This window comes from Hemibagrus wyckioides, unplaced genomic scaffold (assembly GCF_019097595.1).
Source record: "Hemibagrus wyckioides isolate EC202008001 unplaced genomic scaffold, SWU_Hwy_1.0 Contig13, whole genome shotgun sequence".
Classification (NCBI taxonomy): Eukaryota; Metazoa; Chordata; class Actinopteri; order Siluriformes; family Bagridae; genus Hemibagrus; species Hemibagrus wyckioides.
In genome coordinates this window covers 24,133-96,221 of record NW_026690773.1, presented here as the reverse complement: position 1 = coordinate 96,221, position 72,089 = coordinate 24,133, and the positions used below count along the sequence as shown (strand labels likewise).

General features: G+C 37.7%; 1 long non-coding RNA gene and 1 pseudogene across 1 annotated transcript; both read left to right on the top strand.

Annotated features, from left to right (window-relative positions):
* Positions 1-25,334: 25,334 nt before the first annotated feature.
* LOC131349813 (uncharacterized) lies at positions 25,335-30,134 on the top strand. Its single transcript, XR_009204115.1, has 4 exons — positions 25,335-25,403; positions 25,709-25,836; positions 25,920-25,964; positions 29,630-30,134. It is a non-coding gene; the product is annotated as an uncharacterized LOC131349813 (long non-coding RNA).
* Positions 30,135-52,591: 22,457 nt separating this feature from the next.
* LOC131349814 (sterile alpha motif domain-containing protein 9-like) lies at positions 52,592-64,491 on the top strand (annotated as a pseudogene).
* The last annotated feature ends 7,598 nt before the right edge of the window (positions 64,492-72,089 follow it).

Genomic DNA, 72,089 nt, shown 5'->3' with positions numbered 1-72,089 from the left:
CAGCAGATAAAAACAGCCATGACTGAATACATTTTCTCTATTAAACACAATTCTTTACCACACAAGTGCTCATATATTCTGTAGTATGCTTCCTCATAGCTTCTCCTATTAAACTATTGATCTGTATTTAAATGCATTTAAGATGTATTGGTCTGTATCTTGTTTACACGTGAATATACAAATACAATATGAGTCACTTAAAAACATTCAAATAGAAATTAGTATGTCATGTGACTCAAATCGCCAGAGGCGGAAGGAATCCATTATGCAGATTTATTAAGATCAAACAACAGCAGGCAAAAACGTGATCAAGGGTGTAGCAAAGATCAGAACCAGAAAGACAGTAGAATGACAAACAAATCCAAATCACTAGGCAAAAACAAATGTCGAGAAGTAAAGCAAAGGTCATTCACAATTAGGCAAATCAAGAATTATAGTAACGGCTTGGTACGTACACAGAGGAAACACTACTTCTCAGAGGACAAAGGGTGTGTGCCTCTTTTATGTCCGTGGGGAAACCATCTATTTTTGAGATTGTTTTGACGTTAACTAATTTTTCCCCCTCAAAAATGACCTTCACCTTTCTTGAACCTTCATCTATAGCTGAAACTCATGTGACATGCTGTCTGCAGCCTTCACAGGCCCATGTATCATGCGTTTTAATTTAACAGGTGTTAGTAGTTGTTGATTACTTAAAGAAAGGATGCTATCCTTATTTACTTAGTTTTCACCTGTTGCCTAAGTGGTGTGATAATGTGGTAAACTTAGTAGCTTTGTTTCTTAGATTAATTTGGTTTAAGTTGAGTCATTTAAGTTAGGATTGGAAAACAAAAGAAAATCCACCAGAACACCTCTGGGTTGGTCAGATCTGATGACCTGAGCTGCTATTTCTCAGTACAGCTATAAAACAACAGCTCTGCTTCACTGATACAATAATCTTAATAATCTTACAATATGGCCACCTTGGTCTCCTTTTCCCATCAGTCCCATCAATCACAGCTTTCCCTCTGATTAGTTTGCTTCTTTATACCCTCTTATTTCTATTCTTAGTTACTAAGCTTCTGTTGTCTGTAACTCATGGTGTCTCCTTATTTCTCTCAGTATACTGTATGACTCTTTGTTTCGTTTGTATTTTATTTCATGAAAAGTTTTGCCTCTATTTCCACTGCTGACACACTGTAGCTCTCCCAGTGCCTTATGGGAAAAGGGAAAGTGTGTTATCTTTTCTCTTTTTTGTACTAGAGGTGGATGGGGACGGGTGTAAATGAGGGGGTGTGTGATACACACACAGAGCTCACCATTAATGTCTTTAACACCTGCTTCATAAAACTGTAAAAATGTTTAATAATAATAATAGAGTGTGTATAATGTTATTAATTATACTGTGTAATACTGTAGAGTGTAGCTGTGAAACATCTACAACAGTTTTAATAAACTCATCCTCACATACTGTATAGGAGAGTGTAGAGAGGGGAATGTGTGTGTGTGTGTATGTATGTGTGTGTGTGTGTGTGTGTGTGTATGTATGTATGTGTGTGTGTGTGTGTGTGTTTACAATGATGTTTGTAAGGTTGCTAAGAATCAACTGTAATGTTAATGTTAATGTTGTCTGTGTTTGTCTGTCTTACAGCCTTTAGGTTTATATTCCTCCAGCTCTGCCCACCAACACTAAGGTTTATTTCCCTCCTGCTCCACCCACCAACGCTAAGGTTTATAATCCTCCAGCTCCACCCACCAACACTAAGGTTTATATCCCTCCAGCTCCACCCACCAATACTAAGGTTTCTATCTCTCCAGCTCCGCCCACCAACACTAAGGTTTATATCCCTCCAGCTCCGCCCACCAATACTAAGGTTTCTATCTCTCCAGCTCCGCCCACCAACACTAAGGTTTATATCCCTCCAGCTCCGCCCACCAATACTAAGATTTCTATCTCTCCAGCTCCGCCCACCAACACTAAGGTTTATATCCCTCCAGCTCCGCCCACCAATACTAAGATTTCTATCTCTCCAGCTCTGCCCACCAACACTAAAGGTTTATATCCCTCCAGCTAAGCACACCAGCTCCAGTCAGTATTCAGTACAGTGAGTCAGTAACAGAGAATCATTTGTTTCTACATAGGCAAATCTGTTCACTGTTTGTTAATTCTTTTGAGTGTTGAATGCCTCTATCTGCTGACCAGTTCCTTGGGTCCACATCAGCAGGTTCTTGTGTCAGACATGAGCTGTTTCTGCTGAACAGTAACTAAATGTTTTGTGGTGGAAAATTGCAGAATGGTATCAGCACTGATCCTTTTTTTATTTTTTTATTTTTTTGAAGTACAAAAACATAAACATTATCTGATTCTTTATGAAAATGTGTTTTTGTGTCCTTATTGTCCAAATCCAAGATTACATCACTGTGATCACTCCCCATGACATCACTTCCTGTACACATGACTACAACGACCACCTGAAACTCTTATTCTCTCTCTCTCTCTGAATTGTAATGTAAGGTCTCATTGCATGTAGTTTTGATTATTGAACATATTTAGCTCCTGTAATGAAAACCTTTTTGTCCATATTCTGAATGTACACCTGACATTTAATACAGTATATATTTTGATATATTAATGTACACTGTATATTTTACAAAATAAAGGAAACTAAACAAACATTTCTGGTGTTATTTGTGTGTTTGATTAGAAATCTTTCTGAAGCTCTAACAGTTCTGTCTTAGTAACATGATTACTTCCTGTCTCTCAGGTGCTGCAGTAGTGACTGTGGGCTGAACAGTGAAAGTTACTGCATGGAAAACATTCAACAATTTGTTTTAATAAACACTTCATTCTGGACAAGTGAATGTTAGTCCTACATGATGGAGACTGGATCATGTTCATTCTTAATTTAAACAAAACATCTGCATGTTTGGGTTAGGATTAGAGCCTGTGTCATTCTTTTGTCGACCATGGCAAGGCCTGTTCTGAGTGGAACCTGTCCTGTAAAACCGCTGTATGGTCTTGCCCACCGTGCTGCAGCTCAGTTTCAGGGTCTTGGCAATCTTCTTATAGCCTAGGCCATCTTTATGTAGAGCAACAATTCTTTTTTTCAGATCCTCAGAGAGTTCTTTGCCATGAGGTGCCATGTTGAACTTCCAGTGACCAGTATGAGAGAGTGTGAGAGCGATAACACCAAATTTAACACACCTGCTCCCCATTCACACCTGAGACCTTGTAACACTAACGAGTCACATGACACCGGGGAGGGTAAATGGCTAATTGGGCCCAATTTGGACATTTCCACTTAAGGCTTGGTCACACTACAAGACTTTAACCGCAGATCGCTTTGCTGTTCAGACTACATGACTTCACTGTATGTTTTTTTGTCCTTGTGGTGTTCACACTATGCGACAATTCGTAAATGATCCAAAAGAGGGGGTCGCAACCACACGATCTGACAACAACTCGTCACCCAACGCCTCAACACCGTCCCCAAACCACGTTTTGTCATGAAAACACACGCGACAGGTGGATCCGGAAATGACGCGAGACTTTCGGTAGAGGTTTGTTTTGAAAATGGACGTCGGCAGGAGTCTCGCTCTAAATAAATGTTAATTTATTAAAATAAATGTTGTGTCCACACTATTTTTGAAGCCATGTTGCTGCTGCTTTTCTTCCAGTGACCTCAACCTGTTGACTTGGTCTCTCATTGGCTGAAGGCTACAATTGACACCACGTGATATCGAGTCGGCCGCCCGTCCCAGATATTTAACATGCCAGATATCTGGATTTTGTCTGCGAGGTGTCAGCAACGCATCAGCGAGCCTCTTTGATGCGTCGTTGAGTAGTTCACACATAGATTGCCGAGCGCAGATCACCCGCTGATTTTCCCACGGTCACAGATCGATCTGTCAGCGAGCTTGTTAATTTGCAAATCGGGCTTAAAATCCTGTAGTGCGAACTAGGCTTTAGGGGTGTACTCACTTTTGTTGCCAATGGTTTAGACATTAATGGCTGTGTGTTGAGTTATTTTGAGGGGACAGCAAATTTACACTGTTATACAAGCTGTACACTCACTACTTTACACTGGAGCAGAGTGTCGTTTCTTCAGTGTTGTCACATGAAAAAATAGAATAAAATATTTACAAAAATGTCAGGGGTGTACTCACTTTTGTGAGATACTGTATATCGAACAGTTAAAAACGATAATAAAAACACATAATTAGTCAACCGTACTTACCATCTTAATATGATGAAAATGACAAATATTTGTTAAGAGGTTAGTTTTAAACAGGAAATCCTAAGCTTTCGTATGTATTTTACTTTAATAAACTGCATGGCAATGTTTTGGCATAATGTCAGTGAAATAATGCACATAGCCTGTCGACAGCACATCTTAAATAGAACACTCTTTTTAAAACTGGAAAGGCAGAAAGTATCACGTTTATTCACCTGAAGTACAGTCATGGCAAACCTATGATTTTAATTATGTAAAGCTTCGATTAAATCATTATGACAGTTGATGCTTAAGTCTAAATCGTTAAAAGATATAGAAAATATCTTACCTTGTAGAATATTCCAGATGCTGAGTCAGCAACATGCTCCTACAACTTTCCGACCATATATCTGCTGCCTCAGCAAAGTGTTTCCGCTTACCACCAAATTTCAGGTGCCAACTTCTGATTTTAAATTTTAAAATATATTTTATTAAAATTATTTGTGCAATATCAATTACTGGCAAGAATAATTTTTTTTACTCTCTGTAGAAGTTTCTTTGCTTATCTGTTTCATCTTCTGTTCTATCTGTACAACTGTATCTGTACAATCAAACTCACATCTGTTCTGAGGGGTTTGTAAAAAGCCATTGCTCTAGCTCACATCCAACAAAGTAACTCGGATCTGTACAAACATAAAACACACAAGATTGAATGAATAAATGAATAAATTTAATAATATATTTTATTTATTTGTTTGTTTGTTTCAGATGACTATTAATTACAGTGAATCATGGACAAAACTGGCAAGAAAAGATCAATAAACTTAATTTCATGTCATATGCACCCAAACATCCAAAACAATGGATCTGTGTCTATAAAATACTGTTTGTTCATAACAATGTAGATTTGTGACTTTAATGTGATGAATGTGCGGCTTATGTGGTTTTTAAACACATTTTATTTTATTTATTAGTCTGTTAGCTTGCTTACTTTTTTATTTATTCAGTTATACCACAGAATTACCACAAACATTGTTTGTGTCTGTGGTTATCTGATAACAGGTTGGTAAAGGAAGGATCTTTGATGTGGTTTTAGAATCTTCATTTATACTGGTTTATACGTTTTTGTAAAGCCTTTCAGTGACTCTGTATCACTGTGTTCCAACTCTTAGAGCACAATGATAGAGTGCAGAATCTGAGAGCTTTAGTCCTCTGATAGTAAGTTCAGTAGAGTCTCTGCTTGTTTGTGTCTCTAATCGAGTGTCAGTAGGAGTGCTCCCAGATCTGTATGACCTTGCGCCTTTATACAATAAAAACTGTGGTGCGCTGTTAGGATATTGTTTGTACCAGTAAAGATAGATGTCATCACTGCTTGATTCATATGAACATATCAGAGTAACAGTGTCTCTTTCTTTCCCCACAATGTTGGCATCTTCATCTGCTGGTCCAATTTTATCTGCAAAACTGCCTGTTGTAAAGAACATTAAGAAGAATTTTTGAAAACCAAATATTCACTTGATAAATTAGGAAATTACTATATACTTTAAAAACGTAAATATTAGTTAATTCAATCAATTAACTGATAAAATGAATGACCTGTAACTAGAGTGAGAATCAGTGGTATGTATCTCACTATGTACAGTAAGTTGTATAGTTGATCCATTTCTGAACACAGCTCTGTGAGGATTCTGTATAATAGTGCTGTATGTGCTGAACTTTACACGTCTCTAGAAGGCCACACCCAGGAAGTGATGCTGTTGTGAAACTTCAGATCATTACTTAACAGTATCAATGACATAAAACTAGAGTCTTTAATATGGCTGTGTTGTATTTACTATACAATACTATGTCTTTACATGTTTATGTGGTGTTTAAATTATATGTACACTTATACATAATTATGATATTTTAACTGCAAATGTGATGAATAGGCTCTCTTATGGTACATCAAGCTTTTATATGAAAAATGAATGCAAAATGTCCAAAATGATCATAATATAACAATAAAAAAATTGAAATAGTTGATAAAAATCCAAAAAATAGCTTTGTACACCTGTGCGTTCACAGTTTGTCATGGGAATTATATATCTATCCTACTTTGAAGGCATTGGTAGTAAGAATTAAAGGCCAATATTATTTAATTGTGTTTCATAACTTTGGCATTGTAAAGTGTTCATATACAATAAGCCAAGCATGTGAGAAAAACTGATTTGGTGTGTCTGTGCTACATTTACAGAAATCTCTTTTGAATTTTGAAAGATTATTTATTTATTTTTTTAGTTTAAAGTAAAGTTTAAAAGGAATTGAGGAATTAGTAAAAAGAGTTTGAGTTAAAATCTCAAAGTTTATAATGTGCAGTCAGTAAGCTCAAACTTGATATTATATCACCTGATACTACAAATGCACTACTGAAAGTTTTATATATACACTACTCACAAAAGGTTAAGGTTATTTGGCTTTTGGGTGAAGTTTATGGAAAATGTAAAAAGTTATATTAAGCTACAGTGATATTATATCATGAAAGTAGGGCATTTAAGTAGAAGCATGCAATGGTGATTTCCTCATCTCAAACAATTTATTGAAACAAAATCCAACAACAGTGGTGGTTATACCACAACAAAAAATGTCAGTGTCTCAATAATTTGTCATGTGCCCCTGACCATCAATTACAGCTTGACAGCGATGTCTCATGCTGTTCACTAGTCGACTTCTTGTCTGCTGAGGCATGGCATTCCACTCTTCTTGAAGGGTGGCCCTCAGGTCATTGAGGTTCTGGGATGCAGGGTTACGAGCAGGGTTACAAGCATCTACTCGGCGACTCAGCTGATCATAGGTTTTCTATGGGATTCAGGTCTGGATTCAGGTCTGGAGAAAGTGCAGGCCAGTCCATTTGGTACCCCAGCCTCCAGCAGCCGTTTCCTAATGATGCGACCTCAATGAGCTGGAGCATTGTCATCCATGAAGATGAAATTAGGCCTGTGTTGTTCATGCAGGGGCACAATGACTAGATTAATGATGTTATTCAGGTATGCATAGCGCTCTCCTTGACGTCTCCAACATCGTTGGCGGCCATCATTTCTGCTCACTGGCCCACTGGTCTCTCGTCCAGGGTAAATGCTCCCTGGCCCGACGCCTGTGCCTGGTGGTGTGGTCAGGTACCCTTGCAGGTCATCTAGCACGCAGACCATGCTGATGTAAACGGTTTTGAATGGTCTGACATGACACTTGACATGACGTGCCTCTCACCTCCCTTAAATGTGCCTGGCGTTGAGTGGCATTCATCATCTGGTTCTGCAGGGCACTGTTCACAATGAAGCGGTCATCAATGTGGGATGTGGCCAAAGGATGTCCACTGCTATGCCTCTCTGTGACTCTTCCAGTCTCTCTGTATCTCTGTTGCAACCTGCTGATGACACTCTGTGACACTCTATGCTCAGTGGAGAACATCCTGTTTGAAGCCTCGCAATGGCGAGGTACTGTTGATCAGTTGTTAGCTGTGGTCTTGGTCTCATGATGTCAAAATGTGAACAACATGGTGAAAAGGACTGTTTAAATACCAATTCTAATTGAACCAAAAAATTTATTGGTCGATTCATGGATCAAACACCAGTTGTGAATTTTGCCGTTAAGCACCTTGTTAGAGAACAGCAAGTTATGCAAAAAGTACTGAAACACTGAACAGTTGGACATGTGCATTCAAAAGTGTAGAGAAGGTCAAATTAAGTTCACCTGTAAAGGTTATAGTGCATTTTAGGTGCATCCTGAAATTTCACCCGAAAGCTGAATATCCTTAACTTTTTGTGAGTAGTGTATATATACTGCTCAAAAATATTAAAGGAACACTTCAGATCTCAAATGGGGAAAAATATCATGCTGGATATCTATACTGATATGGACTGGGTCATGTGTCAAATTTCATTGCAGCAAGGATCAGCACCAGGACCCACTGCACCAGCATAGGATGGATCCAAGGATTTCATCCCAAAACCTAATGGCAATCAGGGTGCCATTGTTTATCCTGTAGATGTCTGTGCATTCCTCTATGGATATGCCTCCCAGACCATCACTGACCCACCACCAAACCGGTCATGCTGAACGATCTTACAGGCAGCATAACATTCTCCACTGCTTCTCCAGACCCTTTCACGTCTGTCACATGTGCTCAGGGTGAACCTACTTTCATCTGTGAAGAGCACAGGGCGCCAGTGGCAGACCTGCCAGTTCTGGTGTTCAATGGCAAATGCCAATCGAGCTCCATGGTGCTGGGCAGTGAGCACAGGGCCCACTAGAGGATGCTGGGCCCTCAGGCCACCCTCATGAAGTCTGTTTCTGATTGTTTGGTCAAATACATTCACACCAGTGGCCTGCTGGAGGTCATTTTGTAAGGCTCTGGCAGTGCTCATCCTGTTCCTCCTTGCACAACCTCCTTGCACAAAGGAGCACATACCAGTCCTGCTGATGGGTTAGGACCTTCTATGGCCCTGTCCAGCTCTCCTAGAGTAACTGCCTGTCTCCTGGAATCTCCTCCATGCTCTTGAGACTGTGCTAAGAGACACAGCATACCATATTGATGTGCCATCCTGGACGAGTTGGACTGCCTGTGCAACTTCTGTAGGGTATAGGTATCGCCTCATGCTACCAGTAGTGACACTGACCCTAGCCAAATGCAAAAGTAGTAAAAAAGGTGGGGGAGCGCAAGGTCTCTAACATCCACCAGCTCTGTGATGTCATCATGGAGGAGTGAAGGAGGACTCCAGTGGCAACCTGTAGCTCTGGTGAACTCCATGCCCAAGAAGGTTAAGGCAGTGCTGAAAAATAATGGTGGCCACACAAAATATTGACACTTTGGGCCCAATTTGGACATTTCCACTTAGGGGTGTATTCACTTTTGTTGCCAACGGTTTAGACATTAATGGCTGTGTGTTGAGTTATTTTGAGGGGACAGCAAATTTACACTGTTATACAGGCTGTACACTCACTACTTTACATTGTAGCAGAGTGTCATTTCTTCAGTGTTGTCACATGAAAAGATATAATAAAATATTTACAATTTATATATAATATATATAATATTAATATTATACAATATATATATATATATATATATATATATATATATATATATATATATATATATATATATATATATATATATATATATTCTTGATGTCCATCACTGTGTGTGTTTTATTGTGTTAACCAGAAGAAAATTGCTACTGAAATTTTGAATGTATGAATGGATGGATAAATGGATAGATGAGTGAATGTCTACCACCAAAGGGTGATATTTGTTTTTACTGTTGCTGCCATTGTTGAATCCAAAAAGATACCAATAAACATGAAAATCAAGTCCATGATTCATGATTTTTCATGGTCCATGAAAATCAAGTCCACGTGGTGGGATTGGGTCACTTATCAACCCACTTGTTTCAATATAAAGAAGGAATTCAGGGTTAGATTTTGGATATTGCCTGTACCAGAGCAGGTAGCTTACTGAAACATGGCTTTTGTATTCGCAGAACAGAGTAACGTCATCACCTTTATTTACAACTTCATGAGTGAAAAGTGGCTCTATTGAATCTGCCATGGAGTCACCTGTCATAGAGAAGAGAACATAATGTAAGTAACCTACAGTATGTGTGGATCAAGCCAGTGTTATGTAACTCTCACATTCTGCTTTTTCTCATCACCACACAACCATTAACCATTAATTCAACTTTTAATATTTATGCAATGAAAATTTCAATGTTAACTCACCTAGTGAAAGCCACAGAGACACAAATATAACAGTGAACATGATGAACGGTTTTAGCTGAATGTAAATATTCTGAGGTCTTTATGTACTCTGATATGTCACCATCATAAATGTTCTTGAAGCTCCACCCCACAGCATCACATGACAGTGTCAGCAATGTTACTGACAGATGATTCTTACTGAAGCATTGCTGCTTGTGGAGAATATTTCCACATTGTATTCAAATTCAAAGCAGGACATTTATTTAATTAATTTCACAAAAGGCAGATGCAAGTGCATACAATTTATTTTTATTTATAAAGTCAACTCAAACTACCAAAACAAAAAACTATGGTTGAAGCTGTGCTACACACCAATCACAATGAGAAGTCATTTTTTTCATTTACAAAGCATAAAAACAAATAGGAGTTTGAGAACTTTATTCTCCTGAACTCTTGAATTTGTAGAGCTTCAGGAACTTGAGCTTGCTTCAGCTTCTAACTGTCCTCACAGTCAGGCATTTCAGAAGTGAATGTAAACATGTAAATAGCTCCATCTTGTGAGAAAAGCATGGCTCTGCTCCAGTCATGTGTAGTGCTTTTTGTACAGTGTGGTTGGGCAGCAACAGTAAAGAAAAGCAAGAAGAGGAGTAACATTGTTATCCTGAGTGTTTAGTTCAGGTCTCTAGCTTTAGAAATAATTGCCACTGTTGTGTATTGGAATATGTCTCTGATGTCTCCACATATAGCTCCACCCACTCAGATTTATTCATATTCATGACAATGCTGCTTCATCTTATACTGCACAGGCACTACTATTGTACTAGGGATTACATTTTTTATTTTCATTTTATTTCTTTTGTCTGCAGTATATAAGATAAAAATATTTAATATATATTACATCTACAATGCAAAATTCGATAAAGACCATGAATTCACATGGGTTATTTAAACTTTTCTTGTGATAATTAATTCATTGATTTCATTCATCTTTAATTATTCCTATAATTCTCACACACTGCAAATTATACACAAGCCCACATCTACCTTATAAACAAAAGTATGAAGTAAGGAAGGAAAGAATGAGAGTAAACTGATCACAATCAATCATTAGAAAAACTAGACAGAAAAAGGTCAATTATATTTTAATTTTATATCATATGCATCAGTAATAACTGACACTAAATGTTCTGTTAGCATCAGATAAAATATACTTTGGAGGACGAAAATGTACACAAATTGACTACCTTGTTTAGTTGTGTAGTTGTTGTGTGCACTTTATACCTCGTTTTCTTTTCAGTTGCATATGTTACCACAACCGTTTTTTGTCTGATGTTAGCTGATAAAGGGAAAAGGAGAGTAAAGCTCAGTGTAATTGCTGCCTGCCATTTCAGAATGACAGAGTCTGTTTCTTTCCTTATAATGTGGACATCTTCATCAGTTAGCCCAATTTAATCTGCAAAACTGCCTGTTATAAAGAAGAATATAAAAAAAATAATAATAATGAAATCTATCAAGTATTTTTGTGATCAAACTACAGACTATGTTCACTCTTGGACCCTTTGGTACTGTTCAAATCTAACCATAACAGTAAGGTTTTTTTCTTTTCTTTTCTATGAATATATTTCCTCTAGTAGGCTAAGTAAAAACAAAAAATACTTATGAAACACTACAATTCAAATTCAGATGCTCAGAGTGTCTATTTTCATATGAGCCATTAACCACCACTGTGGAGTTTAACCTGACAAAGAAATTAAATTCTCAACATGGACACAACAGAAGAGGTAGAAATCCCATTTCATGCTGGTAATTAATGTTTATTGACCAGATGATTAAGTAACAAAGATTAGCAGTCTAATTTCTCCTAACATCTAATATCTAAATGTTATCTAGTATAACTACAACACTTGATTTATTTATCAATAGTAAGACAGAAAACAGTAGGATTTTGATATAGTGTACTTGGGTTTTCATACCTTGTTCTGTGGTAAAATGAAAAATGAAAATGAAAAAATTGAAAAAAAAAATTGTAAATGAAAAAATGACTTCTTATTGTGATTGGTGTGTAGCACAGCTTTAATCATAGTTTTTTGTTTTTGTAGTTTGAGTTGACTTTATAAATAAAAATAAATTGTATGCACTTGCATCTGCCTTTTGTGACATAATTAAATAAATGTCCTGCTTTGAATTTGAATACAATGTGGAAAGATTCCCCAGTGCAGATCATCACAGTATCAGTGTCAGAAAACTAGAGTCATTAATATGGCTGAGGTTGTATTTCACGATTTATCATCTATACAATACTGTAAGCCTTTACCTGTTTTTGTGGTGTTTAAATTATTTGTACATTTATAAATACTTATGGTATTTTTATGTAGAACTGTAAATGTCATGAATAGGCTCACTGGTCACTAAATCAAGTTTTTATATGAAAATTATATGCAAACTTTCCATAGTGATCATCAAGGAAAATAGATCCAGATTTAAACAAAATCTCTTATGAGTAAATTTGCTACAGTATGTCTATTCCCAAAAGGTAATTCAATTCAATTCAATTCAAATTTCTTTGCACAGCGCTTTTAACAATGGACATTGACAGCTCAGAAATATAGAAATTACAAAGTTGAAAATTAAACTTATATTTACCCATAACGAGCATGTCTGGGGCAACAGTGGAAAGAAAAAAACCCTCGAGATGATTTGAAGATGCAAAAGGGAACCCATCCTCATCTGGGTGACACCAGATTATAAAAAATTTACTTCTACAACTGTATATAGTCGAAGACTAAACATGAAAACCAAATCAACTGCATATATCAATTAAAAAATGTAGATATGTAAGATACACAAAGAGAGTCCAGCATCTAGGATCTTGCATTCTCTCGCCACTGTAACATTAGTACAGAACCAACCGAGCCACTGAGGCCAGCTAAACCAACCGTAATGGGATCAGCTAAAAGAGGAAAACAAATGTAGTATATTTGCCTTCAGTGTAGTTAAACTGTGTGAAAGTTTTTGTACAGTGCAGCTGGATTTCCTGTCACTGTGGGCACCAGGGCACAGTAGTATAGAGCAGAGTCTGATACAGCAGCAGAGGAGATGAACAGATGCACTTGTTTATCATCAGCTTTAGCAGATATTCTTTGGTCAGTGTTGGAAATTGCATCTCCACTTTGAGCAGTATTAAGAAGAAACTCGGGTTTAGATTTTGGATATTGTCTGTACCAGTGCAGGTAGTCTGATTTACGACTTGCTTTGTAGCTGCAGGACAGAGTAACATCACCTTCATCTACAACATTATGAGTGAAAAGTGGCTCTATTGAATCTGCCATGGAGTCACCTGTCATAGAGGAAAGAACATAATGTCAGTAACCTATGTGGCCATCAAGCCAGTTTTACGTAAATCGCACATTCTGCTTTTTCTCATCACCACACAGACTATTTAACCATTAATTCAACATTGACTGTTTTATTGCATAAATATTTAATGTTAACTCACCTAGTGAAAGCCACAGTGACATGAGTATAACAGTGAACATGATGGATGGTTTTAGCTGAATGTAAATATTCTGAGGTCTTTATGTACTCTGATATGTCAACATCATAAATGTTCATGAAGCTCCACCCCACAGCATCACATGACAGTGTTACCAGTGTTACTGACAGATTGCTGATTCTTACTGAAGCATTGCTGCTTGTGGGGAATCTTTCCACTTTGTATTCAAATTCAAAGCAGGGCATTTATTTAATTAATTTCACAAAAGGCAGATGCAAGTGCATACAATTTATTTTTATTTATAAAGTGCAACACAACCTAACAAAAAAAAAGACAATGGTTAAAGCTGTGCTACACACAACAACTACAACTAGAAGTCTTTTTTATTCACTAAGCATAACAACAAATAGCAGTTTGCAGAACATTACTGTATTCTCCTGAACTCCTGTAGAACTTGTGATTTAGTGAGATATTTTTGGCTAAATATCTTTCTGTCTGCTCAAAGGGTTTAGAGCAGAGAAGTCTTTTCTGTTCAGCATGGCCTTGTGTTTTAATGAGCTTGCTAACTTGTGCTGTCAGCTCTTGACTGATCACAAATAACATGTAACACCAACACTAACAGACAGAAGGAGCACACAGCTGCCTGAGAAAGCTGACTGGCTAATATCAGTGCTGGATCAAGTGCTATTTTATAAACTGCTAAATAATGAAGAGTGAAGTCTTCAGTTCACTAGTGTTACATTAAAAATCAGCACCATAAATTATTTGAATACATATTGTTATAGAAGTTTGTGTTACAGTTGCTAAGCATTACCAACATATGTAAGAGGATCATTATTGATATTCAAAGCAAATAAATATCAGAATATATCAAAAGTGGGAGAATTAAGAGAGTATTTGAATGAAACAGGTAAACAGCTCCCCCTAATGTGAAAAAAATGCAGCTTGTCTTTTTGTACAGTCTGTTTGAGTTTTGTGTCACTGTGGGCTCCATGGCGCAGTAGTACAGTGCAGAGTCTGATACTGCAGCAGGAAAGATCTCCAGATCTACTTTCTTGTCTGTTTTATGAAGTTTGATGGATAGTCTTGAGTCATGTTCAGCTCTACTCTCAACTCTATCTGCGAGTTTATAAATCAGCAGCAGAAACTCTGGTTCTGATTGAGGTGTTTGTTGATACCAGTGGAGATTTCTAGCTGAATCATCATATGTGCAGGTCAGTGTGATGTTGCTGCCTTCACTTGAAGATATGATGGTTTGGTCTGGTGTAATGCTGCTGTCAACAGCACCTGCTGTAAAACATTGCAACAACATAAACATTTCTATTTTCATTGTGTAAGATTATTTAACTGAATCATGTTTAGGTATCAGGTCAAATTTCCAGCATTCACCTAAAGTTTGTGTATAATATAAATGACTTACCAATGTTTTTAACAACTATGAAAATAAAGAAGAGTAACATGACTGTTGTGTCTCTTGCAGTAGGTATAAATGGCAGGATCTCTGTGAAACTTTCTAAACTGTATCTTACCACATCTAGCTCCACCCACTTTTACATTAACTGGTTACAAGTTTGTCTCTTTTCAAATTAATGCTAGAGTAGATTAGCATTGGGTTCAGTAGCCAAGATAAAAATACTTACACAAATAATAACAATGTACAAGGCTTCATGATGTGTGTTAGTGTCCATGTGCTTGACTCTCAGTACTTTTTCCACTCCTGTGATATGGTGTGTTTCCCCCTTGTGCCTAGTGTGTCCATGATAGATTCTGGAGCCACCGTGACCCTGATCAGGATAAAGTCTTTACTGAAGATTAATGAATGAACCCATTGTGGAATTCAGTTATGTAATGATACACATGTAAATACATATTGTAATTAGTCATATTACACATGTTTGTGTTACAGCCTGGGAATTATGTTATGTTGGCTAAACATTTTAAAAACATTATAAAAACTTCTGCCATCTACTGCCATCTGTACAGAGTGTGTAACCTCTTCTCTCTGGCAATACAGGTTCATCACAGACATAATTAAACTGATCAAAGTGTGACAATCATTGAATGAGAAGTGCAGGATAATTAACAATGTTTTAGACATCTTTAGGCAGACTGACTGCATTTACTGCTAGATTTGTTAATATGGGTCTTTATCAAACACCATCTTTTTCATAATGTTTGATTGTTTTCCAGAGTTTAGTCACAGTAATATCTGATGGATTTTCTCAGCAACCACACATTTAGTATATATACAACAACATAACTCATGCATTAGTCAATTGCAGTTTTCTTTAATTTGACAAGTTTATTTACTTGTCCAAAGTAAGGTATTATTTACACATATAAGAACTCAATCCAGAGATACAGAGTATTTGAACATGATTCATCGTGTGTCTGCTCTGACATTTTTGTGTCTCACTGTTACAGTCAGTGGTTGAAAAAAGGTTCTACCAGATTTGTTTTTGTTGTTGTTTTCCCCTAATCCATATTAAGCCTCTCACCAAAAGCCATATAAGATGTTCAGTCATTTGCATTGATGTGCTCCCTGGAAAAAACATTTTTTTTAATGAATGAAATATTAAAAAAAAAAAATATTAAAAGCTGACACTGTTGATCAGAATATGTCTCACCAGGGGGCAGAGTGATGCCAGGGTTTTTTCATTTTTAATTACTGCACCACACAACAAGGCATTTTTAAGCACAAATCAAAATGGGGTCAATATTATCAATCAGAAATGTAACAGCCCCAAGTTCACTGAGTGCAACAAGCAGTCACTGGTATTCTGAGTGGAATGATAGCTTTGCTCACCATAGCTGACCTGGAAGCAGTAGCTGGTTTTGTTCATTATTTTATCCCCGAAAATGAAAAGAATAATGTTTCTTAGTGTTTTAAATGGGTTCTTAAAACACCTAATGTCACCAACAGACTCACTCACCACTCCATCTGAGATTTCTATATTAAAAATTAATGTTCCATTGCAGTTGTGATCAATGCAGAACACTTTTTTTTTAAATTATTTTTCATTTTAAATATCTCATTAAAATACTGTGTCAAAAGGATTACTACAGCAGACAAGATATCTTTGTTCATTCATGAGAAAAGAGGAATTGATATTATAGGTGTTTAATAGAAGATTATAGGTGTCCATATCCTAATTTTCTATTACTTCTGTTGGGCATAAGGAATTTGTTAGTGTGTCTGGATGCAGTGCTGGTCCCAAGCCCCGATAAAAATGGGAGGGTTGGGTCAGGAAGGGCATCTGGACCCTTTGACCTTTATTAATCAAATGTACATGCAGTTAAAGTGACAGTGAACTTTCTACTCTCTATAGGAATTTATTTACTCATCCATTTCATCTTATGCTCTTTCTGTACAACTGTATCTGTACAATGAATCTCATTGTTCTACAATCAAACTCACATCTGTTCTGAGGGGTTTGTAAAAGGCCATTGCTCTAGCTCACATCCAACAAAGTAACATATCTGTGTATACATGCTTAACAGACATAAGGTGGAAGAAATAAATTTATACAGCATTTATTTATTTATTTATTTATTTATTTATTTATTTATTTATTTATTTATTTATTTATTTATTTACAGTGTACAAATCAAGTCTGTTGTTGCATGTTGAAAGCAATCCATTGGGGGTCGTGATGGTAAAATGTTGCTGATTGGAAGACTGGGGTTCAAGCCACAGCACTGGCAAGCTGTTGGGCCCCTCAGCAAGGCCCTTAATCCTCACTGCTCAAGGAGTGCTGTAACATATATAACAATATTTTCTTAAGAAAGGTTTAAAGTTTGTTAGATTGATTCATTAACACTCTGCAATCGGTTATTACAATTAATTACCTGATGGAAAAGGAATTACAACTTTACAAAAGGAACTTTACACGTCTCTAGAAGGCCACACCCAGGAAGTGATGCAGTTGTAGCATGATTTTACACAGATCACCATTTTCACAGTATCAGTGACAGTGAACTGAGTCACTAATACAACACAGAACTATTCCACTGTTGCTGATCAACCCACTGTACCTGACTTCCCCTCTTAAACTTTTTTTTGGAGTTAGAGGTCAGAGCTATGTCTCAGGATTCTAACACCAAAAGACACTATAACATACTTAATATACTTCCTAAACATACTTGCTTTCTTTTACAGGTTCTGCAGATGCAGGGCCTCAAAGGGTAACTGGCATTTTCCAAATACCCACAGCATTTAAATCATTGTCAAAAGCACATTGGGCAATCAACCTAGGAGACATTCTTAAAATCTTATATTAAGACTCAAATAATAAACCTGCAAAGAAATATATGTTAAAAATAGGAAAACTCAAGCACAATAAACAAAGAAATAACTGCTCATAAAAAAATTAACATTTAATGTCATTATTCCTGGAACGGTATAAAATTTTGGGGTATTTATGGCATGTGAACTATACACTGTCATTTACTAAGCTAGCTAAAGTCAGTCAGATAAAAGCTGCCACCACTGGCTATGCACTTAGTGCTGTGGAGACTGAGTGAACATGTGGCAGCACAGTGAGAAACATTTCATTTCACTATGTACTGCATCAGCTAATGTATATGTGGTTGAAATGACAATAAAGCCTGTGGTTTTGCGTATTTCTAGATTTTTTTGTTGTTATTCTGTCTCTCACTGCTCAAATAAACCTACCATTAAAATTACAGACTGATCATTTCTTTGTCAGTGGGCAAACGTACAAAATCAGCAGGGGATCAAATATTTTTTTTCCCTCACTGTACTCCTCCAACCTCTCTGACCACGTTGATTATGTACAACTGGTACCAGATGGACCACACCAAAGTGGAAGCAGTGAAGAACTGGCCACAGCCTCTCACCCTCAAGGATCTTCAACGCTTCCTGAGGTTTGCAAACTTTTATCGTCGATTCATCTCTGGTTACAGTGAACTCTCCGCTCCACTCACCTCCTTTCTATGCAACAAACTTTAAAATCTCAGTTGGACATCGGATGCAGTCAAAGCCTTCCAGAAGCTGAAAGCTGCCTTCTGCACTGGCCTAGCTTTCCTCCATCCAGATCCAACCCTGCCTTTCATTGTGGAAGTGGATGCAGTAGAATAAAATAGAATAGAATAGAATAGAATAGAATAGAATAGAATAGAATAGAATAGAATAGAATAGATGTTTATTGTCATTGTACCATTTACATGTACAACAAAATTTAAAAAGTGTCAACCAGTCAAAAAGTGCAGCAGTTCATACATTCAAACCTTCAACAATTAAAAAAAGTACTAATTAGTATATAAAAAAATAAATAAATAGGTATGGAAATTATATACTAAAATAAGTTAAGACAGCACACACGCAATCACATTCATCATCAATCTATTGCACATCTCATGTAAACAGTGTTTTTTGATTATTGAGTGCAGTTATGGCTGTTGGATAAAAAATGTTTTTTAGTCTGTTTGTCCTGGCTCTGATTGTTCTGCATCGCCATCCTGATGGTAACAGTTCAAACAGATCATGTCCAGGGTGTGATGTATCCTTAAGGATGCTTTGGGCTTTTTTAATACAGTGTGAACTGTGTAGTTCTTCCAGTGTTGGGAGAGGGTAGCCGACGATCTTCTGGGCCATGTTTATGACCCTCTGGAGCGCTTTCCTCTGAGCCACTGTGCAGCTGGTGAACCATACGCCAGTGCAGTAGGTTAGGATGCTCTCTATGGAGCACCGGTAGAAGGACACCAGTAGTCTCTGAGTGACGTTGTTCTTTCTCAGCGCCCTAAGGAAGTAGAGTCTCTGCTGGGCCTTTTTCAGCAGCTCAGAGGTGTTCGTGCTCCAAGTCAGGCCCTCCTCTATCTGGACTCCCAGGAACCGGAAGTCAGCTACCCTCTCTACACAGTCCCCACTGATGGAAAGTGGAGTAATGTCCATTTTCTTCCTCTTGCAGTCAATGATCAGCTCCTTGGTATTTGTGGTGTTGAGAAGCAGGTTGTTCTCCTTACACCACCATGAGAGCCGCTCCACCTCGTCCCTATAAGCTGACTCATCCCCCCCCGATATGAGTCCCACCACCATAGTGTCGTCTGCAAATTTCACAATGGTGTTGCTATATTGAGCGGGCGTGCATTATTGTCCCAGTGGAGAGATGAGCCCCCAGTACTCCATCCATGTCCCTTCTTCTCTAAAAAATTATCCTCGGCGGAGCATAATTATGATGTCAAAAACTGCTAGCCATGAAACTGCACTGGCTGGAGGGAGCAAATCACCCATTTGAAGTCATCACTGTCATGACTGTGTTAACGTTGCTTGCTGGACTTTTTACATGCATGCACATACACAAGCAGTTACTTGCACATTACGTTAGTGAACCGAGGTGCCGGAATATAAAATGAAGCTAACTGCTGCTATATGCAAAACTCCGACAACACAGACCATGCAGACAGCGACTGTGGTGTTAGATGAGACCAGGTCGGACTTCTACATTCTACAATAAAATTTTCGGATGTCAAGGGCATCGTTTTCCCACGATGCACCATTGTTGTTAAACTACCGCAACCTGTAATGACGTTTGTCTAGCCTTCTGGTTAGGCATGCTCCTGACAGCGCTTAACAGGGCGTTTTGCGTTTTCATGTGGACAAGGATATTTTTCAAGACGTAGGTCATGTGGACAGAATTTAAAAAAAAAAACAATTAGAACAATCTCAGTTTTTAAAAATACCCAGCTACATGTGGACATAGCCAAAGTTCAGTAAAGTCTGAGGATGTTTCTGCATTGAATCGAGAGCCAGAGGGGTTGTAATCATCATCTGCTGACTTTACGCCTTTATACAGTAAAATTGTGGTACTCTGTGAGAATATTGTTTCTACCAGTAAAGAATAAAATAATCACTGCTTGACTCATATGAACATTTCAGAGTAACAGTGTCTGCTTCCTTCCTGACAATGGTGGCATCTTCCTCCTTTGGTCCAATTTTATCTGTGAAACTGTCTGTTGTATAGAAAAATATCAATAAAGGCATTATATAGATATCAGAACATTACAAAATTGATATTTGTATAATATCCAATATACTGACATTAATTAACCGACGAACTGATTAAAATTACCTGTAACTAGAGTGAGAATCAGTGGTATGTATCTTACTATGTAGAGTATGTTGTATAGTTGAGCCATTTCTGAACACAGCTCTGTGAGAATTCTATATAATAGTGCTGTATGTGCTACACGTTTGTAGAAGGCCACACCCAGGAAGTGCTGCTGTTGTAGCATAATTTTACACAGATAATCACTTCGCAGTACCAGTGACACTAATACAAGTCACTAATACAAAACAAGAAACACTGTTACTGCACAACCCACTGCATCAGACACGCCATTTTATCATTGTAAAATATTTATTCCTAAATAAAAGGATGTAAAGAGTAAGAACATCTTGGCCCTTTTATTAATTTTAAACCATTCAAAACATTTAAGAGACAATTCTGTTTCACACTTTCCATTTTTCTTTTCACAAGCTTTGCTAGAGTCTCTGATTGCACTCCATTACATGACAAGAGCATACCTAATAATCTGTGGTCTCTGTGATTTTAACAGTGTTCCGTGTTAAAAGATAATTGCACTTACTCACACTGAACATTGTAAAAAAGAGCAGAAAACAAATGATGCACTAGTGCTATCTGTGTAAGACTGAAGAATAACTGCAGCTTATATAATTGTGTAAAGTATTCATAATCAAAGGAGTCAGCATCTCTGGAGGATGTAAGCAGAATTCTAGTACTTGGCCAACAATAAGATAACAGATTACGGCATCTTGTGGTGAAAGGAAAGAGAGTTTAACACACCAAGGCCTTTTCTGTTTGAATTTATTTATTTATTTATTTATTTTTTACTCAATCATAACCCCAATTTGCACAGAAAAAAGACTGCTGGGAAAAAGAAGCCATGTTATTTTTTGTTTGTTTGTTTTTTTACACATTATGACAATAATAATTTGCAGAACAAACTTTATTCAACTCCTGAACTTAGACAGAGACTCAGCTGCTTCACTGAAGTTGAGAACTGATCCCAATTAGACCCTCTAAGTACCTTTCTGTTTAACTTTCTGTCTAATGTAACTGAGAAAGTTCTGGTTTCCTGGCCAAAATAGAATAGTTATAGAAGAATGAATAATATAAACTCTAATATAAATAATATAAGAGACTTCCCCAAAAGGGCATGTAGCAAAACTGTGTGAAAGTTTTTGTACAGTGCAGCTGGATTTCTGTCACTGTGGGCCTCAGAGCACAGTAGTATAGAGCAGAGTCTGATACAGCAGCAGAGGAGATGTTCACATACACTCGTTTATCTTTAACGTTAGCAGACATTTTTGGGGGAGGTTCGGATTTTGGATCTCCACTTTGATAAATATAAAGAAGGAACTCTGTTTTAGATTTTGGATATTGCCTGTACCAGTGCAGGTAGTTGTTTGTTGCAACACTTGCTTCGTATTTGCAGGACAGAATAACATCATCACCTTCATTTACAACTTCATGAGTGGAAAGTGGCTCTATGGAATCTGCCATGGAGTAACCTGTTATAGAGAAGAGAGTATATTGTTTCTTAAAATAGTAAGGAATAATAAGGTGTTAAACAAATCATACTCACAATTTGCTATTTAAAAAAAAAAAAAAACGTGTTCATCCTTAATTCAGAACAATAACATTAAATAACAATGTATAAATGCTTCTGTTATTGCTGCTGGCATTTGGTGCCACATTCTGCTTTATAGTCTGTATGACTATTTATTGTGCCACATTCTGCTTTATAGTCTGTATGATTCTTGATGATTGTGGTGTCACAAAAATACGTTTGTAACATGATAAATCATGCTTTACTTCATTTCAATATTTTTGAAATATGTTATCATAAAGGCTCATGAAGCTCCACCCCACAGCATCACATGAGTCACCAGTGTGTGGCTTTACATTCAGGAGTGAGGTGGACTTGGAAGGATCTAACAACACAAGGTTAGTGGTAGTTACATTTGAAAAATACAACTTTAGTATAACTGCATTTGAGGTTTTATTAGAAAAAAATCTATAATTAGATGAGTATTTATTCTTCTGACAGTTTATTTAAAACAGTGGACAGTTGTTTTATCAAAATGTTGTATCAGAAATCAGCTACTGAGATCATCCATGTCAGGGGTTGAGATCATATTTGTGCAGTATGTATGATAGAAGAACAGGTAGAGCCTATATCACTGACGGTTTATTGTAAAAACTATATAAAAAGAATGTGAGCATGTTTATATGGTGCTGTTGTATTTTGCCCTCCATAAGAATAACTGAGTTGGCCATCTTGTGTTCATCAAGGAGAACAACCTTAAGATTTAAATAAATGTTTACCCCAAATACAGTCATTTATTACAGACAAATAATCAAAAAAGAATTTTGTAGATTTATATATTTATAAAAGACTTTTTTTTATTTCTGTAATACTTTAATACCTTTTAGGTCTGTTTTTGCCTCTTCATCGCAGGGGTGGTGGGCTTGCTGTTGTTTACTGCAACAAACTGTAAATATTCAGTGCTGCCTTCCATGATATAACCTCATTTGAGTATCTGGCATTGAAGGTGGTTGATCCAACACCACTCCTTATAATTCTAACCTATAACCTTAGTGAATTACTTACTCTTGCTTGCTTGTTCGATTTCCAGGCCCACCAAGCTACTACTGGGACCATGAGTTAGGCCCTTTAACCCTCAATTGCTCAGTTGTATTTTAGAAAAATGAGATAAAATGTATGTCACCTTGGATAAGGGCATAAGATGATCATAAGTTCACTAAATTCACTATTCCTCTACAAAATTCAAAACAAAAAACCTTGATATCTTATTGTAATCTGAAAGGGAGTGACCCATTATCTTCCTCTTCCTCTATTTACATGCTTTCTATTCTTGACTCTGTTAAACTTGCCCACCCCTCGGATTTTCTGTCCAGCTATAACCTTGCCATTTCTTAAGCTATAGAAGGACATGCTTCTAACTAGATATATCTGGTTCCCTTTCCCTGCACCTCTCCCTGGTTCACTCCCGAGCTTTGTAAGTGACTGGGTGACCCCTTGAGCATCTATATAGAAAAAACGGGCCAAGTTGTACACTTTATAGCTTACACTGGGCATCTCCTTAAATACAGAACCAACTAATGACTTTTTTTTTTTGCCACAGTGCCCAAACTCACCTGCCCATTGTCACATAATATCTCTGGTAGTGATACTCTCTGTCATTACATGATGTGTCTGTTTAATCCAAATAATGTATTCATGTTCAGTTACATCCAAAGAAGCCAGACAAAACAAGGTTTACTTATCTACTATAACATGCTTAAATGTGATGGATAGATATAAAAGTTTTCCACAGTGTTTGTATATTGTACATTTCTGCTATCAGGATTGAACCAAGCCTTTAATCTTTATCGTTGTTTATCAAGAAATATGGAATAGTATCATCAGTGTATGAAGATGTGTACCTGACTGTCTGAGTAAAGTGTATGGTAGAAAGGTGGGAGGCAACATACACAAAGTTCTTGGCTTTATACTTATGGTATATTTTCTGGTATGGATCCTCAATGGTGGTTAGATAGACCCTGATGATGTTTCCAGTGGTTTTCATTATCTTCCATAGAGTCTTCTGCTCTGACTCTGAGTGCAATTTCATATTAAACAGCAGTAAAGTTGCACATAATGCTCTCAATATTTCCCTGAATGTAGTGATGAGGATGGGAGAGAGGTGTGTTTGCTCTCCTGTCTCTACAGGAAATTGAGATGTTGTTCTGTGCACAGTGAGTGGACTGTGTGAACTACTGTATAGTGTGAAAATGTCAGGCCAGTTTGTACAAAAATATGATTTTATTTTGGATATAAGTAAGGCAGTATTTAGATTGGGTCACTGACCACTGAAAATACAAAGAATAATTGTGCCCCTAGCTCTTGAAGGACACACACATGTTGACAAGCATCCCTCAATGAACAATGAACAATTAACCAGCCAGTCAAACCACCCCACACTGTCCACTGACCCTGGAATTAAACCCACACCCCCACCCCATGTTCGACTAAGATGATGACCAACAGAGTGATGCAGAATCTGTTAACAATTAGCTCTTGAAGGACACGCACACTCCTAGACACATAGACAAGCACCCTTCAATGAACAACGAACAATTCCCAAATTCCTTCCCAAACTGCCCACCAACCCTGGAATTAAAACCCCCGACCCCAAAGTCCACTAAGATGATGACCAACAGTGTGTTGCAGAATCACTGTTGCCAATCATCTCTTGAAGGACACATGTACACACACACACACATACACACACACACACATATGTACAAAAGACACACCCACCCATTTTTCCCTTCAAATACTGTATCTCTCTGCATGTGAAATATTGGTGATTGAACTATTGTCACTTGTCCTGATGCACTGAAAAAGGTGAAATCTACTTAGAAAAGATTTGCAAAAATTTTAGAGCATGATAATATTCAGTATTGTTCAGTGTCAAATGGTTGTATAGCTGTTTTTTTTTGTTTGTTTTTTTTTTCAGTAGAGAATCAACAGTCATACTGGTTTTCAGGTTATCTGGACTGGGTCATATCTTTCATAACTTTAAGAAAGTTTAAAGTTTAAAAAAGACGTAAATCTTTTAAATGGAATTGATGTAAGGATTTCTTTCCACCAGAGGCCTACAGGTCAAAATGGAGAAACAGTGCAACAGACATACAGCATCAGAGCAACACATTTCTCCAAGAACCAGGTTTCAACAATGAACAATAAATAGTTAACCAGCCACCCACACAAACACGTGCTTAACTTCCCTCCAATCCCAGTTTCCCACCAAAACCCCACACCCACCCAGTATGTTGGGAAAACACCCAATAAAAGCTAGAAATCCATCAGAGGCTAAAGAACCTTTAAGCTCTCCTTCAAACTTTAAGAGACCATAGACTTCTCATCAAGTAAGAACTTTATTTTAAGATTTATGGTTAAATCCATTCATTTTATTTCTATTTGAGAGATTATACTAGAAGGTTGGCATATTCTTTCTACTTAACTGGTCAATATGTATTCAGATATAGGATTATATCTAAATTTTCATTTTCAATCATTTTTATTACAAAACAAGACCAGACAATGCTTATCTGATTCTAGTGTCTAGGATAACATACCAAACAAACTCAAGACTTCTGAATATATTTCAATTTGTCTCTTAGGTATGTTGCATATTAATAAGGGAATATTTTATTTTTTGTGATTATTTCAGACAAGAACATTGTGGACATTCTGACAATGAGTTTCCTGAAATGTCCACACAAGGCTTTCAGAACCTAACACTGGAACATCCGGAAGACCGAACTATAGCACAGCCTAAAACAATCCAGCAAAATACACGTAAATTACATAAAAGTATAAATACTTCCTACTGTTAAACCTTTTATTTGCATATGTGTTTAAAATTTCTGTGTCATATTCAGAAGTCAAGGACACCCAGACTACCAGTGATGATCCAATTGCTTCAGGTGGGATGATCTGTATATATCTTATAAATAAATTAATTCTTTTTTCACTTAGCCATTCAGTGCATAAAGGTCTCTCATATTTGATATGATTTCTCTAATCTTTTAGATGTGGCTCATACCACAGAAGAACAAGAGAGGTTCATACGAGTAAAAGAATATAACTTTGAACAAGTTTTAGAGGAGTATAAATGTACAGTTAGAAAATCACTTTGAATAATGGACAGTTTATTAGAAAACTATGGACATAAATAATACAACTGTAAAACAGTCCATTAGGGAACTTGCTCCATCTTTGTACATAACCCACAAATCCTTGAAAAAGTCTTTTGTGAGGAGTGAAAATTTGTTAAAAATACTAATACCGATACTCAATAATCAGAAGAAGTGACCGAATAACATTCCAGGTTTGAAAATTGAAAATACCCCAAGATCACCCCATGATTTCTGCTTTGGTGAAAACCTGAGTTCTTCAAATAGTTTGCTCTGTCATGATCCATACACAACTCAATTTTTTTAACTTGATTTTCGCTAGATTTTTAATGTAGTGTTTTCAAGGCTTGTATTTCACTGTGCTTGCATTTTGGATAAAGTGGTTAAAACTGCTTGAAATTGTAATTGCATTGCTTTCATGACAATTTGCTATCTTACTGAATAGTTCACTTTTTAGATAAAAATAAGCCTTATTGCATTTGCCTGTGCATGTGGCTATAGTTACTCTTAATCATTTTTAAGTTTTATGGACATTCATGGATATGGTTGTTGAGCTTGTGTGACATGTTGACTGCTTTCAAGAATCAGCAGCAGAAACTAAGGTCTTGATCTAGGTTTTTGTCGATACCAGTGGAGACTGTATTATACCAGTATATGTGCAGGACAGTGAGATCTTGCTGCCTTCCATTGTGAATACATTGGTTTGATCTGGTTTAATGCTATTGTCAGCAGCCTCTATTATAATAATATATTGAATTTTTTAAAGGATTTCTTCTCTGATTGTTCAACCGCTAAGCAATACCAACATACAGTATGTAAGATCCATGTTAATATTCAAAGCAAATAAAGATCAAAGTCTGAGAATTAAGAAAGGAAACTGTACTCGAATGAAAGAGGTAAACATCTCCCCCTGCTGGGAAAAAAATCAAGCTTGAGTTTTTTGTAAAATCTGATTTTTGTGTCACTGTGGGCTCCATGGTGCAGTAGTACAGTGCAGAGTCTGATACTGCAGCAGGAAAGATCTCCACAACTACTTTCCTGTCCTTTTTACGAACTTTGGTCGATAGTCTTGGGTCATGTTCAGCTTTAGAGATACTATATGAGGATTTAGGAATTAGCAGAAGAAACTCTGGTTCTGATTGAGGTTTTTGTCGATACCAGTGGAGATTTCTAGCTGAATCATCATATGTGCAGGTCAGTGTGATGTTGCTGCCTTCACTTGAAGATATGATGGTTTGTTCTGGTGTAATGCTGCTGTCAACAGCACCTGCTGTAAAACATTACAACAACATAAACATTTATATTTTCATTGTGTAAGTTAATTAATCATGTTTAGGTATCAGCTCATTTCCAGCATTCACCTAAAGTTTGTGTATAATATAAATGTCTTACCAATGTTTGTTTTTAACAACTATGAAATTAAAGAAGCGTAACATGACTGTTGTGTACGGAAGCCCAGAGAGGCCATGTGGTATTTTTTTTTTTTGCTTTTGTTTTCTCGTGATCACGACTTAATTGTCTCGTGATCACGAGATAACAAAAGTTGTTTTCTCATGATCATGACATAATCAGAACCGCGGTGAAGTTAGTTTGATATTCGGACATTAGACAGACACTCGGAAGCGCTAGTTTAGGGACCGTTGACAAATTTCTGTACGACTGAGAAAATTAAGTCGTGATCACGAGAAAACAAAAGCAAAAAAAATATCACATGGCCTCTCTGGGCTTCCATAGTTGTGTCTCTCTTGCAGTAGGTATAAATGGCAGGATCTCTGTGAAACTTTCTAAACTGTATCTTACCACATCTAGCTCCACCCACTTTTACTTAGTCATTGTCATGTCAGCTCTGGCATTATATGTGCTAAATCCATTGTTTAAATTAATTGATATTTCATAATATATTTTATGACATGTTAAAATCTGATAAGCCTGATTTTTGCTAAAATTAGTGATAGTATTAAGCAGTTTTCTAGCATAAAAACCTCTTTACTAATTGTATGCATATTGTGTCTGTAGTATAATAACTGGATTCAATCATATATTAAAATTAATTTTAATTAGTCTGTAGTGCTACATGCTACACAGTGTAGTTAAAGCTATAGTTATCTGTTTGTGTCTAAAGACAGACTTCAATATCTACCCTGAATGAGCCTTCCTAACATCCCCAAATGAAATGCTTCACTATGCTTGTGTAAACAAATATTTGAATAAATGAATCCCATTGTCAAGGTATGAACACAATTTAAATTTGACTAAAGTCTTGCAATGTTCACGAATTGCAATGAACATTGCAATTTGTGAACCTCTGTGATAAACAGATGAGCATCAACATACTCCTTAATCTCTATCACTACTGAACCTTTGCTTACCTGCTGCTCTTTCTAATTCGTTTACAGTGAATAATTTTTGGCATATGTTTGTACTGGTATTTCTGAGTATGTGCACATTTTGTCATGACCAAGATAGCGGTGCGTGCACAACGCGAGGCTCAGCGTCTCCCCAGATTCTGCGATTTAGTAGTTATTTCTATACTAGTTGCAAGTTTATTCACTCAGAATAGCCTTGCATATATCTCGTACAGCCGACAAGCATTGTTGGACAACTATCATAACTGGATTAATGATAATTTATCGACCTTTCAACTCTCTCTTTGGAAATCGCTAAAACACTATGTATCTCCACTCCAGCTCACCCGGCAGAGAGAGCGCAGTGCTGGCCAGTTCTTGACCTTGCACGTTTCTACAGAAAAAAACTTGTTAGGATTATTGTACTGTTAGGATCTTGTTTGTGCCAGTAAAGCAAAATGTAATTGCTGCTTGTCTCGTATGAACATTTTAGAGTAACAGTGTCTGTTTCTTTCTTGGTAATGCTGCCAACTTCATCCATCAGCCCAATTGTATCTGCAAAACTGCATGTTGTAAAGGAGAAAATGTAATAAATGTTAGGAATCTTTCAGCTATTTTGTAAACAAAATATTGTCTTAAGAATATGAAAGATTGTTAGATTGATTCTTACAAACTTTGCAATCAGTTAATTCAATTTATGAACTGATAAAAATAAATGACCTGTAACTAGAGTGAGACTCAGTGGTATGTATCTCGCTATGTACAGTAAGTTGTATAGTTGATCCATTTCTGAACACAGCTCTGTGAGGATTCTGTATAATAGTGCTGTATGTGCTGAACTTTACACACCTCTAGAAGGCCACACCCAGGAAGTGATGCTGTTGTAGCATAATTTTACACAGATCATCACTTCACAGTACCATCTGACTTCACCTCTTAAACATATCTTTTGGAGTTAGAGGTCAGGGCTGTGTCTCAGGACTCTAATACCAAAAGACACAATATCTCACAATACTTTAAAATTTGATACTAACTTTTGAAACTAAGTAGATAAGCACTTTTTTTTTTACTTTATTTATATAGAAAAGCTATACTCGCTTTCTTTTGCAGGTTCTGCAGATGCTGGATCACAGAGGGTAAGAGACATATTCCCAATACCCACAGCAATTAAGTGCTGAAGTATTTCAATCAATATCTAAAGCACACTTGGTGAGCCCTGGGCTAGCACAGGCAAATGAAACATATGTTCATCATATCAAATCTCAAGCAATATAAACAGAGAAATAACTGCTTATAAGAATTAACAATCAATATCATTATTCCTGGAATGGTTTGGCATTTTGGGGTTCCTCTGGCATGTGAACTTTACACTGTCATTTACTAAGCTAGCTAAAGTCAGTCAGCTAAAAGCTGCCACCACATGCTGTGGAGACTGTCCAGTCTGGCCCTCCCTTCTCCTCCAGAGCTCAGAGATGACATTGTTAATGGCGACAGTATAAAGCTGGGATGGAAGCCAGTAACCCCAACATCAGTGCTCACTTGGTGTGTTGTGGTTGTATGTGTGTTGAGATTCCGTTTTGTGTTTTTGCTTCTAACAGTTCTGGTTTAATCTTTGCCTGCCTTGACTACGAGTTTGATCTGCTCCTTGATTTTGGTTTTGCTGCCTTATATAATCTTTGCACATGTAAATATTGAGACATTGTATATGTTCACTGGCATTAAGGGTTTGAATGCCATTTATGTTCATTTCTTCTTTTTTTTTTTTGTTTAGGTCAGATAACTAATCTCAGTGTGTTTCTGTTTTGTTGAAGTCTTCCCAGTTCACTGTGCTGTACATATCACTACATCACAATATATCACCTTAATTCACTGCTGTGTTGTGTGAATCATTCCTGTTAACTTTGGGGCATCATATATATGTTCTGTTTTACCTCCTACATATACAGTGATGGAAAAAATTATTTGATCCCCTGATGATTTTGTACGTTTGCCCACTGACAAAGAAATGATCAGTCTGTAATTTTAATGGTAGGTTTATTTGAACAGTGAGAGGCAGAATAACAACAAAAAAATCCAGAAAAATGCATTTCAGAAAAGTTCTACATTGATTTGCATTTTAATGAGTGAAATAAGTATTTGATCCCCTATCAGTCAGAAAGATTTCTGGCTCCCAGGTGTCTTTTATACAGGTAAGGAGCTGAGATTACAGTAGGAGCACTCTCGGGGAGTGCTCTTAATCTCAGCTCGTTAACTGTATGAAAGACACCTGTCCACAGAAGGAGGCAATCAATCAGATTCCAAACTCTCCATCATGGCCAAGACCAAAGAGCTGTCCATGGATGTCAGGGACAAGACTGTAGACCTACACAAGGCTGGAATGAGCTACAAGACCATCACCAAGCAGCTTGGTGAGAAGGTGACAACAGTTGGTGCAATTATTCCCAAATGGAAGAAACACAAAAGGACTGTCAATCTTCCTCGGTCTGGGGCTCCATGCAAGATCTCACCTCATGGAGTTTCAATGATCATGAGAACGGCGAGGAATCAGCCCAGAATTACACTGGAGGATTTTGTCAATGATCTCAAGGCAGCTGGGACCATAGTCACCAAGAAAACAATTGGTAAAACACTATGCCGTAAAAGACTGAAATCCAGTAGCACCCGCAAGGTCCCCCTGCTAAAGAAAGCACATGTACAGGCTCATCTGAAGTTTGCCAGTGAACATCTGAATGATTCAGAGGAGAACTGGGTGAAAGTGTTGTGGTCAAATGAGACCAAAATCCAGCTCTTTGGCATCAACTCAACTCGTCGTGTTTGGAGGAGGAGGAATGCTGCCTATGACCCCAAGTACACCATCCCCAGGTGACAGGACAACTGCACTGCATCAAAGGGACGATGGACGGGGCCATGTACTGTTAAATCTTGGATGAGAACCTCCTTCCCTCAGCCAGGGCATTGAAAATGGGTCGTGGATGGATATTCCAGACTGACAATGACCCAAAACACACGGCCAAGGCAACAAAGGAGTGGTTCAAAAAGAAGCACATTAAGGTCCTGTAGTGGCCTAGCCAGTCTCCAGACCTTAATCCCATAGAAAATCTGTGGAGGGAGCTGAAGGGTCAGCCACAAAACCTTAATGACTTGGAGAGGATCTGCAAAGAGGAGTGGGCCCAAATTCCTTGAGATGTGAGATGTGTGCAAACCTGGTGGCCAACTACAAGAAATGTCTGACGTCTGTGATTGCCAACAAGGGTTTGCCACCAAGTACCAAGTCATGTTTTGCAAAGGGGTCAAATACTTATTTCACTCAATAAAATGCAAATCAATGTATAACTTTTTTAAAATGTGTTTTTCTGGATTTTGTTGTTATTCTGTCTCTCACTGTTCAGATAAACCTACCAATAAAATTACAGACTGATCATGTCTTTGTCAGTGGGCAAACGTACAAAATCAGCAGGGGATCAGATAATATTTTCCCTCACTGTATAGCCCTGTGCTATTTCTCACACTTCTCACTTCCCAACCCTAGACTTGGACATAACATAAGATGAACATACATAGAAGAAGCATTAACAGACAAGGATTAAAGAGCAGCATGATAGAAGTGGTAAGCTGCTGACAAGTAAAGCTGAAGGAGTGGAGTTTACTGTCATACCCTGTGGAGCTCCACCCTTCCTGCAGCTGACACTGTTGATCAGAATATGTGTCACCAGGGGGCAGAGTGATGCCAGGGTTTTTTAGTTGTCATTTTTTAGTTGTAATTACTGCATCACACTGAACGATTTTTCTGCAAGGTTGACAATGCACTTTATGATGACTTAAAAAGTATTAAATATTCTTTTTCAGTAGATTATACTACACCTTGATTTAGACACTTCTGAATGTTGTGAATTATTGACAATATTTCAACAAACAAGTTGTACAAAATTGTTTTTCTTAGAATATTTGACAAATCTTAGTTTGTGTTTGTACATATAAATAAATACAAATTTATTTAAATGAATCATTAGAAAAACTGGCCAGCAATGTGCAATGAATTTAATTTAAAACATTACACACTAACAGCAAATGACAGTGCATTTTTATTTTTTTCTGTTTCTTCAGCTGCATATGTTTCCACAAATGTCTTTTGTGTCTGTGGTTAACTGATAAGTTGGTAAATGAAGTATCTTTGATATTTAACATTTAACTTCAAATGAATTATTTCATAGGTTTTTGTACAGTCTCTCAGTGACTCTGTATCACTGTGCTACTACTCTAAGAGCACAGTGATAGAGTGCAGAATCTGAGATCTGCAGTCTGAGAATGTTTCTGCATTGAATCGAGAGCCAGAGGGGTTGTACTCATCAGAAGCTCCTGACCTCGCACCTTTAAGCAGTAAAAACTGTGGTGCGCTGTTAGGATATTGTTTGTACCAGTAAAGCCGAATGTATTGACTGCTTGATTCATATGAACATTTCAGAGTAATAATGTCTGTTTCTTTCATGACAATGTTGGCATCTCCGTCCTTCAGCCCGATTTTATCTGCAAAACTGTCTGTGTCTAGAAGAAAATATTTATCAAAGTATAATACAGATATCAAAACAATAATGAAGTATTATTTTTAATTTTTAATTTTATTAGTTAATAAAAAAAACTACCGTGAGAATCAGTGGTGTGTATCTCACTATGTACAGTAAGTTGTATAATTGAGAGATTTCTGAACACAGCTCTGTGAGGATTCTGTATAATAGTGCTGTATGTGCTGAACTTTACACATGAGGGAACATGTCTCTAGAAGGTCACACCCAGGAAGTGATGCAGTTGTAGCATAACTTACAAAGTATATACATACACTATATTGCCAAAAGTATTCGCTCACCTGCCTTGACTCGCATATGAACTTAAGTGACATCCCATTCCTAATCCATAGGGTTCAATATGACGTCGGTCCACCCTTTGCAGCTATAACAGCTTCAACTCTTCTGGGAAGGCTGTCCACAAGGTTTAGGAGTGTGTTTATGGGAATTTTTGACCATTCTTCCAGAAGCGCATTTGTGAGGTCACACACTGATGTTGGACGAGAAGGCCTGTCTCCACTGCTCTAGAGTCCAGTGGCGGCGTGCTTTACACCACTGCATCCGACGCTTTGCATTGCACTTGGTGATGTATGGCTTGGATGCAGCTGCTCGGCCATGGAAACCCATTCCATGAAGCTCTCTGCGCACTGTTCTTGAGCTAATCTGAAGGCCACATGAAGTTTGGAGGTCTGTAGCGATTGTCTCTAGCGATTGTCAGTTTACGTGGCCTACCACTTCGTGGCTGAGTTGCTGTCGTTCCCAAACACTTCCACGTTCTTATAATACAGCTGACAGTTGACTGTGGAATATTTAGGAGCGAGGAAATTTCACGACTGGATTTGTTGCACAGGTGGCATCCTATCACAGTTCCACGCTGGAATTCACTGAGCTCCTGAGAGCGACCCATTCTTTCACAAATGTTTGTAAAAACAGTCTGCATGCCTAGGTGCTTGATTTTATACACCTGTGGCCATGGAAGTGATTGGAACACCTGATTCTGATTATTTGGATGGGTGAGCGAATACTTTTGGCAATATAGTGTATCATCACTTCACACAGTATCAGTGACCTGAGTCACCAACACAATACAACATTATTCCACTATAGCTGAATAACCACAGTTGGGAATTATTATCCTTTTCTCACTTATTTGCATTCAGATAATACAATATGAATATACACAAAGTTAAAAACATACATTTTCTCTATTGAACACAATTCACCATACCATACCATACAAGTGCTCATATATTCTGTAGTATACTTCCTCAGAGCTTCTCTTATTAAACTGTTTATCTGTATTTAAATGCATTTCAGATGTATTTCTCTGAATTTTGTTTACACATGAACATACAAATACAATATGAGTAACTGTATTGAGACTTAATGTAGATATATTGTCTTATAGATATATTTTTATAAGTTCAGAGGTCTCATATAAATGACATCTATCTATCTATCTATCTATCTATCTATCTATCTATCTATCTATCTATCTATCTATCTATATATATATATATATATATATATATATATATATATATATAATCATGTATAAGTACATACAAACCTTCTCTACCTTTCTGTATGTAACGTGTATGTGTACCTTGCTGGAGTTTGACTTTATGTGTTTTTTATTTGCAGAGGTGGACAGTAACGAAGTACCTTTACTTAAGTACTGTACTTAAGTACACCTTTTGAGTATCTGTACTTTACTTGAGTATTATTTTATCTGGAAACTTGTTACTTTAACATCACTACATTTGAAAGACAAATATTGTACTTTTTACTCCACTACATTTCTGTCAAGGTCATTGAGTAGAAAGTAGTTACGTTAATCAGAGGATGATTGACTTATTTGACCATAGTATGATTTCTCTCTACTAGTGATCTGTGAGACAGTATCATTGTCACAACTAATGGTTTGAAATTTTTGTTTTGATGGCAAATAAGTTTTTCTGTTTTGCTCTTTGTTAAAGCAGTGTTGCTGTTGGGCAGTTATACAGCTACATTTATACAGTTTTTTTTTTTCTGATCAGTCTGCATTTACAGACCACTTGATTCAAATGTGCATGAATGGATACACATAGACGTGTACTTCTTTGCTGGGGGTGGTAGGAGTGTTAAATAAAAAATGAAAATGATTATAACTGTCTTTTTTGTTAGTTCAGTTGTTTAACATTTTGGAACGTTCTAAAAGCTCTTAATTCCACAGATACTACAAACTGGTCAGTATATTCACTAGGTTGCTACAAAAGGTACTGTAAGTATTGCATACAATAATGCAGCAATAACAGAACAATGCATTGAGATTTACTTTTTACTTTTGATACTTAAGTACTTTTAAAAACAAGTACTTTTGTACTTTTAAATAAAAAATATGTCTTTGCGCTCTTGCCAAAGCCTGCTAAACACAGCTGGCGGACTTTTTCGTTTGCCTTTTCAAGGGCGGCCCTCGCACATTTGCCACACACCAACTTGCAGCTTAAAGGTTGTGTGTTGGCCAGGAATCAAACCGGGATCAACTGCTTGGAAAGCAGCTATGCTCACCACTATACCACCAATGCTTGGAACTGTACCCTCATTACTCAGTTGAAGGAACATTTAAGCCTCTGCTTGCTCAATTATTTAGTTACTTACTTACTTTGCGGTTCCCCTGCCGAAAGCAAAAGCTTTCCCTTGTTTTTCTTTCTGTAATGAAGTGGTTATCACGTTTGCCTCACATGCAAAAGGTCCCCGTTTCGAAACCGGGCAGAAACATCTTTTGGTGGTCAGGGGTTTGTGCTTTGTGTCGAATAAGACTCGTGTTTTGTGCTCTGTAGCGCCCGTGCCTTTGGGAACAAGCTGAAACTGAGATCCGGCCTGACTCCCACATAGTTTCTGTAGCATGACTGTTCACGTTTTCTGCTCATTTGCACTGGCGAACAAAGCTCTTGACATTGTCTTTTTTCTTTTTTGGTTTAATTGATTTATTTTGAAGATGAGACCCAGAGCTGTGTCTTTGTAGTTTCTGCAGGATCAGTACAGTGCAAGAAGAGTGGAAGCACAACTCCATATCTATGAGGTGGTGTTGCAAGATTTGCAGATTTTCCTCGGCCAAACAGTGTCCCCTAATCACGCAATACAAGCTGAAACACTGCTATCCGGCAAGTCACTCCCATGCATCTATAAAGATTGTGTATGCACATTTAGGAGTGAACTGTCCCTGAAGAAGCATTTAACTTCAAACATCAAATGTGAACTGTGACCTGTGTAATTTTTCAGAGGATTGCAGTGTTTTACAGTATTTTGCACATCTTAAAACACACATTAAAAAGAAAGAGCCAGTGAGGTGCCCCTTTCAATACTGTAGTTTCCAGACCAGTGTGTACAGCACTTTCCATGCTTATAAAAGTAGGGATCATCACCACAGCACTTTTAAAGATTTTTGAACAGGCTTGTATCAAACTAGCATTCCTGGTGATTCAAACCCTGAAAGTGCAGAGTCTGAAACCCATTCATTCAGCCTGGATTACTCAACAGTAGATAGTGACACAGATGTTAGCATCACTGTTACTTCACATGCAAACAACTCTACATGTCTCAAAGGCCACCACACAGGAAATTGTAAATGAGCTTTGCAGTGCTTATGTAATTATGCAAGAGTTCACTCCATGAATAATTGAAAGTGTATTGGTTAAGTACAATTGTGTATTAACCAATGAAGTGACTGCTGTCTTAGCTGAGATTGTCGAAAAAACAAATCCCCTAACTTCCCTTTCAAAAAGTGGCCCTTTCACAACTGAATACAAAAGAATGACTTATTACAAGGACTACTTTAAAGTAATCGAACCTGTTGAATATTTTTTAGAATCGTCCTCCCAAAAAAAGTTTGTTTATATTCTAATTTTAAAAGTTTTGAAAAAGTTGTTGAACCATGATGACATTTTGGATAAAATCCTGCAGGAAACTGCTGACCAGTCCAATCAGATTAAAACATACAGAGATGGACTGTACTGCAAAGGGAATCCTTTGCTCTCCTCAGAGAGTTTAAGCATTAAACTCGGGATGTATATAGATGACTATGAGGTATATAACCCACTGGGAACATAAAAAAAGAAGCATAAGGTCTGTGTGGTGTATTGGGTCAAACTTGCCAGCACTGTATAGGTCTTCTGTACAATCAGTTTATCTGGCTTTTCTGTGTAATAGCAATGATGTAAAGAATTATGGCTATGATGCCATTTTTCAACCACTGATTAGGGACATTCAAGTCCTTGAAGAGGAAGGATTATGTTCAAAAATTGGGAACAAGTGTCAAGGGTTCTGTGTTGTATGTGTCAGTGGACAACTTGGGGGTCCCCTTGTTAGCTGGATTCCAAGAGAGTTTCAATGTTGATAAATTCTGCAGATTTTGCCTAGCTAGTCGCAAGGATATTACCTTGCATGAGGTCAGAGAGGGGGTGTTTCCATTCAGGAAGATTAAAACTCACAACAGCCCCTTGAGAAATTAAGGACGAATTCACCGGTTTCCCTGGATGGAGTAAAGAGAGACTGTATTCTTGAGAAACTTAATTATTTCAAGACAGTTATTTCAAGGGTTTCCTTATGCATAACCTGTTATAGTACCAACAGTGTTAAGTCTTTGCATAAAGTCCCTTATTTCCAAACGTCCACTCTATCTATATGTAAGGGCTGGCAAGCTATACATCACACCAAAAACCTTCTTGCTTTACTAAGATACATTTGCTGAAATGCACATAATTTTCTAGGTGTTCACATGAAAGGATGTAATCATCAATGAATGTAATGACATCTTTTTACTCTTTCCCCAGTTGCAGAGAAACCCTGGAATTTTTTATTCCTATATAAAAATGCTGTTTTGTGTGATCATCTCCCCACAGAACATTAAAAAATTTAGACTTGATCCTGTTCCAGATTCTGCTGATGGCCTCAAGTTTGAACTTAAAAGCAGGTTCCAGCTGAAAGACCCTTTTGACCTTCAAAATGAAGATGAAGACTTCCATGATTTCTGTAACCTTGCATGTGTAGCTGATCTGCCCAAAGACAAGATGACACTGAAGATCCTTTTGCAGATACACTGTCAGACACCAGTTTAGACACTGCAATTTTAAGTGAATCTTCATCTCCATCAACTTCTTCACCCAGCATCCATTCAGAGCCATCTGCCACCCGTTCGCACCTGTTCGCAGCCATGGGCAACCACCTTTCCCATCCCTGTTTTTACATATGATGTGGAACTGAGGCTAAAACAAGGTAGTGAGGCATTTCGAAAGGATGGAACACTTCTGTCAATTCCCAGAGACATGAAAATTTAAATTCTTCAGAAACTTGAAGAAACTATATACTCATACAAAGCCTATCCTGGGAATGAAGATATTGACAGTGTAGCGGCTGCCTTAATTGAAAAACACCCCTGTCTCAAAGAGCCAAGCTCCACATCTGGATGGTATGGGTGAAAAATTAGTTTGAAGCTGACAGATTCAGGTTGTCAGGTACTGAAAGTGAATTCTGAAAAGAGAGGTCTTAGGGAAACAAGAGGAAAGCAAAACAAAGTTAAGAAACCTGTGTGAAACAAATTTTCTTCCAGATCTACCTCAGGGCAAAGACCAGGAAAGTCTACATAGGGAAAGAGAGCAAATAGCTGTGGAGATGAAGAAGAGGACTCCAGACATCACCTTTGTTGATTCTGCTATGAGCATCATGTTTTCGTTGAGAAGACAAGAAGTCGTTGAGGAGGAGCCACCAGTGTCACACATGAAAGTCCGACAGCCAGCACTTTACACAGAGAGGCAGGTACATTGTGTTGATTTGTTTCCGTGGCTTTGAATTTATTAAAAAATCTTGGGCTATGAAAGTTGTGCTGTTCTGTTAGAAGATATGAGCAAACTTAATATCCTAAGATTATATGACATATATATGACATTTGGCAGAAATGTAATGTTGACTTTATAGAGTTTAAAAGCCTAGCCACTGTTAAGTTTTATTGTATGGAATGAAGATTTTTGCATGTGTTTAGACTGTTGGTGAGTAAATGACAATTATCATCTTTGGTAACCTATCCTTTCAAATCCTTTTCATTGTTGTTACAACCCCAATGAATTTAAGGCAGGGGTGCCCAATCCTGCTCCTGGGGAGCCAAGATCCTGCAGAGTTTAGCTTCAACCCCAATTATGCACACCTAAACCAGCTAATCAAGGTGTTCAGGATCACTACAAACTTCCAGGCAAGTGTGTTGAACCAGGCTGGAGTTAAACTCTGCAATACATTATTGGCCCCCCAGGAGCAGGATTAGACACCCCTGATTTAAGTGGCATGAGTGTGTTACATCCACTATTAAATCTTATTTTGGTGCTGAACAAAAAGGTAACAAACAACTGTTGTTGCAACACATGACTGATTTATTTACAACAAAAGTAAGTGTGTGTATTCTATTGTTATGCCGATGATACCCAGTTATATATCTCATCAAAACCAGATCTCTATATCAAATATCTAATTTGTCTAGATTAACTAAGTGTGTTAAAGATATTTAAGTTTGGATGACCAATAATTTTCTATTACTAAATTCTGATAAGACAGAGATATTACTTATTTGTCCAAAAACCAGTACACAAAAGCTCTCACAATTCGGCTTGCATTTAGAAGGATGTACTATTACTACTAACTCAACAGTGAAAGACCTGGGCGTAATATTAGACAGGAACTTGTCCTTTGAAAATCATATTTCTAATATTACAAAAACAGCCTTCTTCCATCTTAGAAATATTGCCAAGCTTAGGAACATTTTATCTGTATCTGATACAGAAAAGCTAGTTCATGCATTCATGACCTCCAGACTGGACTATTGTAATGCATTACTAGGTGTACTGCATCTTCAATAAACAAGCTACAGTTAGTCCAGAATGCAGCCGCCAGAGTTCTTACCAGATCAAGAAAATATGATCATATAACCCCAATATTATCATCCCTGCACTGGCTACCTGTTAAGTTTAGAATTGACTATAAACTAGCAGTACTTACGTTCAAGGCTCTAAATGGTTTAGCTCCCACATATCTAGCCAGTCTTCTAACACGCTACAATCCACCACGCTCTTTAAGATCAAAAAACTCTGGACTTCTGGTAGTTCCCAGAATATCAAAGTCTACAAAAGGGGGTAGTGCGTTTTCGTTCGGGGCTCAGACACAGTCTCCCAGTTCAAACATAGACTAAAGACTTATCTCTTCAGCCTGGCATACATTTAACCCATCCCATAACCTTTTACTCCTGTACATCTGATTAAATGCACATTATCATCTAGTGCTGCTAATATTATGAACAGCAGCTACGCTAATTCTGTTCCACTTGTTTCCCTTCTTCTACCCATCCCGAGACATATTGAGATTGTGCCAGGTCCAGTGGCATCAAGAAATGGACCAGTTCCAGCCGGGTTCTGCTTTGTGAGGACTGGGGTATTCAAAGCAATGCTGCCAACTTTATGTGGACGACAACAATCTCCTTATTAATTTACATAACATACTGCACATGCTGTATCTGCATCACACAGTTGACTATACAGAAATGCAGGACATTGTTCATATCACACTCTCCGGTGTTTAGAATAATTTATAATCACACTATCCACTGTCACCCAAATGAGGATGGGTTCACTTTTGAGTCTGGTTCCTCTCAAGGTTTCTTCCTCATTTTTCCTTGCCACAGTCACCTCAGTCACCTCAGGCTTGCTCACTTGGGATAACATCTAGGACTGATTGTCTGTTTATATGTTTGTTGTTTCTTATGTTGTTTCTTATGTAAAGCTGCTTTGAGACAATGCTCTTTGTTAAAAGCGCTATACAATTAAAATTGAATTGAACTGAAATTGAATTAAATTGAACAAGTGTAAATGTGCTATTTTGAAAAAATGCTTGTGTTTTTAATTTTTTAAAATGCATAAAAGACAGAGGGAGGGGGAGAAAGGAGAAAGAAAAAGAAAGGATTGAACAAACATAGCTGGTACTTTAACCATTCTATTTTACAGACAACAAACGAAAGGATGAGGACAGCAGCATTGCTGGGCCTGCTGTGGTACATGTGAGAGTGTCCTTCAAAATTCATTCAAGATATGCAAGGTAAGCTGAAACCTGTAAGGCAAAACAAGAGAAAATTGGACATTAGATCTCTTAATATGCAGGGGACTGGGGACTATGTTTGTGTAATTGCTTTTAAGTAATAGTACCTTGTTTTGTTTACATTCTATAAAGCCCAGTGACTGTGAATAGAATGTGATCAAGGTTGTGGTGATTGGAATCCTTGTGGTTGTGGAAAATGTGATGGAACCTCTCCCAGCATTCTACAATGATGTTGCCCTGGTGATTGAAGAAGAAGTGGTAATGCGTCACATGAGTTATTTTTTTCTGAACCTGATAGACCTGGTGTATGCATTAAACCTTGACTACCCAAAGGAACTAAAATTCACTTTTAAAGTGATACAGCGGCTGTTTATTGGAGTTGGATCAGACTCTTGCACCAAAAGAGTTCACTCTTTGAAGACCAGGTTGCTGCAATAAGACTTAAGATAAGTTGCTGTGATAAATCTTTTTTTCCTTCTTGCTACATTTTAATCGTTGTACTGGTTTAAAGTTTAAGAGCATTGTTGTTTTAGATCTCATTGTTTTAAATGGAACGTTGGTATTCTTGAATTTTTTTTCAAACTGACTGTTTTCTTGTTACCTTGCACTGCTTCTTCTTTCCTTGTCATGTTTCTACGATTGGGAATTGAAGACTGTTTTTGAACAGTTTAATGTAAAGTTTTTTTACACAGCTTATTGTGAATTCTTCCTTAGGGCCCATTAGATGCAATGCATCTGTTTAAAAAATAAATGCTGAATTTCAGTTTTGCAGTTGTGTTGATTTCATAAAAAATCTGTACAAGGTGATAAATGTGGAGCCATGCCTTGTCTTTAGTGCACTTCTAATTTAATTATAAATTGCCCCTAGGAGTAAAGGAGTGTCACCAGCAGAACTACCTAGAGTATACAGTAACAAAACTGTGTGAAAGTCTTTGATGATCAGATCCACTTGTTTATGTATCAACTTTAGCATACATTCTTGGGTCAGTGTTAGAAATTAGATTTCCACTTTGAGGAGTGTTAAGAAGGAATTAGCTTTAGATTTTGGATATTGCCTGTACCAGTGCAGGTTGTTTCCTGAAGCAAAGCTGAGTTTGTATTTGCAGGACAACATCATCACCTTCATCTACAGCTTTCTGAGAGAAAAGTGACTCTACTCAATCTGCCGTGGAGTCACCTGTCATAGAGAAGAGAACATAATGTTTTTAATCTTTAAATAATCAACAGGAAATACTTAAGTCAGACACACACTCTGCATTTTCACACTGCATCACCACACAGACTAATATGTCTGTTAACTCACCTAGTGAAAGCCATAGATAGATGAATATAACAGTGAACATGATGACTGGTCTTAGCTCAGTGAAAATAGTGGAGATCTTTCTGTAATCTAATATGTTAACACCATCAAACTCACATCAAATCACACTTTTGTACACAATATTTATCTCATTCTAGATTGTGTACATACCTCACATCTGTATATATGTTTGGACAGTCACTTTCACTTTTAACATTCTATTGCACTTTTAACATTCTATTGCACTCTTTTCTAAAATTGTGTATTTGTACACACTTTTTATACCTGTGTATATGTTTGCACCTGACACCAAGACAAATTCCTAGTACTGTAAAGTTCTCTTTGCTGACCCTTTGCTGTACCTGGCGATGCAATTTTTTCCTGATTCTGATTCTAAAGCTTCAAAATTGCTCCACCCCACAGCATCACATGACAGTGTCACCAATGTTGTTGTCAGATTGTTGATTCTTACTGAAACATCCTGGCTTTACATTCAGCCTCATATGGGGAACCTGTCCAGAGCACATTTAAGCAAACACATACAGAAAGCTGGAAATTAATGTATTTATGTCTTGTCTCTGAATTTGAGAATTATGGTATAAACACCAGCAGGCAGATTAATGTTCAAACAATTAAGTGGATAAGAATAATGTTTAATTGAAAATAAGAATTTTTTACTTGTTAATTAAGGTTTGAAAAAAAACTCACAATAGCTTCAGAAGAAGAGAAAGAAGAGTAAAAGCAGATTTACAGAAAAGTTTCCAGTTTTCAGTGTTTCTGACACAGCAGGTGCTTTTGTTTGTTAAAGAAATGACATTAGATGATTATTTATTCTTATGACAGTTTAGTGTTAAGTGGACAGTTGTGTTGTTTAATCAGAATGGTATCTCTGAAATTATCTTAGGCACTAAGAGTAACCAGGGCAGGGGTTAGGATATTATATCAGCAGTATGTATGATAGAAGAACAAGTATACTCTATGTCACAAAGGTTTTACTGTGAAAAGTAACTTCCATCATCTCAGAGAATGTGAGCAGGTTGTGTGGTGCTCTAGTCCTTGCACCATCTTGTGTTCACTGAAGAGAAAAAACAAAAACTGAACTGGCCATTGAGAAACACTTTATATTCACATGACATACTTCCTGTCCTATCAGGCGTTTAAACGCACACACAATTCTTTTTAGATAAATTTACTTAGATGCATGATTACTCCAGTCAGAACAGAGAGGCTCATGAGTCCACTGGCATTGTGGAATTCTGCTATGAGGATTGACCTGAGCCTTGTCTTTAGTGCACTTGTTATCAATGAATATGGAATTGAACCATGAGGGTAGAAATCTTTCTTTATTATTAAAATGACACAACACCACACTACAAGAAAACACTTTAAGGAGAAGGATTTTAACAGTGTGATAGCACAGTGACACAGCAGGTAGTGTTGCTGCATCACAGCTTCAGGATCCCCAGTTTGATGCTGAGTGGTTACTGTCAGTTTGTGAGCAGTTTTGCATCACCTCCAAAAAACATGACAATAGGAAAATTTGCTAGGAGAAATTGTGCTTTTGTGTGAAAGAGTGTGTGTGAAAGGGTTTGTGTGTGTCGCTCTGCAAAGGACTGACATCCCCTTCCTCATTTGCGGGACAAACTCCATACCAATCATGGCCCTGCCCAGTAGAGAAAGAGAGAATCCCCCCAAAAAGGCATGTAGTTTTCTCTAAAGCATTGGCAGAACTGCTTTCAATATTACAAAACTGTGTCAAGGTTTTTGTACAGTGCAGCTGGATTTCCTGTCACTGTGGGCCTCAGAGCACAGTAGTATAGAGCAGAGTCTGATACAGCAGCAGAGGAGATGATCAGATTTACTTTCTTACTAGTTTTATCTTGTTTTATGGACAATCATGTATAAGGTGGTTGAGCCTCAGTGACATTACCACTTTCATCAGTTAGCAGCAGAAACTCAGGTTTTTGTTGATACCAGTGGAGAGTGTTAACTGATCCAGTATACACTACTCACGAAAAGCTTTCGGGTGAAATTTCAGGATGCACCTAAAATGCACTATAACCTTTACAGGTGAACTTAATTTGACCTTCTCTACACTTTTGAATGCACATGTCCAACTGTTCAGTGTTTCAGTACTTTTTGCATAACTTGCTGTTCTCTAACAAGGTGCTTAATGGCAAAATTCACAACTGTTGTTTGATCCATGAATCGAACAATAAATTTTTTGGTTCAATTAGAATTGGTATTTAAACAGTCCTCTTCATCATGCTGTTCACATTTTGACATCATGAGACCAAGACCACACCTAACAATTGATCAACAGTACCTCGCTATTGCGAGGCTTCAAACAGGATGTTCTCAGAGGGAAGTGGCCACTGAGCTTAGAGTGTCACAGAGTGTCATCAGCAGGTTGCGAAAGAGATACAGAGAGACTGGAAGAGTCACAGAAAGGCATAGAAGTGGACGTCCTTTGGCCACATCCCACATTGATGACCGCTTCATTGTGAACAGTTCCCTACGGAACCAGATGATGAATGCCACTCAACTCCAGGCACATTTAAGGGAGGTGAGAGACACCCAAGTGTCATGTCAGACCATTCAAAACCGTTTACATCAGTGTGGTCTGTGTGCTAGATGACGTGCAAGGGTACTGACTACACCATTAGGCACAGACATCATCGTCTTGCATGGGCCAGGCAGCATTTACGCTGGACGAGGGACCATTGGGCCTTAGTGCTGTTCTCTGATGAAAGTCGATTCACGTTGAGCAGAAATGATGGCCGCCAACGATGTTGGATACTTCAAGGAGAGCGCTATGCATCAGCCACTGTTGTGGTGGTGTTACAGTCTGGGCAGGTGTGTCTACTCAATACAGAACTGCCCTACATCTTGTGAATGGTACAGTGACAAGCCAATACTACCTGAATAACATCATTAATCCAGTCATTGTGCCCCTGCATGAACAACACAGGCCTAATTTCATCTTCATGGATGACAATGCTCCAGCTCATCGAGGTCGCATCATTAGGGAACGGCTGCTGGAGGCTGGGGTACCAAATGGAGTGGCCTGCACTTTCTCCAGAAATGAATCCAGACCTGAATCCCATAGAAAACCTATGATCAGCTGAGTCGTTGAGTAGAGGCTCGTAACCTTGCTTGAACCCTGCACCCCAGAACCTCAATGACCTGAGGGCCGCCCTTCAAGAAGAGTGGAATGCCATGCCGATTCGTGAACAGCATGAGACGTTGTTGTCAAGCTGTAATTGATGGTCAAGGGCACATGACAAATTACTGAGACATTGAAATTTTTTGTTGTGGTAATACCCACCACTTTTTTTCAATAAATTGTTTGAGATGAGGAAATCACCATTGCATGCTTCTACTTAAATGCCCTACTTTCATGATATAATATCACTGTAGCGTGAACATTTTACATTTTCCATAAATTTCACCCAAAATCCAAATATCCTTAACTTTTTGTGAGTAGTGTATGTGCAGGAAAGTGAGATGTTGCTGCTTTCCATTGAAAATACATTAGTTTGATCTGGTTTAATGCTATTGTCAGCAGCCTCTGCTATAAAAACATTACAACAATATTGTAATATCTTAATCATTAATGACACATTACACATGAAAAATTGTGTCTTCTTAATTAGAATTATTAAAAAAATAATGCTTTTTGTGCAGTGTATATGACTTACTGTACCAACATCAGCAAGAGTGAAAAACACCATGGAACAACATTGTTTTCCTTAGTGTTACTATTTGGTGTACATCTCCACCTCTAGCTCCACCTACTAGTATTTATGCATATTCATGACAACTGTGCTGTTCTGAATACTGTTTATATAAATCTCTGTAGAACTATTTTGCATTGATAATAAACTGTGATCTAGAAATACCTGTCCTCTATGATACACTTTTACAGCTTGTGTGATTTCTGACAGCTAGATAAAAGGTGACAAATATTTGTACTTTGTATATACCAGATAATTGTATTTACTGTGATTCACTGGAAGTGTTGCTATTTCTTGCTAATTTTTTTACAGACATTTTCTGTTGTGTGAAATAGGGTGAGCAGTTAGGAATCTGAGTAATATAGTAATGTAATATATTTGAACAGGTACAGTTGTAATGGAAGACACAATAAACTGGCAGCAGTATACAAATACAGAGTTGCAAAGTTATTTTAGAGAAGCAGAAACCAGAAACATATGCCTGAAAGTTCTACAACATTCTGAGATAATTTTTGAGTTTGTAGTTAATTTTCACTCTCGTTTTTGCTTGTTATTCGGTGGCGACGCCTATGCTAATTTCAGTTAGCCCGTCTATGGCAATTCCTATTATATGTTAGCATGTAACCTTTCTTTAAAAGCTATATAAATATTTGATAAAAATCCAAAAAATAGCTTCATAAACCTGTGTTTTCACAGTTTAGGATGAGAAGTAAATATCTGTGCTACTTTGAAGACAATGGTAGTAAGAATTTAAGTCCAAAATGATTTAATTATGTTTCAGACCTTGTGAAATGTGAAGTGTTTTTTTCCACTGCTGCCACTGTTTAATCCAAAAAAGATAAACATGAAAATCAAGTCAATATCATACATCAGTTAATTTTTGGGGATATGTAATATACACAGAGAGAGTCCAGTGTCTAGGATCCTACATTCTCCCCACTGTGGCCTGAGCATAGAACCAACCCAACCACTGGGACAAGTTGCACAAGTTGCATTCTCAAGCTGAGATTAAGAAAAAACAGTAGTATATTTGCCTTCAGTGTAGATAACGATGTGTTTGCACAGTGCAGCTGGATTTCACTCTGTCACTCTGGGCTGTAGATCACAGTAGTATAGAGCAGATTCTGATACAGCAGCAGAGGAGATGAACAGATCCACTTGTTTATCTACATGAACTATAGCAGAAATTTCGGGGGGCTTTTTGGGACCTTGATCTCCATTTTGGTGAATATAGTCAAATCAAATCAAGAAGCTTTTATTGTCATTTCAACCACATATAGTTGACGTAGTATATAGTGAAATGAAACAACGTTTCACCAGGACCCTGGCACTACATATACAACATACAATACATAAGTACAAACAGAAACAACAGCACAGAGCTAGGACAGAAGTTTGTGCTAGCTACATAAAGCAACCAGGTGCAAACATTGCAAAGGCAAGACAATGGAAGGCGAAAAACAGGAAGTACAAAAAACACCACAGGACAGGACACATAGCACCAAAAAACATGTGCAACAAAACAAAATGGAATGTGATGTGCAAACTTGAGAACTGTAAAAAACACGTATCTAATAACATATATGCTTGTAAGAATATATACACTATATTGCCAAAAGTATTTGCTCACCCATCCAAATAATCAGATTCAAGTGTTCCAATCACTTCCATGGCCACAGGTGTATAAAATCAAGCACCTAGGCATGCAGACTGTTTTTACAAACATTTGTGAAAGAATGGAGTCGCTCTCAGGAGCTCAGTGAATTCCAGCGTGGGACTGATAGCATGCCACCTGTGCAACAAATCCAGTCGGGAAGTTTCCTCGCTCCTAAATATTCCACAGTCAACTGTCAGGTGTATTATAAGAGCGTGGGAGAGTGTGGGAGCGACAGCAACTCAGCCACGAAGTGGTAGGCCACGTAAACTGACAATCGCTAGAGACAATCGCTACAGACCTCCAAACTTCATGTGGCCTTCAGATTAGCTCAAGAACAGTGCGCAGAGAGCTTCATGGAATGGGTTTCCATGGCCGAGCAGCTGCATCCAAGCCATACATCACCAAGTGCAATGCAAAGCGTCGGATGCAGTGGTGTAAACTCTTGCCCGCCACTGGACTCTAGAGCAGTGGAGACAGGCCTTCTCGTCCAACATCAGTGTGTGACCTCACAAATGCGCTTCTGGAAGAATGGTCAAAAATTCCCATAAACACATTCCTAAACCTTGTGGACAGCCTTCCCAGAAGAATTGAAGCTGTTATTGCTGCAAAGGGTGGACCGGCGTCATATTGAACCCTATGGATTAGGAATGGGATGTCACTTAAGTTCATATGTGAGTCAAGGCAGGTGGCGAATACTTTTGGCAATATAGTGTATGTAGGAGCATGACAATGTGAATTGTGCAAAAATGCAGTAGCAGCAGTGAAAGAAAAGCAGCAGTAAAATGTATAAAGAAGGAACTCAGGCTAAGATTTTGGATATTGATTGTACCAGTGCAGGGCATTGCTTCCTGAAACAAAGCTGAATTTGTAGCTGCAGGACAGAGTAACATTATCACCTTCATCTACAACTTTCTGAGGAAAAGTGCCTCTAATGAATCTACCATGGAGTCACCTGTCACAGAGAAGAAAATGAAAGCGTCAACAGCATATTAGAACCACATTCTGAGTTTTCCTTCTCACCAATGCAAACTAATTAATTACTAAAAGCATATAATTATATAGGCGGCATGGTGGCTTAGTGGTTACCACGTTAGCCTCACACCTCGCTCCCGCTCACTGTGTGTGGAGTTTGCATGTTCTCCTTGTGCTTGGTGGGTTTTCTGGGTGCTCGGTTTCCTCCCACAGTCCAAAGACATGCTTCTAGGCTGATTGGAGTCTCTAAATTACATGTAGTGTGTGATTGTGTGAGTGAATGAGAGTGTGTGTGTGCCCTGCGATGGGTTGGCACTCCGTCCAGGGTGTATCCTGCCTTGATGCCCGATGTCTCCTGAGATAGGCACAGGCTCCCCGTGTCCCAAGTACAGATCGGATAAGCGGTACAGACAATGAAAAAAATATGTATAATTATATATTATACATATTATAAATACATACTTAATATTTCTGATATACCAAAAATCAGATTATATCACCCAGTGAAATATCCACAGACACATCAATGTAACAGTAAATATGATGAATGGATTTAGATGGATGAAAATAGTCTTTCTGTATATGTTAACATCATACACCTGACAGCATCACATGACAGTGTCACTGGTGTTGCTGACTGTTGATTCTTAGCAAAACATCTTGGCTTTACATTGAGCATCAGATGTCATTAACTCATTAAGTGCAACAGGAATAATATAATTTTAAAAGATAAATCATTCTAGTCTGGTAAAACTAATATAATTAAATGAATGAAATTATTAAATATTTTTGTTTGTTTTTAAAAGTGATGTTGCTATATTAGGGTCTTCTGCATCATTAGAAATAGCTGTGATAAATAAATTGAGTATAAAACTCCTTCAGATTGCTCTCGTGAAGTGTTTGCTATTATCTTCCTTCCTCCCTGACTCATGACTCGTGGAGTAGTATGGCAAAAAACTAAATTATGGGTTGCAAAATCTATGCCCCCTACTAGCTATCCACTTCTGACACCACTTGTGAGGGACCTTGAAAAAATACATTTCCCAAAAATATAATTTAATCAATCCAAAATGTATACACCGAGCTGAAGGAAACAAAGTTCAAAAATTCACATCGGGAAGAAAACTGTGCGTTTGACCACGGAGGCGGAAGAGGCCGGATCCATATGCAGAGAGTCAGGACCCAGGACACCAAATGAGAAGGTAGAAAAATCCAATGGGGCAACGACTGAAAGAATAAATGTGAAAACAGTCCAGGATCAGAATAATGATCGCTAGCTACATCAAAGGTAATATAATGGGCAAAAACAGTCAAAGGAAATACACAAACAAAGGGAATCCAAAGGCACGAGGCAATGCTTAGTAGGTCCACAAGAGCGAAACTTTGTGTCGCATGGGGTGCACAGGATGGTGGCGATGTGAAGTTCCTCTACCAGGATCTTAGCGATAAGGTTAACAGCCACACCAGAATCTATCAAGGTTGAAAAACTCTGATTAGCATAGCACAAGGCAGCGTAAAGCTAAATAGGCACGAACTCCTTCCCACCTGAGGCGAGGATAGCCTCTTGGTGCACCAGTGGATCTGATGTCCAGATCTCCTGTAGAAGAAGCATACCCGCATCCCACACCGCGGAAGCCCAGTCTAACGCCCTCCCCATGGCGGTAACTTAAAACTCAAAGAAAATAAACTCAAAATATACATGATAGTGCAACATAAACTAGAATGTGCACTCCAACTAGCTATGATGTACTGTTAAATAAATATCTGAAGAATTTAACTGTGGTGGTGTCTTATTAAATTTCTATAAATAAATACCAAAGCAATTAAATTAACAAAAGACAAGGTAAAGGATGCAAAATGAGGAGTGAATGTGTATGCGTGTGTCTATATGTAGGCGTGCGTGTGTATATGCAGGAGCACATTATGCTCAATTTGTGGATCAATGCCCATTGTGCTGATGTATTACAGTTACTAACAACAGAGGGAAAGTGCCATGTAGTGTTTTTAGATTTAAGTTTCTGATGGAGTCATCCAACTTGGAGAAAAGTAATGGAGGCAGGAAGGTCCATTTTTTTATCCGGGTTAACAATGATTGTAGCTGTCACTGTGAGAGTAGTTAGAAATGATCCACTAAAACATCTATAAGTTACAAAATAATAACAAAAGCTGTCAGTTTAATCAAAAGTCTAATATCTAAATGTTATCTAGAATTACCACAACACTTGATTTATTTATCAGTAGTAACACAGGAAACAGTTGGGTATTGGTGTAGTGTATTTGGGTTTTCATACCTCCTTATGACAAAACCTACACAGAGTCCTACTCTTCAACAGAGGACCTGGCATGCTGAATAGATATTGTTTCAATGATTTTATTTGAGCCTGACTGTCTGGGGAAGAACCTGTTACAGTGTCTGGAAGTGTTGCCCAGATGTTCTGATTAATTCTGCCAGATAGAAGAGGAGTGAAGAGTCTGTTATGAGGATGGGAGGGGACATGCACAAAGTGAGCTGGTTCATAAATTTTTATAAATCTTTTGGGCAAGGATCCTTGATTAATTTAAGAGAGACCCTGATGATGTTTCAAGTGGTTTTCACTATCTGCTGTAGGGCCTTGTGCTCTGAGACAGATGCAGTTTCTATACCATACAATGGTAGAGTGCCACAGGATGCTCTTTGTTTTACATGAACTTAGTGAAGATGGGAGGTTGTTGTTTTTCTTGTATCTCTGCAGGAAACTGGTGTCTGTGGTTAACTGATAACAGGTTGGTAAAGCAAGTATTTTTTCTGGTGTTTTTAGAAACTTCATATATACGATTTAGAAGTTTTTGTAAAGTAATTCACTACTCACACAGTGATAGAGTGCAGAATCTGAGAGCTTTAGATCTCTTGTAGTAAGTTCAGTAGAGTCTCTGCTTGTTTCTGCCTCTAATCAATGATCATCAGGAGTACTCTTTGAATCAGATCTTGACCTTGTGCCTTTATACAGTAAAAACTGTGGTATGCTGTTAGGATATTGTTTGTACCAGTAAAGCCAAGAGTAACAGTTTCTGTTTCTTTCCCCACAATATTGGCATCTTCATCCATTGGCCAGTTTTTTCTGCAACACAGCCAAGAAGTTAATGACTTATTGACATATGTTAATAACAAAATATTGACATATGAAATTACTAGATTAATACAAACATGGGTATTAATTAATACAATTAAGTAACTGGTAAAAACAATCCTTGTATTCATTCATTCAAATCAATGAATTGATTTACTGATTACTTGTTGCTATGGTGAGAATCAGTGGTATGCATCTCATTATGTACTCTTAGTTGTATAGTTGAGCCATTTCTGAACACAGCTCAGTGAGGATTCTGTATAAAAGTGCTGTATGTGCTGAACTTTACATGTGTCTAGAAGGACACACCCAGGAAGTGCAGCTTTTGTGAATCTTTTTACAGATGGCTTGCAACATCTGTAATGCGGAACTGAGTCACTACAGCACAGAACTATTCCACTGTTGCTAATCAAATCACTCCATCCGACTTCACCATTAAACATATCTTTGGGATTCCTGTGTTGCATCTCATGCTTTTTACATTTTTAATAAGTACTCAGGGCAGAATGAAATAAATTAGTATTAGCTTGCTGTTCTTGGTTATCAGTAGCATCCATCTCAAGAATCAACATCAGGTTTTAGCTGAACAGTAAACTGATGACTCATTAGTGTCGTCTTCGGACTCGGACCGAGAACTACAGAGTGAGCTGCAGATACAATGCGCATGCATGAACTGAAGACTCGCATGAAGGAGTGAAAGTTTCGTTAATATTATACAGTGATTGGGGCAGTAAGTCAGAGGATTCAGTACATCTTCACCATTCCTAAGTAAGATTTCTAATTTATTTCTATTTATATAATGAGCGATTTTACATTATGTTTTGTAATCTAAACAAAATCCTGAAAAGTCCTTATGCGTGTGTATGTGGTATCCGTTTTATTTCCTTTTTCCTAAATAATTTTGTGCTACCTCTTTCGTTTATGTTTTCACTTTCCTGTTGCAGTTCATTTTGAACAACACTTTTGTTTTCTGTCTAAAGACAGCAATTGGAGAAATTCCCAAGTTAGCAAGTTATACCATGTTTTATTACAGGCATTTGAAACGTTTTTATCAGACTTGTATACTACGTCACACACACACACTATATATATATATATATATATGTACACAAGGAGTGTAACTTTGGTTTGAGAAGTGGGGGAATGGGGAAAATGTTTTCAATTTAAATCCCATTTCCTGCATTTACATACATTTAGGGCCTATGGTACAAAATCCAGGAAAAAATTAAGTTGATTATAATGATACATTCTGCCAAAAAGAATAGCAGGCTACTGAACTATGTATATGAAAAAGATGTCTTACTCTCTTTATTGTTTAATAGGGGCCAATCACCAAGACTTGAGAGAATCATTTTATAAAGTCAAAAATGTTAATGTTACCATTATTAAACCATTTACCAGTAAACCATTAATGTTTTGTGTGTGAATAAAATTTAAATAATGCAATACTCAATTTCCACTGTTAAACAAACATTTATTTTAAACTAACACGCTGTACCTGAAAATGTAAAATAAATGACTTGTTGCACAGGATGTTTGTCAGAGACACATCCACCATACCACAGGGGTTTAGAATAGAAAAAGCAAAAAGCTTTTTATGAACTGTTGAACTGTATGTGTTGAATCACCATTTTGTAAAACCAGTTGCAGATAGACAGCAGCAAAAATTAATATGTAATTATATGAACATGTTGATCATTACTTGTCTCTCAAACAACCACCCATAGTTAATAAACATATTAAAATATTTACATTCCTGGTGTTAATTTTAGTGCAGCACAAATACCTAAAGTAGATTATTTTTATGCATCCAACAGCAGGGTAGGAAGTAATACTTCCTACTTTTGTACTTCTTTAATCCAAAGGATATGGAAATTGCACAATAGATACACTACTTATTTGGTACACAGTATGCAAGATTGTCACACAATTTCACAAACTTTAATATAAAGAGAATTTTCATTGTCTTGCATCTAACCATTCAATGCCATCTCTCTATGTATCCTCCCATCCACCTCATCTGTCCTCTGATATGAAAATGACCGAGTTATGATCATATTGAGTCTAACATTAAACTAGCATCCAGAGTCTGCTTGTCAGACATTGCTGAAAAGAAAATGTGCGGTTTAAAGTCAACTCGTTTTCATGGTACACAGAATGTTCTAATCTCGTTAAATATTTAGCTAACAGTCTGAAGTTACCTAGCAACAACAGTGTATGTTAATGTTAGCTCAGTCAGCGTTAGGCTAACATCAACAGGTGTAGACAGTAAATATGATTATTCTGATCTGAGCCAATTTACTGAATCAACCAACTCACATCTCCTTGCTTTTTTATCCATGATGACATTAAAGTCATCTGTTGCTGCTTCTGGCATTTCATCGCTGACTGCCGCAACCACGATACCTGTTCATTACACCTTTCAGTGAGATATTTTTAGAGGCATACTCTCTGTGTCCTAATTGGTCCTGCTCCTTTGTGGCGATGACGGGGTGCAGTAAACAAACAAATAAATAACAAACAAATTTGAAAAGTGGGGCGAACATAAGCGGGATTTTGAAAAGTGTGGGGGAATGTCCCCCTGTCCCCAGTAGAAATTACACCCTATATATATATATATATATATATATATATATATATATATATATATATATATATGTAACCAGGTGATATTTAGAGGGGTCTGGATATTCACAATATTACTGATGTGTATATAGCTGCAGACAAATAAGAGAGCCCCTTTAAGAGTTGGTGGGTGGCGTCATCGCGTGTGCGTGCACATGCGCAATCGCAATTGCGCCAATTAAGAAGTTACAGAGTAAGCCACAGGTGGTCGCGGTTTCTTTTACGAGTTTATTCTAACACTATCCAGGTAAAGATCGCTATGTACAATGTTTTTATTCAGTCTTTGAAAAGTTTGCAGTTTACTGGAACATTGCCTTACATGTTGCTTCATATCTATCCAGGGAGCTGGGTGTTGACACAGGATTGTGTTGATTAGCGAGTGTGGCTAAGTTGATGCGCCACCCGGTTAGGCGAGGCCTGGTAGCGCAGGGGTGATTATATTAGTGTACACTGTTAGGAACATCGGGAAAAAGTGCCACTACCGTATTGTTAGTGTTGTTAGTATGATTACTGTTGGAATTATTGCTCTTTCTGTTTAATTATGTTAAGGAAACAAGGACAAATTTGTGTTTTCCTTCATTTATAATGGGAGTCATTTATTGTTTAGAACAGAAGTAATTCTGATGCTGTATTTTGGTTTATTTGTTTCCTTTTTTCCCCTTTTCTGTTCAGTTAAATACAAATGAAATGTAGACTCCTAACCAATCACATGGAATAAATTGTGAACCCCATCGGATTTTTTTATGGAACCTGTGTTTTAATTTCCTACGGCCACATATATATATATATATATATATATATATATATATATATATATATATATATATATATATATATATATATATATATATAATAGAGAGAGAGAGAGAGAGAGAGAGGAACTGAATTAAGAATTGAAATGTTGCTAAACTAACTAACTCATTTTTCCAGAACACAGTTCTCATTGGCTGCTGTGATGAACCATTAGTGAAGTTACCTGTTCTTCAGGAGAGATGTCTTCATCAGTGGATTCATGTGAGTCTTTTATTTTTTTATTCGTTGATAATTTTCAATTGATACCCTTGCAGCATACTACCTGATGTAAATACAAGGTATATTTGCCAGTTGATAGACTGGATAGACAGGATAGACAGGAAGCATGATAATGAAATAAAACTGACAAATCTTATTTAAAAGATAGCAATATGACTTATAACTAAATCCTTCACTTAAATGAGTATACTGTACGAGTATCCTGTATTATTAATATGCATTATTTTATATGTAATGGTCTTACTGCATGAATAATTATCAGTATGATGACATCAGCTGGATGCATCACCACCTGTACATGCATGCACTTCCTGTTTGTTAACACTACTATTAAACATACCCTGATTTCTTTTTATAATAATAATATGCTGCCATGCAAGTGTCAATAAAAGTCTCAGATTTTTGGCACACATTTGCCAACATAGCTCTTTCTCTCTCTCTTTCTCTCTCTCTTTCATAAACACACACACACACACACTGCACTGTGCACGTCATTTAAACAAGAACTGTATGATCGGCATGAAATGGAAAGAAGCAAATATAGTATATTGGCAGAGCACTCCCTGTCTCTTAACACAACCAATAAACATACCCTGATTTCTTTTTATAATAGTAATAAAATGCTGCCATGCAAGGGTCAATAAAAGTCTCACACATTTGCCAACATAGCACTTTCTCCCTCTTTTTCCCTGTCTTTCTCCTCTCTCTCTCTCTCTCTCTCTCTCTCACACACACACACAAACACACACACACAGTCACATATATGGACACTGCACTGTGCACGTCATTAAAACAAGAACTGTATGTTCAGTATGAAATGATGATTTCATATGAACAATTTCACAGCAGACACTTTTGGCCTGCAAACACAGAAATCATGTTCTGCTCAATTCCAGTGGAAAGTCTGGAGCATGTTACATTGAGCAGATGTTAAGTGTTCAAGAAATGTAGAAACAGTGGTAGAATAGAAAGTTTGACAGTTTGCTAATCTTTTTATTTCAATAGAATGTTTTGAATTTATCTTTAATGCAGAGAAGTTTTGGGGGTTAAAAAATGACGGTATGGGAGCTTTCATAGTTCAGATGCAGATGGATGCAGTGGACACATCAGAGGAGAGTTTAGATAGGAGATATCCACTTTGTTAGCTGGCTTTAATTGTTTGTGTATAGTACATATGTTCTTGGTGTGGAAGATGGAGGAGGCCAATGGAAAAAGAAAGAAGTGAAGTAAGGTTCAAGAATAGAACTAGTGATGCAGTTTAGGTACCATACAGGTGTCAGAAATACTGCTTGTGAAGCTTGAAAAACACCACACCTTTTATTTTCTTTTAGGTTTTCTACAGACTGTGGAAATAGGTTAGCACTGACAATGAGACTATTTTTATTTATCTAATAAAATGATTATTAAAATCACTCATTTAAATTTTCATGTGTTTAATTTCCATTATGCAATTTCCATTAAACATTTTAAGATATTTTCACCTATGCTGGTTGTCACTTCAGATAGCTATATCAAAGAACTAAGTTCAATTCCCAAGTATTTCAAACATTTGAAGCATTATAAACTCTAATCAGAATATTTTAATATTGTGAGGTTAAATACTCATTATCAAATTACCCATTAACTCAATCATACAGTGGGAAATCTTTACAGTTAATGCTACTATCCATTAAAATAAGAATGGACTGAGTGCATTGCAAAAAAAGACATCATAATACGTTAAATATACTCAAGTATGTCATGTTTCATAGTATAAGATTGCATTAAAGCCAAATATATGAATATAAAAACAATTTTGTAGACATTTACTGAATCAAGCTTTAAAGATTCTTGGTCTACTAGCTAATAGTAATTATTAATTATTGATGTATTTATTTATGTATTTATCCAAATAACATTAAGAATTGACTAGAATATTTGACATTATCTGAACCTATCTTCCTCAGGTGCCTTGATTTGAAACAAAAGGAATACACTGATAAGAGAGAAGAAATGGGTAAGTATCACAAAAGCTTATCCTATTTTTAATTCATCTTATACATATACTAGAAATGAATTCTTTGCCAGAAAAATGATGCTTGCATAAGTATACACACCCTTCAGACTAGTACTTGGTAGAACATCTATTTAGTCCTTCTGCAAGGTTTCTCCAAAGCTTTAGTTTTTTTTTTTTTAAACAGACTGAAGCCTCTATACCTCTATCCTTACTTAGGTTTTAATAAGAAGCCCAGTCCCTGCTGAGGAAAAGCATTCCCACAATGCCATACTTATACTTTACTGGTGGGATGATTATTCCTTATTCAACCTTATTCAACATTATAGCTGGGTCTCTAACTCTTTCAGCAATGGCTGTTTTCTTGAATACCTTCCCTACAGGGCAGATACAATGAGCAGGCATAACATTATGAGTACTGACAGGTGAGGTGAATAACACTAATTATCTCCTCATCATAACACCTGTTAATTGGTGGGGTATATTTTGTACTCAGTGTTGATGTGTTAGAAGCAGGAAAAATGGACAAGCGTAAGGATTTGAGCGAGTTTGATGAAGGGCCAAATTGTGATGGCTAGACCACTGGATCAGAGCATCTCCAAAACTGCAGCTCTTGTGGGTTGTTCCCAGTCTGTAGTGGTCAGGATCTATCAAAAATATCTGCTGCTGACATCTTGGTGCCAGATACCACAGCACACCTTCAGGGATCTTTAGTGGAGTCCATGCCAGGTCAGGGTTGTTTTGGCAGCAAAAGGGGGACCAACACAATATTAGGCAGGTGGTCATAATGTTGTGCCTGATTGGTTTATTATGCATTATACAATACATTTAGATTATCCAGATGCACTTATTCAGAGAGACTTACATTTACCTAATTTATACAGCTAACCAGTTGACAGTTAAAGGGTCTTGCTCAAGGCAATGGCAGCTTAGCAGTGCTGAGATTTTTGCTGTTGTATGAGTGGTATGATCCAGCTTCCACACAACTGATCCAACAGTGCTCACAGTGATATTATTTTTGAACACTATTCATATTATGTCTGTGTCGCATGTAGCTTTATCTCTATTTCATTAGTATACTCTTTTGATCTTCACTTGTACAGATTTCCATTTTATACTTTTGCATTGTAAATGTTTGTGTCTTGTAATAATGTACATGCCTTGTCAAAGTTATGCTTTTTTTTCCTGTATAGAACTTCACAGCACACCAGTTGAAAAATGGACAGAGGATATGGTGAGCTTGTGGTTGGCTTCCATAGGAGTGAAAGAAAATTACATTAAAACACTTCATGAACAGGAAGTAGATGGCCAAGTCCTCCTTACAATCAAAGAGGAATTTTTGAAAAAGAGACTGGAATGAAATCTGGTCCTGCACTTCTGATAATAGAAAGAAGAAATGAGTTATTCAAGACTCACAATGTTCAGACACAGCAGAATACACAGAAAGAAGAACAAATGAAACAAGATGCTGTGAATATAAGAATAAAAAAGAGAAACAAAGCCACGATCTTTTGGCAAACCAGACACTAGTTGCACATATGTAAAGCATGATGTTCTTCAGCCTGAAACAGGTGTCATTGATCTTATAACTCCATGTCGTGAGTACAAGTCATTCAATACAGCTGCAACTTTAGATCGCACACGACTTCAAGCAAAGCTGGCATATGAAGTTCTTAAATTTGCCACAGGATGCATGAACATGAGATCAATGGCACAATACACTTCGGTGTTATGGACAGCAGAGATGGTTCTGGCCATGTACATGGTGAAATCATTGGCATTCCCATTATGGAAAAAGACATGTATACTGATGCACTGAATCACATTGAAAAGTGTTTTAAGAGAGATAGTGAGATGGATTAGACAGTGTATAAGGCCACCTGAGTTCATTCTGTGTCAGAACCCAACAGTAAAGATCAGCACTATGTGGTTGAATTTGATGTAGAACCTTCAGTAACCTTAATAAGAGGAAAGGTGTTCCCTGTCTGCTTACAAAAATTCAAGGAGGAGTCCAATAAAACAGTTCCTGAAAAAGAAACAGTATATTGCAGAGTTGGTGCTGAAACAAAACCAGTTGGTGATATTCATAAATTTCACCAGGAAGTTAATAGCAAAGATACACAGAGAGAGACAGCAGAGAAATCACGTAGTGTCACACGTCCAGAACTCTGCGAAGATCTTGAAAGAAAACTCATCATGCTTATAACAGATGGGAAGAAACAAATTGAAAAGGACAAATGGTACATACTTGTTTACAAACAAGTTTTCAGAGCAAGATCTTCAGCACATACATTTTTGTTGAACATGCATTTATTCTGCGTGTTTGACTTTGACCCAGATTCTATGGTGTCTGGATTATGCCATGAATATGATAAACACCATAAAGTGAACCTGCACTTCATGCACAACTACAAAATTCCAAGTGACAAGAACATCAGAGAATTTGTGAGTCATCTACATTTGTTTGAACAAACAAGCTGGATATTTTGTAATGGACGAAATGATTTCAGTGGGAGCGAGACTCCTTGTGATGAAAATACATGGTGTAAAACAAGGAGGACTTTCCTAAAGGATTGTGTATCATTGATATGCAAGGATATCTTACCCAAGGGAACCTTCCTTGTGATCTTCCTTCTCACATCTCCTGTTGAGAAACCTATACTGAAGACATTGAAGAGTTTTTCACTGACATGCAAGGTCATGAAGATATTATATGCATCTCAGAATCAGAAGGGAACTTTCAGAAATGGGAAGCATTTGCTCTTGAAATCTGTGACAAGGAAACAGTAAACCAATCAAATGTAGTAGGATTGAAAATGAGTCACCTCAATGCAACTGTGCAACAAATCCAAAGCCCCAGTACATATGTAAAAAGCTCTTACCTGTGTCTGTCAAAGCAAAATGCCATCTTGAGATGCGTGATGAGGAAACAATGTACTCCTTGGAGATTTTAGGCCTGAATCACTGTGAAGACATCAGTGCAGAGGAGGTTGAGTCAAAGAAAGCAGACATAGAGAGAGACTTTTATCGTGGAGGAAAAGTGACATGGATGAACTTCTGGCTTGCAGAAAATAATCGTGTTGGGGAAATGATTGAAGAGATGCTTATCATGAGGTGACCAAAATTCTGAAGAGCATTCTTAAATGGAGTTCAGATCAACCACCTGTCAAATGTATCAACATATACCATCATGCAGGCAGTGGAGGAAGTACAGTGGCAAGACAGGTTCTGTGGAACCACAGAGAGGATCTAAGGTGTGCAGTTGTGAAGCCATCAAACTCTGTTAGCACAGTTTCAAATCATGCTCTGATGCTTGGGAGTATGAGGAAAAAGATCCACAGAAATGTCTCCCTGTTCTCTTACTTGTTGAAGATTATGATAATGAGTATTCAGAAGAGTTAAAGCATGAATTAGAAACAGCTATCAACACAAAGAAAATTGCCCATGGAATACCATGCTTCATTCTCCTTCTCTGTAAGCGATCCCACGATTCAGAGAAAATGTCAAGAGGGTCACCTTTAATGAGCGTCTCTGTGACTCACAAGCTTTCACCAAAGAAAAAGAACAATTTGGAAGAAAACTAGATGTGCTCCAACAACAGTTCAAGCCGGAGTTCATTGTAACATTTGTCTTAATGTGTGAAGAATTTAATCATGAATATGTGAAAAATCTTGTACAGCATTTATTACAGGATATTGATCATGCATCTGTTGAAACACAGCTGATTCAATACGTAGCTCTGCTCAACACCTACGTGGAGAACTCTTTCATTTCTCAGTCACATTGTAGCGCCTCCTTCATTTCCAGCGCTCCCTCTATGCAGAAAGATTTCCACAACACATATTTGAGCAATCTCTGAGTGAGCAGTCTAAATTGGTCTTTATACATTTTAAAGATGAAACAACCCACATTAACTCGATCAAAATCATCCACCCATTGGTAGCAAAGGAAATTCTCCATCAGCTTTTGGGGGACAAACAACAAAGTGACCTTGCACTTGAACTTCTCAGCAATGACATGCTCTTCAATCACAGATTTGGGGGTGAAGAGTACAAAAAGGTTCTTCGTGAACTCTTCATAAGACGCTACAAAATTAGCAAAGGTGATAAATCAGACACTTTTTCTCACCTCTCATTGAGCATGTGAGACAAAATGAAAAAGGCAGAAAACGCTATTAAGCTACTTCATGAAGCATACAAAAGATTTGACAGGGATGCATTTTTTGCTCAACAGCTAGCTCGTCTGTTTTACTGGAATGAAAATTTTGTTGAGGCAGAACAGTGGGCAGAAACTGCAGCAAATAAAATGCCTAAAAACTCCTACATTCTTGATACCAAAGGTCAGGTGTACAAAAGATGGTTCACAACAAAAAACAAAGCAGTGGAAATGACTCACCCAAAAACACCAGAGTGCACAGCAGATGCCATTGAAACAGCACTTAAAGCCATTGACTGTTTTGAAAAATGTCAGAAGGTAGCTGTTGGAGAAACTGAGACCATGAACAACTCAGGATTCTTTGGAGCTGTAGGCGTGGGGTGCAGCTTGTTAGAGCTAATTTAGTCAGTAGATGTGTTCTCGGGTAAACATGATGGTCATTCTGAATTACAGAAGTACCTGTGTACAGACCACATTCCTAAGGAGGTTGAAGCACCATGGGAAGACTTTCACTACAAACTCAAAAACCTTCAGCTCTTAATGTGCAAGGCTTTGGAGTGGATATCAGAAAGAATTGAGTTATTTCCAGACAGACCTGAATATAAATGAGGAGGAAACCTCCAAGGCCACAGAGCTGACCGTGCGTCGCCCAAAAAACTGGCTGGTTGCCAAGTCCTCTGTTTATGGCAAGTTCTTCTGTGAGGTCTCACCCAGCAATCAGAAGTTCAATTTGGATCAAATGACTGACTTCAGCAAGCATGGCTATCTCCCAGCTTGGTGGAGGAAACTTTACCACAATCTTCTCCATCCTGGATCAGAAAAATAAAGACCAAGTCACAACTTTAGAGAATATAATTTCACTGTATCCAGAGAGTGCTAAAATGGATCAAGTGGATCGTGCCAACTACATAGCATCACATATTGCCTTAAGTGCAATCTCTCCTAGGTCACCTAAGCTGGCTGTCCTCAAAGAACTGCAAAGATCAGCCGCTCATTTCTTCAAGGCAAATCAAAATGCCCATCAAATGCTCTGGTTTTGTGCACACTCCTTTTGGCCAGAAAAATTTGACACTGAACAAGAAAAAGAGGACAAATATAAAACAATTGAAGTGCAGTCATATTGCTCCAACAAACATACAAAACCAAAATGAAGGATATTCCAGCCAGAAGGAGGCGGATTTTCACCCACTTCTACCTGGGAAAAGGATCTGGCTATGACAAATTTGTCCACAAGAATAAAATTGAAAGCGTTCAAAAAATTTTCCTCCGTTTGATAGCAGCGTCAAAAATGGATTGAAGGGAAATGTGGAAAACACCAGAAATTGCGAGAGCTTTGCGTGTAAATGGCTGGACAGAAGATGAAGCATTATACCTTGTGGGCCCTAAAACAGAAAAGTTTTCCATTCATCCACTTCATGAAAGTTCAGTGCCTACTGGAAATGAAAATGTCACCTTCTATCTAGGCTTCACCTTTAGGGGACCCGTTGCATGTAACATCACAATAAGAAAATAGGCAAAAGCCCAGCTACAAAGATGATAACTATAAAAAGGATGCCTAGGATGTAGTACAATATACTCCTAAGTTAACTGCCCAATTTCTTTGAAAGCTTTAAATGAGACATAAAATTCACTGAAATAGCATTTATCATGCATAATGTGAAGTATAAAGGGAGATTATTGTACAATTGTTAAGTCTGTTAAAAATGATCTGGGTTTTATATTCTGGTGTGACTGACTGTATGTTTTGATGATCCAGTGGACCTGCCAATCAATTAGGAGATATCTCTCAAAAAGAAAGGCCATCTTACTGCCCTGATCAAAAAGAACGGATAAGCGAATTGTAATGATTAACAGTGTTTTGAATTTACATATATTAACTGACCCGTGAAAGCCCCACCCCTTTCCTTCATCTTGTCTTGATTCAATTTTCATGCCTAAAATATGCAGGAAATGGGGTCCTTGTTTTCTGTTACTGCAAATAGAGTTCATTAATGTAAAATAAAAATCAGTTTGTTTCACATGTGAACATTCAACATGTGTAAAGTTAACATTAGTTTGCTGACATTATATTTATTAGAAATTCCCCTCAAATTTCAGCCACCAAAAATTTTGAAAAAAAAAAAAAGGCTGAACAATTTTCGGAATAGAAAATTGATTTAACAGGCCTTTACCTACATGTCAAATTTTAATTACATAAATAAATTCAGTTGTATTGAAATTTTTAAGATGACGACATTTTTGCTCTGTGTTGGACAGCATGTACATGTTCAGACAGTTTGATCAGCAGGTCAACAGCATTCTTCCTCTTAAAGGTTGGCAGGTGTGTATTTAGTGTGATTAATCTTATCCATAATAAGAAGAACCTGTGTTTTTAGGTGTTCTATCTTGTGTATTCTTTGGTCTAAATGAGCTTATTCTTCTCTTATTGTATTCTTTTATTTTTTAACCATGGTAATCAGCATCAAGTTTAACTAATAGTAAAGTAGTAATGAGGGGCAGAAGAGCAAATCACTGAGGAGTAGTGTAAATCAAGCCCCAATAATAGACTGAGAGACTCCACAGACAAGAAAGAAACAAGGTCTCTGGAAGTCTCTGCTGTCAGAGGGATCTGTGAGATTGATTGATTATTTTATTTTTTTTTTGTTTTGTTTTGTTTTGTACCATGAATTAGTGCATCATCTCTTCTTGTTGATCTCCCTACTTAAATAAACTTGACAAAGGCAGCTTTTGCTTTGTGCATTTTTTTTGTAATTCTAATACATTTAGGAATATTTGCATATAATTGTATGCTTTCAATTCTTTTAGCTATAATTTTGTTTTTCTCTGACTTCATATCGATATCATTAAAAGTGCATAATATAAACAAATGATTAAAACTATACATTATAATTAAACATTAACAACCATGAGGGTACACAGATGTAGTGAAGTATAGATAAATTTCTGTGAAACAAAAATTAACTTGAGTAGAAGTATAAATGAGGCCAGCTGAAACTACTCTTAAAAGTACATTATCCCCCCTTACACAAAATTACTCACGTAAATGTATTTTATTACTACCCACCTCTCAATGTCATCACATCTACAACATTATGAGTGAAAAGTGGCTCTATCTGCCTTGGAGTCACGGTCATAGAGAAAAGAATATTCAATTTTTTTTTAACTCCTATTTGTCTATTTTCTTACGACTCTATAATCTCTAATTTTACACAATCAAAAAAGAACTATGTAAATCAGGCATTCATTAACACCACACTGACTAATGAATCACAAATTCAATCTAGAATTTTTCAACTAACAAAACTCACGTAATGAAAGCCACAGACACATGAATATAACAGTAAACATAATAAATGGCTTTAGCTGAATGAAAAGTCTTTCTGTACTCTAACCTGTTCTGAGAACTTAGAATATAATTGATTCTGTCACACTGCTACCATCATGTTTTCTGTCATGGCAAACCATTTCTGATTTTTACATGTAATAAATCAACCACTTTGTGCTCTTAAAACAATAAAGGCAATAAAAATGACTATTGTTTCATGTGTCATGTACCTACTACATGAATAAATGAATCTATGAATGAATTAATGAAAGAACTGATAAATGGGATGAATTAACTTGTACTGTAGCAATTTATATGAATCTGCTTTGATCAACACTTGCAGTCTTATTTACATACAGTTTTATTCTAGTCTAACCTATGACTACATATGCAAGGCTTGTGTAGGCATATATATGATAAAAATGAAATGAAGTTTATTGTGGTATGGTCAGCTGAAGTGCTTGTGAACTGGGCAGTGGCGGTGCTTGCTTGTAATCTGGGGAATCTTTTATTAAGTGTGGAATGGAAGACATTAAAGATTTGTATTAAGGAACAGAACTTGTTCAACAGTGTTGGGGCACATACACATATATATATACACACATTTTATTTATTACTTCCCCTGCCTATTTTCTCACATGGGACTTGGAGAAATTACATTATCTATCAAATATCAATCAAAATATTTAGCTCCTGAATAGTAGTAAGCTTTTGAGTAATGCAAATATATCAAATATATATCATTTATAATATTAGGCTTTGGAGCTTTTGATTAATGCACATGTGTAACTTTCATAATCATCAAGCAGTGCTGAGATGGGTGAAAAAGGGGATGTTTTGTAACTTTCATAATCATCATGCAGAATTAGTGCTGAGAGGGGATGTTTTTGTGCTGAAAAGTGCAAAAGTAAGGGTAATTTCACCAAGAATAGTCACCCAGACAGACATAACCTAGACATAACCTAGGCATCTTATCAGCTTTAGCATTGCTTAACAGGCAACAGAGGAGCACATTTAGTTCCAGACACAAAGAGTTAAACTTACAAATAGAAAATTAGAAAAATTGAAGCACATCAAATTTTGACACATCGAAAACATTGAGGTCGATGCGTGTGTACATGCACATTGTTGTATACATCATGTTCAGAAAGGTTGATGTCATCAAAGGGAGGATGTTTTAACTAAGAGGGGCGGTATGGGGACAAATATAAAAACATGGTAAGTATGTTAATTAAGGAATGAGGATTAAAAGTATACATACATTGAGTATAATGTGGAAATTTCTAGAAATATTTAAATTTGGAAGAGGAGGTGACATGGGGGTCTGAGGTATAAGAAGAAGGGAATTTTGGGGTTTTTAGACCAGCTGCTCTCTTCTGAAATGCATGTGATTGACTACATCTCTGAATAAAGAAACCTGCTTCTTCTCATCTGCTGACTGAGATAAGTATTTGATAGTTTATTGACTTTATTTGGTAAGATTATTGAAATAATAGAAATAGGTACAATTAAAGATTCCACCCTGTGATATGTCCACTCGGAGGGACTCTGAGTTCTGACAGACTGAGGAGGCAGAAGTGCACAAAAATTCCAGGACAAGGTGATGAAGATGTGAAAAAGACAGCCATTTGAACAGCCTTTTTTAAACACTGCAATGGAGAAACAATAAATGACTAACCAGAAGTATTCACCCCTTGGCATTTTCATGTTTTGTTACCTTATAACCTGCAATTTAAATGTTTTTTTTTTATCTGAATTTTATGTGATGGATCTGCACAAAATAGTCTAAGTTGGTGAAGTGAAATGAGAAAAATATATTCAAACATTTTAAGTTCAAAAAACAGATCTGTTTGTGTTCAGTTAATGGATATAATTAAGTTCGAATAACTATATAGTTACTTAAATGGTTTGAGGAATTTTAAAAATTAAAAATCTGAAAATTGGCACGTGCATATGTACAGTATTCACCCCCTTTGCTATGAAGCCCCTCAAAAGTTCTAGTGCAACCAATTACCTTCAGAAGTCACATAATTAATGAAATGAAGTCCAATCTGTGTGCAATCTAAGTGTCACGTCAGTATAAACACACCTTTTCTGAAAGGCCCCAGAGGCTGAAACACCACTAAGCAAGAGGCATCACACCATGAAGACCAAGGAGCTCTCCAGACAAGTCAGGGACAAAGTTGTTGAGAAGTACAAATCAGGGTTGGGTTATAAAGAATAGCCATATGTTTAATGATCCCCGGAGCACCATCAAATCCATCATCTTCAAATGGAAAGAACATGGTACCACAACAAACCTGCCAAGAGAAGGCCGCCCACCAAAACTCACAGACCGGGCAAGGAGGGCATTAATCAGAGAGGCAGCACAGAGACCAAAGGTAACCCTGAAGGAGCTTCAGAGTTCCACAGCAGAGACTGGTGTATCTGTGCATGGGATCACAATAAGCCGTTACACTCCATAGAGCTGGGCTTTATGGAAGAGTGGCCAGAAAAAGTCATTCCTTAGTGGTAGAAATAAGAAGGCACATTTTGAGTATGCCAAAGGCGTGGGCGATGAGACTAAATTGAACTTTTAGCCACCAAGGAAAATGCTATGTATGTAACCCCAAGAACACCATCCAGATGTTTTTCAGCAGCACTGGGAAACTGATCCGAGTTGAGGAAAGATGGATGGTGCTAAATACAGGGATATTCATGAGCAAAACCTGTTTCAGTCTGCCTGTGATTTGTGACTGGGACAGAGGTTCACCTTCCAGCAGAACAATGACCCGAAGCATACTGCTAAAGCAACACTTGAGTGGTTTAGGGAAACATTTAAATGTGTTGGAATGGCCTAGTCAAAGCCCAGACCTCAATCGAATTGAGAATCTGTGGTCAGACTTGAAGATTGCTGTTCACAGGTGGAAACCATCAACATGAAGAATATGGAGCAGTTTTGAGCCTTGAGGAATGGGCAAAAATCCCAGTGGCAAGAAGTGGCAAGCTCATAGAGACTTATCCAGCGACTTGCAGCTGTAATTGCATAAGGTGGCTCTACAAAGTACTGACTTTAGGGGTTAATAGTTATGCATGCTTAAGTTTTGAAGTTATTTTTGTCCTATTTGTTGTTTGCCTCACAATAAAAAAAAATCACATCTTCAAAGTTGTAGGCATGTTCTGTAAATGAAATGATGCAAACATTCAAACAATCCATTTTACTTCCAGGTTGTGAGGCAACAAAACATGAAAAATGCAAAGGGGGTGAATAATTTTGCAAGGCACTGTATACCTTGGTTGTGTGTAGCTGTTGGTCCATCTCCTGAAGATGTGTTATGGTGTTTAGGTCTGAAATGTCTCAACATTGACAATGTGTTATTAAATGACAACTGTTAAGAACAAATTAAGCACTCAACCTAAAGAAGAAGCCCATATTACAATGAGCACTATGTTTATACAATGTAATTGTCACAAACACCAGAGACAAGCGGAGTAGTTAAACCCGGAAGGGTATGTTTATTGAACACAGAAAGCGGGTGGAAAAGGAAAGAGGGAATACTCAGCTTGGCACACACGGCGACTGGAAGATGGAGGCAGATGAAACCAAGGTGAGATGATAGCAGCGGAGGAAGGAGGTATGTAGCGAAGGAGAAATTATCAGAAAGGCAGGGAAAGCTATATGGGAATGTGTTAGACTATAGCTAATGCTATGGCTAGCGAGTCAGCGTCTACGTGTGAGACCAGACGAGGAAGGGGTGAGAAAGTGGTGAATAAATAGGGGAGTGTGTGCACAGAGAACAAGGTGCAGGTGAGCTCAATTAAAATTCGGGTGAGTGAGTGCGCTGGCGAAGGGTGGAGTCCGGTGCACCCGTGACAGTAATATTTCCATATAAATTCTGTAATATTTTAAATGTGTTTATAACAAAGTAAATATGCACAAAAGTACACATTTAAATGTGCATAATAATAATAATATTATTATTATTATTATTATTATTATTATTATTATTATTATTATTATACTTACTTTATTTGTTGATATGACCTGAAAATGCTGCCAGACTTCAGAACAGCCTCTTTTCTTAGTTGGTGTTATGGTTAGAATTCAAAAGACCTCACTTCCTGATGCACAAAACTCTCAATTCACTAGCGAAACGAAAGACACCCCAAACCTGTGCGAGGGATTTCGCGCTATTTTTTAACCAGAATGTGAAGCAGACATGTGGTTGCATGCGAAACGAAGCTTCTCTCATCCAGAATGGAGACTGCATACAGACAAGAGGTTGAGCAGCTGGCTGTCTGGCTGTGGACAGCACTGTGGCTGCAGTGGAGTCATTCATGTTTCTGGGAACCACCATCTCAAAGGACCTGAAGTGGGACATTCAAATTGACTCAGTTGTGAAAAAGGCCCAGCGGAGGTTGTACTTCCTTCGTCACCTAAAAAAGTTCAACCTGCCACAGGAGCAGATGACAGTTTTACTCAGCTGTTATTGTCAGTTCTGTGCTCAGCAAATCCGATATAAGAAGACTGAAAGCGGACTGTTCACGACAGCAGAAAGGTTCATTGGTGTACACCTGTCCAACCTTCAGGACATGTACAACTCTAGAGTGAAGAAAAGGGCAGGTAACATCACAGACCCCACTCACTAGAACATCTAAGCACAAAAACAGTTTTTTCCCCCATGCCATCTCCAGCTTGAACAGCTGACACAGGAATTATTACCAGTGTTCTGTAATTCATTCTCCATCTCTAATTACTGCCTCTTTCTCAAGTACTATGTAAATACATAAGCATATCTCTTTATTTATACAGCTGTATATAGAGTGTATAATGCACAAATCTGCTCATAAATAATCTATTCCAGTTTCATACACATTATTATTTATTGTTAAGTCTTACTATTTAAATGTTTCATGGCAGATATGTATGTAACACCTGTAGCAGTGGTTTAAGGACTGATTAAAAATCAGTAATAACACCAGGAGTAATTCTCTGTTGCCCCTGTCAGTTTCTTTCTGCGGGTGACCATCGATGGGACATGGATGGACTTGATTATCCTCGTGGGACAGCACTGCACCTACACCAAGGTCCGATGCATCCACCTCCACAATAAATTGTTTACGGAATTAGGTAGAGTCAGATTCAGGGCAGAACTGAAGCGCTGAAAATGATGAATGACATTTCTTTGCTTTCACGAACATCTGATTCTGCAAAAGTCATTCCAACACCCGCCACACATGTTGCACATGTTAGGTCTCAGATTTGGAGAATCAGTATATCATCTAGGTACACAAAGACAAATTGATTTAACATGTCACCAAGCACATCATTGATCATACTTTGAAATAAAGCTGGGGCATTTGTCAGGCCGCACCAAGTACTCAAAGTGGCCAGAAGGGGTGATGAACACTGTCTTCCACTCGTCCACCTCGCGTATTCTGACCAGATGGTGCGAGTTGTGTAGGTCCAGCTTAGTGAAGATCACAGCCTCCTGTAAGAGCTCAAAGGCAGAGGATATTAGAGGAAGTGGGTAGCAGTTCTTAACGGTAATCTGGTTCAGTCCCTGTAATCAATGCAAGGTCTGAGGCCTCCATCCTTCTTACCCACAAAGAAGAAACTGGCACCCGCTGGGGATGAAGATGGTCGGATTAACTCAGCTGCCAGGCGTACTGCTGCATGACCTCCCTTTCAGGTGCTGACAGAGTAGAGGCGAGGAGAGTCATGCCAGGTATCAGATCGATCGTGCAGTCATATGGGCGATGAGGAGGAAGAGATGTAGCCTTAGCTTGTTGAAGACCTCCTTAAGGTCCCAATAAACCACTGGTACTTTGGAGATGCCTGGAAATCTCCTTCTCAGAGGGTTTTTCAGAAACAGATGAGGCTGCAGAGAGACTAGAACAGGTTAATCCTTAACAGGTTAAAGCGAGTATATTGCCAGTTTGACAGTCTATGTGGGGGTTATGTAGTTTGAGCCAGGTGATACCAAATACAACTGGAAGCTGGGGAGAGATGATCACAAAGAACTGTATGGATTCCTGGTGAATTCCTAGTGACAATTCACCCCTGCTCACAGTCAACTGAACCATCACCATGTGATTTTCTAAAGCGCGTACCTGAATGGGTATCTGCAAATCCTGGCACTGGATGCCCAGGCGTGCAGCAAAGCCAGAATCAATGAAGTTCAAGTCAGTCACAGAGTCAGTGAAAGCAGGTGTGGAATGGACAAGGCTGTAGAGATGTAGGTAGACAGAAGTGAGAGGTCGGGGTTGATTGGAGTTCTCCAATGTTTGGCTCAGCAGAGAACCCGGTCTACTGCTAAGCACTGACTTACTGGACACTCCTTCACCCTATGACCTGACCCTCCACAATACAAACAGATTATTTTTAAAATGTTTATTTCTCTCCTCTGAGGTGATCTTGGTCCTGCCAATCTGCATGGGTTCTCCTTGATCTCCTATTCTCCAAACAGATAAGTGGGATGTCTCGGGAGCAGGGATAACAGTGGGCCAGTTGTCTGAAGGACATATAGGAGTACACATGATTCTGCAGGATCTCTCTCGATTTCGCTCCAGTTCTGCAGTCAATTCTTACCACCATGTCGATTAGCCCGTTTAAATCAGGTAGATCTTGGGCAGCCATTTAGTCCTTCACCTTCTTAGAAGGACCACAGTAGAACATATCAGCCAGTGCCTGTGAATCCCACTTACAAAAAGAAGGCCAGGAGTGCGAAACTCAATAGAGTAACTCAGAACAGATTGATTACCTTGTTGTAATCTAGCCAGCTTTGGCGGCTTCAGGCGGGCTTGGTGAGGTCAAAGGCTCTTTGTAGTTCCACAGCAAAATTATCAAAGAGGAGCAGGTTGAAGAGTCACTGTTACATTCAGCTACTCCCCATTTGTGAGCTGGGCCAGACAGAAGGGACAAAGAAACCCACCTTAAACTCTTCCATGGGAAAAGCAAATGGTTGAAGTCTGAACTGGATGTGGCACTGCGTGAGGAATGGGATGATCTTCTGA